General features: G+C 44.7%; 1 long non-coding RNA gene across 1 annotated transcript; it reads right to left on the bottom strand.

The window, feature by feature from the left end:
• Positions 1 to 23,073: 23,073 nt before the first annotated feature.
• Positions 23,074 to 42,722, bottom strand: LOC310702963. The gene is made up of 3 exons (XR_014523841.1): positions 42,497 to 42,722; positions 41,538 to 41,729; positions 23,074 to 23,166 (listed from the first exon to the last, which is right to left on the bottom strand). It is a non-coding gene; the product is annotated as an uncharacterized lncRNA (long non-coding RNA).
• Between the last annotated feature and the right edge of the window lie 29,367 nt (positions 42,723 to 72,089).

Genomic DNA, 72,089 nt, shown 5'->3' with positions numbered 1-72,089 from the left:
ATTTACAGTAACTTTCTAAGAGTGAGAGTCAGCCAAATTAATTTTCCTCAAGAATAGTTATGATAGGGTTGTATAGCAGGCAGGAAGAGAGGAAAATGAGGGGGACTCTCTTACTGTGTTTATTGTTACCTGTCACTATTGATCATTAACTGCTCTCAGCTGAAGTATGACTTCCATTTCCCTTTCCCACCCTGGATTAAGTCACACACATTCTTCTCTGTCAAAACATTTTTAAAAGTTACATAGGCAGCACGTTCAGAGTTTGAAGGCTGCCTCTTTCAGTGTAGGAAGTCATTATGTTTCAAAAAGAACCATACTGTATGTCACTGAATGGGATGTGTGAATTGCTGCATGAGAAATTGGGCTCATCTTATTCAAGGTCTTTTAGAATCATAGAATCATAAAACTGGAGAGTTGGAAGGGACCACAAGGGACATCTAGTCCAACCCCATGCAATGCAGAAATCTTTGTTGGGATCCACAGAATGCTGTGAGAGATAGTAAGTCTGCAGACTTGAGTTTGCTAGCTGATGCAACTGGTTGATGCAATCAGCCTGCAATACTTTCTTTGGAGGTACTGGGTCAGAATTGTCAGGAAAAAGCAGCAATGCGAAAGCCAGCTGCAAGTTGCTGGAATGCAAAACAGGATGTTGATGTGTGGGACTGTACTATTGGAACAGGGGAGCAGTCTACTCACTGTTCTGAGCACCGGATGTTAGCTCAGAGTGTCATCTGACCTGTACTGGAAGTACAGGGGTGGAGTTTTCTCTCTCTACTGCTGGAGACTGGAGAGTGCAGACATGTTTCTCTGTACTGCTGGAATGACAGAAATAAAGCAATGTAAATAGATTTCTGTCTGTCTCTTTTCCCCTCCCTGAGGGGGAGACAGGGAGGAGGGAGGAGTTTGTGTGTCCCTCTCAAGCTGAGTGGGATCGCAGATAGTGACCTTGCCTGTATCCTCCCGGGAGATGCAGACGGGGAGGTCAGCCAGGATCTCACCGAATGCCTGGAGAAAAGGCCAGTTACCTCTGACCAAGGCTGAGAATCTGACAAGAATGACTCAGCAGTAATGTGCTGACAGTTGATTGGCGGCCATCGGTTTAAAAGGGAAACCTGTCCAGCAGTAAAGATGGTGGTGTAGAGGCATGTGGTGAGAGAGAGAGAGAGAGAGAGAGAGAGAGAGAGAGAGAGAGAGTCTTCCTATTTGCCTTAAGGTGCAGCCAGGGACCCTGTTTGACTGTATGAACTGCTCGTGTATTAAAGTGTGTGTGTGTGTGTGTGTGTGTGTGTGTGTGTCTCACAATAAATATACTGCACTGAAGAACCTGGAACTCTGAGCATTTCTGCTAAAGCGCTGCGAAGAATTCGTGGCAATCTTTTCCCCAATGTGGTGCTTGAACCCCCCCAAAAAAGCCTGAGATTTCCCTCACCCCAAGCTGGAACCTTCACATTTGCCCAGAAATTTTGTGAATGGGGAGGGGGAAATGCTATTGTTCAAGAGGTGACCCTGGAGGTCAAAGTTAGACAAATCTTTCCTTTTGGATCCATCTTATGACTGGCCAGCTTCTGAAGCTCAGGTCAAGTGGGATCTCCTAGGAAGGGGAGCCTCCTATAGCCCCTAGTACAGAGATGGGGCACCTGTGGCCCTCTAAATGTTTACTGGAGCCCAACTCCCATAATCTCTGACCACCAGCCATTCTGTTGGGACTGATGAGAGTCCAACAACATCTGAAGGGTCACAGATTAATAACCACCACCTTTGTACATGCTGGGAGCCCAATGTGCTGCCTTCCCCTAGTGGAGACTCAGGAACAGCCAGCTTATTCTGTGATCCCCCTAAAGTCCAGCCTTTCTCAACCTGTGGGTCCCCAGATGTTATTGAACTACAACTCCCATCACCCCTAGCTAGCAAGGCCAGAGCTCAGGGATGATGGGAGTTGTAGTCCAACAACATCTGGGGACCCACAGGTTGAGAACCGCTATGCCTATGGACTATATGGAATTGGCAGAAATGACTGGCAGAATTCGTGACCAGGGAGAAGGGTCGCTGGAGGAAGACTGGAAAAAAAATTAAGGACTACTTGCAGAAGTACTGTAAAATTAAGGAAGGTTAAAATGATGTCTGATGGAAAATAAGTGGTATTGGTAAAAAGATTTTTAAGAAAATGTAAATAGGGATTGATGATTGGAAAATTGATATTTATAATAGGTTAACATCTTGAGTGAAGATAAATGCCAGAGGGTAAGGATTTGCTGAATTTAATATCTGAACTGGAATACAAAATGGGAGGTGTGAGGAGGTCAAGAAACTAGTGAAGGAAGTATAAGATTTGAAATTACTAATCTATTTTCTGTTTTGCTCTTTTGGCTTTTCTTTTTTTCTTTCTTCTTCTTTCTTCTTTTGTCAACTGTTTCTTATTGTGTATTTTTTATGTGTTTTGTTTTTTGTATTTTTATACTTTTGTAGTTTTTCCTATGTTTAAATGTTGGAACTTTTTATTATTTGTGAAACTTTAATAAATATTATTATAAAAAAAAGAGAACCGCTATGCCTAAACCCAGACATATGGGTGTATATGTTTTACAGAATGCTTGACCTTCCTCTGAGTCTTAGGATTGTTCACAATCATCCCCTTGGCCCTAAGAACAAAAACAGCAGAGAATTGGACAGGTTATCAGGCAAAGTACTCACCTGGGACAACAGAAGGCCTCATTTCACCAAGCTCTGCTACTGAGGATTCACTCTTCTTGGACTAATATGGAGATAGGAACTCAGTTGTCCTCCAGAATTTGGCAATACAGTTCTTGGCTCAAAAGAGTGTGGCAAATTAAAGACATTGTCTGGGTTGAAATGTGTACACAAATGCTTCTTTTAGGGCAAGGGCAACAGGTGAGTCATGGAGCAACTGCTTTGCATGTAGAAGATTCCAGGTTCAATTCCTGGCATTGGGGCTGGGAGTGTCCCCAGTATGACATCCTTGGTAGATGCTGTTAGGGAAAGTAGACAATGCTGATCTTGAGCTAGATCAGGGGTCTGCAACCTTTAAGACAAAAAGAGCCACTTGGACCCGTTTCTGAAGAAAAAAAAACTGGGAGCCGCAAAACCGGGAAGGTGACGTCGGGATGGTGCGTGACTAACGCACGCACCGCCCCCATGCGACGTCACAGCCAGTACAGCGCCTGCCACAGTGGGGAGTGTCAGGGCGCACAATGCGCCTCCTCCCCTCGCTAGTATCCGCCCCGGAGCCGCGGCAAAGGTGTAAAAGAGCCACATGCGGCTCTGGAGCCACGGGTTGCAGACCCCTGAGCTAGATGGACCAATGTTCTGACTTAATGTAAGGCAGCTTCCTGTATCTCTATGTTTGTGGGGAAAATATGTACAAAAATAAAGCAGTGTGTGTGTGTGTGTGTTTAAATGCAGATTGATGCAGAAACAGGAGGGAATAGACTTATGAACAAACACCATGCAAAAGTGGCATAGACCAGAAAGAGACAAATCCACCCGTTCCTAACTGTCACTTGACCTCTTTTTGATACAGGAGAAGTTAGGAAGAAATAAAAATGTGCTTTGATGCTGGATTCCACTCTGCACAGTTGGGACGATGCCAACTGAGCCATTAATTCAGTGTTGCAAGGTTAGTGTTATTAGCTAAAGGAATATGAAACACCTTTCTGACTGAATTAGTATATGCAGAGCTAAGCTCTTCGCAAGTGGAATTTGCTTAGATATGCACACGTGTCTGAACACCAAGGAGCTAATGTGGCAACAGCCTTTTGAAAATAGTCAAAATAAATAAGTAAGTGGAGTAAAACGATGCCGTGGAAATCCTCCAAGACTCTGTATGGGAATCAAAAGGAGGAAGAATGGGAACTCTAGCAGTGTAGTGAAATATATTCATTTATACATACATGCAGAAAGGCGAAAAGATCAATCACGGACACATTAAAGTAAATAGTGTTGTAAGGTTTCTGACTTGACGGGAGGAGTAAGTGGGGAACTTGCAAACTATAAGAACGGTTAATGGCAGGCTGTTGAAATTTACGGTTAAATAGATATTATGGGAACGGCATTCATTGAGAAAGAGAACCGTAAATTTAAGATAAGCACGTATAGGTTCCAAGGAGACCATGAAGAAATGGGAGATTTAGGATCAAAGAGCAGTTAAGAGGATGCAATAAAAGAATGGGAGTGCAGAAAACAGATTCATGTAGGAATTTAAGAAGGTGGTAAAGAGGCTTCACTCACAAGCTCACATGAAAAAGCCTACAGCTTGATCCAGAATCATATGATCTCAGGGAACGTTGTGTGAGATACCTGCAACCAGAAGCATCTTGACAGGTGGGGCAGATCTGCTATGCTAGGTTCCTGGCACTGTTGCTTGCCAGGAGTGATGGGGAACTGGTGATAAGGCAGAAAGGTTGGTACAGAGCAAACTCACCAGCAAGACCACTGGATTGGCTCCATGGTACATTTGCACCTAGCTGACCTCCCTGCTGCCCCTCCTTCTTTCTCTCCCAGTAAGAAATAGCTATCCACTATTTGCCAGGAGGACGCAGGTGGCACTGTGGGTTAAACCACAGAGCCTAGGACTTGCCAATCAGAAGGTTGGTGGTTTGAATCCCCACGATGGGGTGAGCTCCTGTTGCTCGGTCCCTGCTCCTGCCAACCCAGCAGTTCGAAAGCACGTCAAAGTGCAAGTAGATAAATAGGTGGGAAGGTAAACGGCGTTTCTGTGTGCTGCTCTGGTTCGCCAGAAGTGGCTTAGTCATGCTGGCCACATGATCCAGAAGCTGTATGCCGGCTCCCTCAGCCAATAAAGTGAGATGAGCGCTGCAACCCCAGAGTCGGCCACGACTGGACCTAAGGGTCAGGGGTCCCTTTACCTTTATTTGCCAGGAAGCAAGAGTAGGAGCTCCACCCCACCCAATAAACTGCTTCTGGCTGTAACAACGCCTGACGACTCCCTACTTTGTTTCTCTGTTTTAATTTCTTCCAACAGGAAATGCATTCTGGATGTTGAATATAGAGGGGGGAAGCGAAGGAGAGGGTTGCTGGTTTTCCTTTGATGGACTGCCTAGTGCAAGATGGAGGAGGACCATAGCTCTATGGGAGACTTATACATAGCTGCCAAAAAAGCCGCTGTACTTTTGCAGGGGACAAATGGCCTTGCAAAAATGTGTGTGCATGTAGATTGTTTGACCCTTTGCTACCAAGGCTGAGTTAGTTGGAGAAAGAGTTTGACAACGTTGCTTCCTACATTTCATGATTTTACTGGTGTGGCATTGGCTTGGTTCCAGCCGTGCATGCTGATCAGTTGACTGCAATCTCCAACGCTGAAGTGATTGTGTAAACCTGCCATCACAGATATACAATGCAACAGATGGAACTTCCGCTTTCCAACTGAGTCAGATCGCACAGTTAGCGTCTAACAGCCAAGTGTTCAGTAAGCAGCAGCAACAACAACAAAAAGTAAAGGTAAAGGACCCCTGGCAGTTAAGTCCAGTCGCAGACGACTCTGGGGTTGTGGTGCTCATCTCGCTTTACAGGCTGAGGGAGCCGGCGTTTGTCCGCAGTTTTTCTGGGTCATGTGGCCAGCATGACTAAGCCGCTTCTGGGGCAATGGAACACCGAAACCAGAGCAGCACATGAAAACACTATTTACCTTCCTGCCAGAGTGGTACCTATTTATCTACTTGCACTTTTTGACGTGCTTTCGAACTGTTGGGTTGGCAGGAGCTGGGACTGAGCAATGGGAGCTTACCCTGTCATGGGGATTTGAACCACTGACCTTCTGATCAGCAAACCCAAGAGGCTCAGTGGTTTAGACCACAGCACCACCTGTCTCACAAGCAACAGAAGGAAAGAGGAATTAGGAGGTGTGCATGTTTGTGAACTGGCTCTTATCACTGCCACTTGGTTGCATTGCTACCACTACACCACCTCTCCACCTCACAGGTTGCCAGGGACAGTTTGCACAATGAGTTGAGGTAGCATTTTGGGGTGTGGGTTTCCTGCACGGATGCAAGCAGAAATGACTTGGTGGGCAGGGTGCAGCCACTATATGCTAGCTTCCAAGCAGGTAGGTTGCTGTTGCTTACTTGGGGGGTTGGGGAGGCAGCAGGGTGCAAACGACTGTTTGGTGTTCCTGCAGGTGCATTTGCACCGCACCCACCTCCCTGCTCCCTCACTCTATCCCAGTAAACAACACTGCAACAGTGATCCACCTGCCAATAAATTATCATAGCAGCTCCACACCAAACCACTTCAGGATGCAAGACAGTGATTCATGCAACGACTATTCCACTTCATCCAACTCTTGCTTTGCATTGTAGCCCATATGAGGAGGCTGTTAAAACAGCTGTTCTTACACTCTGTTTTCTCAGTTGAACACTGAGAAAACTGAGATCAGGCACCCTCAAACTCAGCCGTCCAGCTGTTTTGGGACTACAACTTCCATGATCCCTAGCTAACAGGACCAGTGGTCAGGGATGATGGGAATTGTAGTTCCAAAACAGCTGGAGGGCCGAGTTTGGGGATGCCTGTCTTAGAGTTTATGGCTACAGTCCTATATGTACTTACCTGGAAGTAAACTCCATTTAATTCAGTGGGCCTTACTTCCTTGCAGGCACACATAGGGTTGTACTGCCAGTCGATTTCTAGTCCTGTGAGGAGACCCTGTATTTTAGTCCCACAGTGGTCAGAGGATCCATAAAACAACAACAGCCACCATACTCCACACCATAATAAATAGCAGTCGGGAGGGATATGTTACTGAGATGATGTTCTGCTGTAAAACATTTAATGTTCACTGGCATCAATATCTATTACAAAGTCAACTGCATTGATATTGCAGTAAAGAAGAGTGAATTTTTTTGTAAAGCTTGAGATAATTAGTGAGCCCAAGCCAGGGCATGGCAGAAATATATCGACAATAGATAGCTCAACCAAAGAACATGACAGGTCCCAAAGAGCTAACCCCAAAACCATCATTCAAAATAGGCAGGTTGTTCAATAGGCAAGTTATTCAGTTCAGTTTCCGACATTTTTGCATCTCTTTGCAGCTTTTTTTTTTAAAAAATGCCATTTGTATTTTTGTATGCATTTCTCCTAATAATAATAATAATAATAATAATAATAATAATAATTTTTATTTATACCCCGCCCTCCCCAGCCAAGGCCGGGCTCAGGGCGGCTAACAAGCAATAATAAAAACAAGTTGAATGATTACAACTTAAAGACAAAATTAAAATACAACATTAAAATATAGAAACATTAAAATATTAAAATGTAGCCTCATCGCAGGAGGAGAAAGGAAAAGAAAAATGCTTTTTGCATGCATGCAATTTTACAGACTTTTTTCAAGCGTCTTTCCCTCCTAATATAATTCATTTTGCATGCTGTTTTCACCAATTTGTGCATTTTTATCATGCACTTTCCCTCCGATATACACGTTTGCACCCTTGTGTTTGTTGGAGAACTGCACCCTCAAATTTGGAGAACACCCATCCATAATATAAGCCAAAACCCATGATGTAAGAGAGAGAAGGTATCAGAGGCCATCAACATCACCTGCTATAGCGGCCATCCAAGACAATGGTGGGCATCACTTGGAAACACAGCTCAATAATGGCATTTCTTCAGGAAACCAGCAAGAGTTTGGTCAGATAACTAGCTCTGAAATGCTCTGTTCTTGGGAGCAGATACCAAGGGGGAAATTGGGTATTTCAAAGTAGTTGGAGTTAGATAGAATCCAGAAGAGACCATCTCTTAGTTGGCACTTATTCAAGGTCAATGCAGAGCTTACTGAGGTTGGTGGGGCAAAAGTCTGACTCAGTGTAAGGCAACTTTTATGTTCCTGTGTCTTGAAATGTCTGTGGACTCTTTAATGAGGGACTGACTTTCCCAGAATAAAGACAGAACTGCCTGTTCTTGGTTTGTCCTGGGGTGTATTTCAGAAAAAGCTGGAAGAAACTTACCAAGAATACAGCTTTTGCTACTAACTTAAACCAAACCAGGGTTTTGCTGCATTATTTGTTCCATGTTAACTGGCCCAGGCTCTTCACCATTATTTCAAAGAGATACCCTTTGATCTATTGCACCAGATGGGTATGTGTGTGTGTGAAGCATCCCAGCTTTTAATGCACTATTGATAAATCCATATAGTTCAATTGCAACCTCCTGATAAATCTTTTTTTATAGCTTTTAATGTTGCTGCCTCTCCCCCAGCATTTTATATGGTTTAGGTTTTGTTTGGTATTTTAGCGTCGACTGCTTCTGCATTTGATACCTGCAAACCAATGGTCTGGTTGCTAATTTCAAATCACCACGTGAAATTCGCTCTCCTATGACACCTTTGCTCTCTCGGCTCCTTGATCTACAGTCAGAAAGCAGAATTATGTCAGGAAATTGGGGTTTCCTAATTCCTTGTTGCCTCCAGGGTCAAAAGAATGTTTTTGTTTTTTAAAAAGGTGATAATTGCATTTGCAAGCAGATGTTGATAAAGGTAGAAATTCAGTATCATCTTCTAAAAACACATGCTTTAATAGCACAGAGCATCATCAACAGCCAAAAGTTATAGTTGTACTACTGTATAATAGCCAACATGGTACCCTCCAAGTGTACCATGGGACTTCAACTCCCATCAGCCCCATGCAGCATAGCCAATAGCCAGGGACAATGGGAATTGTAGTCCAACAGCTGCTCGAGGGCACCATATTGGTTGTTCCAGATTTAAATGCATTGTTTCCACCATCCATACTGGGTAATACAGTTAATGTACATAGCATTAAGGGACGCGGGTGGCGCTGTGGGTTAAACCACAGAGCCTAGGGCTTGCCGATTGGAAGGTTGGCGGTTTGAATCCCCGCGACGAGGTGCGCAGGAGTGCCCATCACCCACCCTTGACACACACTCACTCTTTCTCTCTCTCTCTCTCTCATTTCCTGCTTAAAAGAGAACAGTAAGTTCCCAAAAGGTGGCGCTGTGGGTTAAACCACAGAGCCTAGGACTTGCTGATCAGAAGGTGGGCGGTTCGAATCCCCACAACGGGGTGAGCTCCCATTGCTCGGTCCCTGCTCCTACCCACCTAGCAGTTCAAAAGCACATCAAAGTGCAAGTAGATAAATAGGTGCTGCTCTAGTGGGAAGGTAAACGGCATTTCCGTGCGCTGCTCTGGTTTGCCAGAAGCAGCTTAGTCATGCTGGCCGCATGACCTGGAAGCTGTACGCTGGCTCCCTCGGCCAATAAAGCGAGATGAGCGCCGCAACCCCAGAGTCGGCCACGACTGGACCTAATGGTCAGGGGTCCCTTTACCTTACATAGCATTAAGGCACAATGCAATGCATATTCATAACGTGGGGCCAAATATGATGCTGTAAGGGATATGTGATTAGTGCTGACCCATAACTGTTCCTCTTGTCTTCCTGGCAATGCCTTAGCTAACCTGGTGCCCTCCAGTTGTTTTGGACAAATCACTCCTGACCATTGGCCACTGTAGCTGGGGTTTATGGAGTCCAACAATATCCAAAGGGCATCTGGTTGAGGGAGGATGGTCTAGTGCAAAAGGCACATGAGCTGGCTGTATTTACATGCCCTTACCTTACCTTACCTCCTGGCAAATAGAAGGGGAAGAAATGGAGGCAGTGAGAGATTTTACTTTCTTGGGCTCCATGATCACTGCAGATGGTGACAGCAGTCACGAAATTAAAAGACACCTGCTTCTTGAGAGAAAAGCAATGACAAACCTAGACAGCATCTTAAAAAGCAGAGACATCACCTTGCCAACAAAGGTCCATATAGTTAAAACTATGATTTCCCCCAATAGTGATGTATGGAAGTGAGAGCTGGGCCGTAAAGAAGGCTGATCGCCGAAGAATTGATGCTTTTGAATTCTGGTGCTGGAGGAGACTCTTGAGAGTCCCATGGACTGCAAGAAGATCAAACCTATCCATTCTTAAGGAAATCAGCCCTGAGTGCTCACTGGAAGGACAGGTCCTGAAGCTGAGGCTCCAATACTTTGGCCACCTCATGAGAAGAGAAGACTACCCGGAAAAGACCCTGATGTTGGGAAAGATGGAGGGCACAAGGAGAAGGGGACGACAGAGGACGAGATGCTTGGACAGTGTTCTCGAAGCTACAAACATGAGTCTGATCAAACTGCGGGAGGCAGTGGAAGACAGGAGTGCCTGGCGTGCTCTGGTCCATGGGGTCACGAAGAGTCAGACATGACTAAACGACTAAACAACAACCCCACACTGGGGGCTGCTTGTGGGAATCCTTATGGAAGAGAAGGCTCCCAGTGGTTACATGCTCTGCCTCCACGGTTGCAGGCAGTAATGCTTCTGAAACCAGTTGTTGGGGATCACAGGTGGGGAGAAAGTTGCTGCATGCTTGCAGGCTTCCCACTGGGACATCTGGTTGGCTACTGCGAGACCAGGATGCTGGAATAGATGGACCATTGGCCTGATCCAGCAAGCTCTTCCTATGTTCTTGTGGATCAGGAAACTGGGGTAGGCATAGCTGGTTAGCAATGGCTGGTGCTGTTGTTGGGGATGGGGCAGCAAACAGGCTTACAGTCAGTGTTAGACACATTTTCTCATATTTCTCTGGTTGAAGGCACCATCTTGAAAGGCACCTCCTGCCTGCCTCCCAAAGTGTAAGGTGAAACGGCTTATTTGTGTGTATCGAGCCCAAGCTCCTGATAGCCAAGCTATTGTTGCATCATTAGCACTTTTGCTTCTACTGTAATCCAAGAAGACCAGGCTCTGTGCTTTGAGGACACTTCCTAGGCCAGGGGTAGGCAACCTAAGGCCCGTGGGCTGGATGTGGCCCAATCGCCTTTTCAATCCAGCGGTCCGGGAATCAGCGTGTTTTTACACAAGTAGAATATGTCTTTTTATTTAAAATGCATCTCTGGGTTATTTGTGGGGCTTAGGAATTTGTTCATTATTTTTTTCAAAATATAGTCCAGCCCACCACATGGTCTGAGGGACGGTGGGCCAGCCCATGGCTGAAAAAGGTTGTCGACCCCTGTCCTAGGCTGCAGTACCAAGCTAGCCTGAGCATTCAGCCAGCTAGTCCCTGCCTGCTTTGAGATGCACAACTGCTTCTGATCAAATTAGATGGACAGATGTCCCTTATCCCTGCTTCTAGGACTGCTTGGAGCCTCCAATTACTCGAGAGCTTTGAGACCTGGGCATTCTGATTACAGAGGCAAAAATTAAGACAAATTGCTCGCAGAACTTTAAATTCAAATTATGATAACTCCAGAGCCCCTTTAGCACTCAGCAGGTGATGACACAGTGAGATTGGCACTGTATCCCAGGGTGCTGTGACATCAGAGCAAATCAGCCAATGGCAGGGCACTATGGGGGCTTCAGGGTCCCTTGTAAGTCTGAGGCAAGCAGAGGATGAGATGACTCGCTTGCGAGGAGAGAGGTTTTATGGGACCCACAGTCCATTGTATGGATGAACCTTTTGCTAATACTGCATATGAACTTTGATATTTGCAGTAGTGCTACGCATAAAGGCAAGAAAAATAATTCTGCTGAAGAATCATAATGAATCTTTAACAGCTGAGCATTGCTCTGAGACTATCAAATAAAAGGTTATTCTCTCAGTCACAATACGGGAACATTCACCATGGCTTCTTTAATTTACATTAGTACTTAAAGTCACAAAAATGTCACATAAAAGAATAAATTCTGCTTATGCTAAGGCAGGATTACAGATTCATCTTGCCTGATCCAGCAGGGGGGAATACAATGTTTCCCCCTTGATTTTCTTCCAGCAGACTTCCCCAACCAAAAAAACAAACAACAACCCCTTTTATTATGGGTTAAGAAATGAAGCTATAACAGTGTACTATAACAACCTCTGATATATGATATCTGTGCAGCCCGTCCCCATGCGTATCCTGGCTAAATTATTCATTTCAGATATTTATAACCCACCCTTGCCTGGGTCACAGGGTGGGAGGACAGCAACAAACATTTTAAAATCTAATGCAACAAAATATAATACCGAGCCAAACTAAGTATAAATCACCGGCAATGGCTGAATCAAAAGGCAGCAGAAATGAATCACAATGCACCCCTCGACTTTTGAAGGGTCTGGACAAAGAGTGATGTCCTCACCTACCTTTGTAAAGGCAGTAATCCTGAAGCATGATACACCTCAGAGGGAAGGCCACTCCCAAAACATGGAGTGACCATAATAAATAGTAATAAATAGTACAGGTTATTGTTAAGTTATAAAAATTCAAGCAGAGGGAATGGGAAGACACAGTAAGAAGAAGAATGGACAAGGATTCTCCCAAACGCTTGTTGCAAAGGCACCAAGAAGTCCTTATATTTTTATTATAAAATATCAGTTCTCCCATAGCCAGATATCCCAGGCCCTCAAACCATGCACTTTATGTAGAACAAGTTTCCAGTGACACTTAATCAACCTTCTATGAATAAAGGTTCGAGAACCCAGGTCCTATGAGCATGATGGAGTACCATAGTTGTATTACCATCTTGTAATTTGGAGCCATTGGTTTGAGTCCTGCCCTCCAGAGCAGGAGAAAAAACAAGCTTGCTCGTCTTCCATGTAACAGCCCTTTAGATATCTGAAGATGGCTGCCATATCTCCTCTCAGTCTCCTCTTTTCCAGGCTAAACATACCCAGCTCCTTCAACCGTTCCTCATAAGACTTTGTTGTTTTTTTGGGGGAGAAATACTCATTGAATTTTTATTTTTATTTATAGAGAGGTGACACATTTATATTCTATAATTTTTTATTAGTTTTTTAACATATCATTTTCAACAGTAATTGAACATACTTTTACATCTTACACAATTTTTTTGACTTCCATCAATCACCTCTGAAAATTTTCCAATCTAATCACTTAATATACATTTCTTACTTTCACTATTACATTTGAATCTCATAACTAATATCTCTATTCTTTTTCTACTTTGCAATGTTTCATATATTTCTCCTTACAAAACTTCTTGTGGTCCTACTAGCGTAATTTGTTGATTACAGTTGCTCTTCAAATAGTTTGTATATTTCTTCCAATCTTCTGTGAATCTCTGGTCCCACAGTTTTCCAATCCTTCCTGTCATTTTATCAAATTCTGCGTAGTCCATTCATTTTGTCTGCCATTCTTCTTTCGTCGGAGAGGTGACACATATAAATACATCTGAGAATATGACCTGCAGGACATATTTTGAGAAGATTTTTTTTAAAAATTCTCAGATTGATGTGGAAACAGAATGCAATAATGAGTAAAACCACCTGTAAGTGCCACAGATTAGAAATAGACAGATTTCAAAACATACAAATAGCTTGCAGGATGAAACGAGTATCCCTTCAAGTTCTCACAGTTCTCCCTTCTCCCACAGTTCTCCCTTCAAGTTCTCACTGTTCTCACAGTGGCCACCCAAATGCCTATTAGAAGCCAGTTCGTCTAATGTTTTAGAGCTATCTAGTTTGGTGGCTCTCGCTACATCTTGCGAGGGGAAAACCCCATAGTTCACCTCTGTGCTGTCCCAAACCTTTTTTTGTCTGTCAAACCTTTCAACATTCAGTTTCCTTGTATGTTCATGAGTTCTAGTGTTATGAGAGAAAATATATTTTCTCTGTCCACTTTCTCTACGTCATGCATATTTTTACACACCTCTATCACGTTGCTTCTTACTCGTCTTTTCTTCATAAGCTTGTTGTTGTTTAGTCGTTTAGTCGTGTCCGACTCTTCGTGACCCCATGGACCAGAGCATGCCAGGCACTTCTGTCTTCCACTGCCTCCCGCAGTTTGGTCAAACTCATGTTAGTAGCTTCGAGAACACTGTCCGACCATCTCGTCCTCTGTCGTCCCCTTCTCCTTGTGCCCTCCATCTTTCCCAACACCAGGGTCTTTTTCAGGAAGTCTTCTCTTCTCATGAGGTGGCCAAAGTATTGGAGCCTCAGCTTCAGGATCTGTCCTTCCAGTAAGCACTCAGGGCTGATTTCCTTCAGAATGGATAGGTTTGATCTTCTTGCAGTCCATGGGACTCTCAAGAGTCTCCTCCAGCACCATAATTCAAAAGCATCAATTCTTCAGCGATCAGCCTTCTTTATGGTCCAGCTCTAACTTCCATACATCACTACTGGGAAAACCATAGCTTTAACTATACGGACCTTTGTTGGCAAGGTGATGTCTCCATAAGCTACAAAGCCCCAAATGCTTTGTCCATGCCTGCTGGTGTCTCCAAATGTATCTTGAGCATCTTCAAATTCACTACGTGGCAAGTCATTCTGGTCACTGGTATGGATAGTCCTGAGTTTTGCTGCGCTCACATCAGAACATTGGCTCATGTATTTGCTTACTGTGTGAACGGAATGCAAATTCCTCATCTAGCCCTATTTTTGCACATATCACCTCATCGCCCACCGGCTTAATGAAGTGCAGCTTTCTCTCGCAGGCAATATAGATGCTGTTGCCTGCGAATCTAATTCGACATCCCACACCATGCAAGGTTGATGGCTCTGCCTTTGTTATTCGGCTAGCTGACTCGGCTGTCACATCATGAAAACCCTTCAGTAGCTGCTCACAGAGATTGGAGTCACCCTGAGCCATTGAATAAGAAATCACCCACATAATGCTGCAGAGATACTAATGGCATCAAAGTCTGGGCAGGGAAATTAAACAGCCTATCGGCCTAAGCTATGGAAGTGGGATGGGTGGGGAGGTAGGATGGGTAGGAAAGGAGGAATCAGCTTGTCTTGGGAAAGAAAGAAAGAAAGAAAGAAAGAAAGAAAGAAAGAAAGAAAGAGAAAAAGAAAGAAACATACTATTTCCAAAATCTGGTGTGTTTACTAGCCGAGGGAAATGACATGCAAAATTGATGTCACCCTCCTTCAACTCCCCCAAGTCTTTGCCTGGTGCTGCTAAACCGAACTTTGCATTTTCAGCACCAACATGCAGGGAAGATTAATGGAGCAAACTGTGGTTTTCTCTGTCATGATGAGAGCCCATTTCAGGGAGCCTCAGGCTTGCAGTGTCATTTGAATTGTAACTGGCGAAGAATCCAGGCTATCAAAACAGTGCAATCCCTGTGGCTGGATGCTCTGATTTGTTAGCTACAGCTTGGGCAAACCACAGTTTCCTGCAGTGGTTCTACATGGGAAACGGTTGTTTGTGATAAATGTGATGCGAAGCTTTAAATCTCTACCCCCTTGCATGCAAGGATTGAATGAAGGGGAAGCGTATGAGCCTGAGGCTTGCTGCTCCACCCTCTCATAATGCTAAATCATTGTTGAGTGTTATGTCTGCATATCCTCATTTCACACAAATACGCTTTCCATGTTTTATTTAATGGTATCCAAGGCTGTTAGGTTGCTGTTGACTTAAGTGGACTATTGAAAATTGTTATCTTACAATGCAACAAAACACAGTTACGTTCCAGCAGGCTAAAACTATGAGCATAAATCAAGATGTCTCTGCAACCTTGGTGCTGAATTGAAATGCAGTTGAGTGGAGCCATTCCCGGGCTGTGAAACAGGGGAGGAGGCATTTCAGATATTTTGTGGGGCAGGGTTTTTAATTTGAGGACGATGTGTATGCAGCTGTCTGGTGCTTTCCCCAGCTCCTATCTGCATGTTAGTTTCCTTGGAATGCCCTGGAATTAGAGGTGGGGGAGAAATTCAGCCCAGTTTGCATTTTAATGTGGATCTACTTTATTTGCACTTCTCAAAACCATGTGCGTACCGAAACACAGCTTTCAAAATTTGCCCAGAGTTTAGGTGGGGGCTTCCTATCTTGTTGAGTGGTGTGAGAAGTCCTTTTTCGCTGACGAGGTCAAAGGCTATCATCAGGTGTAAGAAAGCAGTGTACTAGGGAAACCCAGCCAGATGGGCAGGGTATAAATAAATATAATAATAATAATAATAATAATAATAATTATTATTATTATTATTATTATTATTATTATTATTATTATTATTATGGCCATCTCTGCTCCCGGCATTTCTCCTGCAGCTGACACAGTGAAAGCATGCTGAGTGTTGATCTCTGAACTCCAAATCTCTGCTTTGTGACTCTGGGTAGACCTTTTCAGTGAGTGACTGTAAATCTGTTGAATAGTACACAGGTGCTCAGCAGGGAGATTGCATGGTACAGTGGTACCTCAGGTTAAGAACTTAATTTGTTCTGGAGGTCCATTCTTAACCTGAAACTGTTCTTAACCTGAAGCACCACTTTAGCTAATGGGGCCTCCTGCTGCTGCCACGCCGCCAGAGCACGATTTCTGTTCTCATCCTGAAGCAAAGTTCTTAACCCTCATCCTGAAGCCTCATCCTGAAGCAAAGTTCTTAACTATTTCTGGGTTAGCGGAGTCTGTAACCTGAAGCGTCTGTAACCTGAAGCATATGTAACCCAAGGAACCACTGAGGAGATTTCACCCCTCCCATACCCAAGAATCTCCTGACCATCTCCTGATGATCTCTGCTGACTCCACAGAGAAGAAGGGGCGTGTCCTGCCTATTAACTTATTCTGCCCAGCAACATATCTGTGTGTGAGAGAGAGTCAGTCAGTCAGTCAGTGTATCGGAGAGAGTGAGAGTGTTAGAGATCCTAGAGATTAGATTGCTGCTAAGAGCAGCTGCAGACTCTCAGTGTAGCATTGCTTTATGCTCAGAATATTTAGCTCTGTATATAGTTTTGTACCATAGTTGTAGTTATAGAATAAAAGGAAGATATTTTACAGAGCTGCTCTCTGAGTGGTTTATACTCTGCAAGACTCTGCAAAACTCTGCTGCGCAACGACTGAAGTATTGAGACAGTGAATCCGGTGCTCTCAGCTCTAAGCTGTGAGTCCACAGCACTGTGACCGTTTCTTGCGGGAAGGAGGTCTCTGGCGGTGCTACCCAGCTCGCCCAGCCCAGTCGGGGTTGAGGTACGTGAGTCCAGTTGGCGCACTGGCTCTAGGGCGATGCTGACAGTTGTTACAGTTGGTGGTCACCTTTGTTCCAGCAGAGGGTCACATTGCTGGAGTTGTGCATGTCTTGTAGCATGGCTCCTGTTCCCCAACACTGCTAGAGAAAGCCATGGAGGTGCGTCATGAGAGGGGACTTGAGGTCAACTTCCCACACTTCTGTTGCGATTCTGTCCTACCTGGGGCTTTCTCACATGCTTGAGAGTCGATGGCGTTCTTCTGCTCATCAAGTGAGAGACATCTAGCTCTTCCAAGACAGGCAGAGTCTGGATGCTGTGATTTGCTGTGTCAAAGACCATGTTTTCCCATGAGTACAATTCTCAATAGTGATCTTCCCATTGTTTCATCTGATTGCTGCAGTCTGTGATGGTCTCTCCATCGCAGGTTTTCAATGGTGCAGTGTTTTTGACTGTTGGTACCAAATAGACAGCAGCTCTCAACCTATGGGTCCCCAGATGTTGTTGGACTACAACTCCCATCATTCCTGAGCTCTGGCCTTGCTAGCTAGGGGTGATGGGAGTTGTAATTCAACAACATTTGGGGACCCACAGGTTGAGAAAGGCTGGCATAAGTGCTCTCTGCTTCTGAGCATCACTTTTACAGATTTGTGCCCTCCCTTTTTGGGTTTCTCCAATGGCCCAACCATCTAAAAGTACAGCAACCTCTGTACCGGAATGGCATGGCCTCTCATATTCAACTGCATGCACAGGACGGAGTAGTAAAACCTCCAGAAACATCAACGGCATATTCACTCTTCATTCTTAATGTATGCTATTTGAGTAAGTAATATGCTGGTCATTTAATCTGGACAAATCCGCCTAGAACTATAAATCTGGAATAGTTCAAGAGCAGAAATTATTAAAGGGAATATCTAAATTTGACTTTACTCTTTGAAATGGTGTGTGAGTGTGTGAGTAGGAGCCTTCAAATCAGAAAAATAATTGGAGGACAAAATACAGGATAGGCAATAGATGTTAGGCTAATTTTATTTTCTGAAATGGTATATATATGTGTATTTATAACCTTTTTAATGAAATTGTGGTATACAAGTATTTTGATAAAGAAATATCTCTGTGTTATATCCAATTAAATGATTCTGCGTGCGAAATAATTGTATGAGAGCAATGGAACATCCCCTCCATCTCCTCTCTATGTATCATCTCCAAATTTGCTCCAGATGGTAGGGGTTCCCTACATGACCTGGAAAGAACTGCTAACATCCTGACCCTAATAGCTGCAGAAAAGATCAGAGCACTATTCCTTGTATTTGCTTACAGGGGTTAAGATGTATACCTAATAATTCTATCTATCTATCATCTATCTATCTATCTATCATCTATCTATCTATCTATCTATCTATCTATCTATCTATCTATCTATCTATCTATCTATCTATCTATTATCTATCTATATCTATCTATCTATCTATCTATCTATCTATCTATCTATCTATCTATCTATCATCTATCTATCTATCTATCTATCTATCTATCTATCTATCTATCATTCTATCTATCATCTTATCACCCAACCAAGAGAATGATACTAAAACAACCCATTTTTAGGTGCAAGGCAAAAACATTCCTTTTCTCCCTGGTTTTTGGCTGTTTAAGTGATCTATGGCCTTTTAAACTATGTGTGCGGAGGGGTAGTTTTGTTCATTATTATATTATGCATTTTTGTTTTTTAATGCTGTAAACTGCCTTGTGATTCTCAGATGAAAGGGTGGGATATAAATTTAATGAATAAAAAAACAAAAAAACAAGCAGTGCTTGTTTCGCTTGATTTATTAAACTGCAACATCTTTTTTTAGATGTAACCTGCTCTGACACCTTATGGTGAAGGATGGGTATTAAATATAATATGTGATGATGATGCTACCCATACACAATATTTAATTAAATGTCTTACAACTGAGAAAAAAAAACCGGGCGACACTTGCAGGAAATTCAATTAAATGTTGTGTTTTTAAAGAAGCTGTAGCCAGATCATCGCTGAGCCACAAATCCACACAACCACTTTCTCTCCCTTCTTCAACTTTTGGAGAAAAAGAATGTAGGAATTTCTGAACAATACTGCCCAGACTTTCCTTGGCACAACATTGATTCAGTGAAGAGGGCCTCCAATTTCTGCCCATCTCTCAAAATTTGAAAACACTAAAGGAGAGGAAATATTTTGAAGCTTGTCACATATTTTTTTCCCCTTTCCAGTGGCAGCTGTTGGCAAAGTAATTGGAGTTAGTTGGTCTTCTGGGAGATGAAGCACTCAAGTGGGGGCTGGAGGGGGCAGTGAAGTAGACTGAGAATCTGACATTGTTGCTTTGTTTTCAGCAACCAGAGTCTTCTGTTTTTTATATGTGCAATTTTCGGGAAGCGATCTGGTGCTGTCTTTTCTTAGGGTGCTCTAAGGAAAATCAACTTCCTCCAGACGGTTATCTTCTTTACCGTTTGGATCCCCCGAGGGATGAATGTGAGCAAACTGCAGCTTCGTCGCTTCCCCTAAAAAATATGTATGCTGATGTAAGTAGATATAGATATGGCCGAAGGTTTATACCGTGTCTCTTTCCAAGCGTCGTGGGATGGAAATGGCAAGATCTAATTAGGATTGCTGTACTTGGTTTCGGTGGCACAAGTAGGAAAATGTACACTGCAGTCCTATACATGTCTATCTGCTCAGGCAATTGTGTAAAGGATTACGGCCTTAGATTCTGAATTCAATGGCATTGTGGGAACCCCATGGGTTAAGATCATAAGGGATGCGGATGGCTCTATGGTCTAAATCACTGAGCTTAGGGTTTGCCAATTGGAAGGTCGGTGGTTTGAATCCACACAACGGGGTGAGCTCCTGTTGCTCGGTCACAGCTCCTGCCAACCTAGCAGTTCGAAAGCAATCTGGCCAATGGGACGCAGTCCAAATGGTTTGAGGGACCTATTTATGCCCATGCACGTGACCCAGAGCTTCCTCTTTCAGTGAGTGCATTCGGAACACCCGCCCACCTCTCCCTACTTTTAGGGCTTGTTGCATTTGACCTTGCTATGCCATCGTGTGTCATCTGTCGTTGGGACAGGGGCACGGCAGGAATTTTCCCCACTGGGCGGATTGGCTGTTGCCATTTGGGTTTTGCCTGCTGCGTAGCAAATCGTCACAACTTGTAAGGTTGCAGATAGGCTCTGGTTCAGGTGATAGGGATGGGAGAATGCTCTCGCCATCCCTATGTGAAGGGTATTCCATTAAAGGAATCCAGGGACTCGATGGTTTGGTCAACCCCTGGGAGGGGGTTGTGCCCGTGCCTGAGTCCAGGGGGACATTTGGGTGGTGGAGTTAGCCCGTACCAGGCTTTCCGCTTATCCAGGTGTTCACCCTTGGCTGACCTATGCTGGTGCCCTGGGTCAGCGCTATCTGCATGGCAGGGAGCTAGTCAAACCAGAGCCTATGCAACCAGTCACTTTCTGTAATCAACAAAGTTGTGGCCTAAATTCTGCCAAAAACCAAAACTAAAATTTGAGTCAAGTGTGAATTTATTTAGGGGGGAGGTTTCTGGGTCTGAACACACAAATGGCTTTAGTGATTAACTGCGGGTGGCACTGTGGGTTAAACCAGAGAGCCTAGGACTTGCCAATCAGAAGGTTAGCGGTTCGAATCCCCGCAACGGGGGGAGCTCCCATTGCTCGGTCCCAGCTCCTGCCAACCTAGCAGTTCGAAAGCACATCAAAGTGCAAATAGATAAATAGGTACCACTCCAGCGGGAAGGTAAACTGCATTTCCGTGTGCTGCTCTGGTTCACCAGAAGCAGCTTAGTCATGCTGGCCACATGACCTGGAAAACTGTCTTCAGAGAAACGTCGGTTCTCTTGGTCAGTAAAGCGAGATGAGTGCCGCAACCCCAGAGTCGTTTGCAACTGGACTAAACTGTCAGGAGTCCTTTACCTTTTTTTTTAAGATCATAAGACGAATCAATGACCCACTTAGTCCAGCATCCTGTTGGGTTGTCCCAATCCTGCACTGCATTGGCCCTATCTTCCCATGTGTCAGGAAGCCGTCAAGGAGAGCAGGTTGCCTGTAGATCAGAGAAAGAGAGTGAAACACCTGGCTAGCTTACAGCTAGTTATTACTATTATAATGATTATTAAGGAACAAAGAACACACAGAGGCTTCTGAAGGTTGCTCCTGTCTTGGTGAAGCAGTTGTTGCCTTTAGCTCCCCCTTCTTCACTCCCTAACCGTCTATCTCAGGCCTCCCTCTGGCTACGGCAATCCCCAAGGGACCCTCTCTGTGTCTGCTTGGCTCTCTGCCTGGCAACGTGCAACAAATGCCTTCTTCTGGAAGGGCGGGCTGCAAGCTGTCAGCAGAGAAGCTATCAGAGTGGTTCTGCCAAGTCTGATTCCTGTCCCTGCCCTGTTTCCTTGCCTGTTTCCTCCTCTTCACTATTTCTCAAGCTCCCTGCCTTCAGTACTTCCCAGCTCATCCCCTCCTCTGGGGTGTGGCTGGTTTCCCACCACCAGGAGTCAGGGTCCAAATCCTCTCCCTCTGTGCTTTCCCTGGGAAGCTCAGTGTTAGAATTCCTGCTCCATGACTGCAGTCATGGGTTTTTTGTCTATCACATGACGGTGTATGTTTTGACTCCACAGAGTGAGAAGTGACGGAGACAGGATGTTTGCGTTACTGTGTTCCATGAAGTGGGACTATTGTCCTTTGTTCTTTTCTCTTTGTTGCCTGATGCTAGAGAGAGAGGGAGCCATGTTGCAGTGCTCCGTGTGTGTTTATATGTAAATAAAGTAGATTAGCCAAAATGCTGAGTTGCTGAGGTCTGTTACGCAAGCTGCGAAGACTCTGCGGATCCCTAAGTGTGCCGATGTCCGTTGGCATCGGTTGCTGTGATGTTCAGGCTGAAGAAAGCTTTTGAAGCTCCCGAACGATCGACCAGGAGGGAGAGAACATGCCAGTTGGGCATGTGTCTCTGCCAGGGTCCTACTCGAGTGTAGGACGAGCTCCTGACACTCAGGTGGCTTCCACCACTCCTCCTCATCTAGTCAGTCCCTGACACCATGCCTTACTCCTTCCTGCTCTATCTGGGTAAAGGCTGGTGTTTTGTGAAGCTGGGAGAGCAATGGTGCCCCACCTGCGTGGCCTCAGTGGCCACTATTGAATTAACCTACTGGACCAAGGTAAAATCTACATTTGCTGCTCCACCCACTTTTGCAACACCACTGGCATGTAGTCCTTGGAAGCAGTGGAGGCTGTTCCATTAGGTTGAATGGGGCAGTGTCCCACCAACCTCAATCTGCCTTAACCACTCCACAGCCGACTGCCTTCTTGTTCACAACCAGTCAGAGGGGCGATTTTCCTGTCATTGGCTCAGGCCCTACCTACTGTTGCTCTCTTTGCCTTCCTTCCTATGAGTCACAATGGGCACCTGCCACCACTGCTGTCACTGAGTCTGGCTCCACCTGACTTAGAATATTCTACATGTTTAAGCAAGCCTTGAAAACATGTCTATTTTGGGCCTCTTAGCCCCAGTGGTTGTTTTTTCAAAATTGGCTATTTTAACATCAGTGACTCTGTTGGCCGGGTGGTAATTTATATGGATATTTTTTTAAGTGGCTTCGGTTTTTTATATGGATATTTGTTTTAAGTGGCTTCGGTTTTTAAAGGATGTCAAATCCCCTTGCTATAGTTCTGTTGTTTTTGCTATTGGATTTTATAGATGTACTATTTTGTGATGTTGTGAGCTGCTCTGGAGGGGCTGTGCTCAGAAAGGTGGCATCCAAATGATTCATAAATAAACATTAAAATAGTGCACACCTCTCCTGGTTGACTTACCAATATGTTAACCCTCAAGTTACAAACTGAATGATCCCTGCTGTTGCAATTTCAATAGTTGCCCCATGTGATGAACTACCAGTCCTGCAACTTGAAACATCCTTTTGATTGCGATATAGACCCTGGACTGGCACCACACATTGGGTCCTCCTGGATAGGAAGGGATACACAGAAGCTCCTCTTTGGTTTGGGACCTTGTCTGACCACCTAGGTCTTCCTTTATCTGGTGTATCCCTGTGTGTCCCCTGAACTTTGATTCCTAGTTTCTGGTTCCTGCATTCCTGGCTCACCTTTTACAGATGTCCTTATACTAGTGGCCAGCTCCATGTGTCTAGCATAGAATGAAGGCATTGGTTCTGGAGCACAGGTAGGCCCTTTATCAACGTGTCCTTAATAACAAAACACAAAACAAGGGCCTGATATTTGGGCTGGCAGATTGCATGATAACAATTCCTCCCACCTGAACGCAATGTTATCCTAATTCTGATTCCAAGGCATCAAGACTAAGTCTCATATTGAACAAAGGCAATCTTTGGGTTGTATCCATGGCAACCGCCTCTCAGAGAACTAAGGATTGAGAGTGAGTGTCCACCGCCAGTGACAGATCCTCGTTCTGCAGCAGACCAAGCAGGCAGGTGTGCTGTCACAAAGCAGCTCAGCCCGTTTCCCCCTGCCAATCACTTTGACGTTCACATAATTACAAGGAAATAGTTCTGCTGCCTCACGATGCAAATCGGAAGCGACTGTATTTGCAGCAAATGCCGGGAGCACAAAACTCAATCTTTCTTTCAAATACATTTTAATAATCCCGTCCCTCCAGACTCCCAACTTTTGCAGCAGGAAGGGGTTCTCTCGTCTTGCTATCTTGTCAATCTATGTGGTAGGGACTCTCCTCTATTTTGGGGTGCCTTTGGCCTAGCAGAGGGAACCAGACTTAGCAAGGAGTTTCCCACAATGCACTGGGCCTATAATCCAATCAGTGTTCTGCCAGATGTGGAATGCTTGCAGTTCTGAAAGTTAAAAGCTTCATTTAAGCTTTCTTTTTTTACAAACAAACAAACAAACAAACAAACAAACAAACAAACAAACGGTGATGCTCTGCTTTATGGAAAACAACAGAGCTTTTCAGAACTCCACAGACAGTGTTTTGGAAAGCCCAATGTTATAAAGTCCATTGAAGAAGTGTAAGACCTTTTCAAGCCTATAATGTCTACTGGAGGACAGAAGCACTGGAAAGGAAGGGCTGTTGTGAAGCCGCAATGTTTTTTTTAATGTACAAGTAGGACTACACACTGCTTGCTCATCTCCTAAGCATAAGAAAGAGACAGACTTCTTCTCTTCCACCACCCCCTTCATGAACTATGGAGGAAAGTGAATTCCTTTTGCTTCCACCACAATTGCCCTTGGACCTATTTGTTTGCAACTTTACACGCTTAATCCAACTTGGAGGGGCTACTGTGCCTGTAAATTCCATCCGCTTTGGTCAAAAGAAGGACACGTTATAGCCATTTCTAGATTCCCCAGTATGGTGAAGTAGCGGAGGCTGCCTGGCACTGCCTGGGAATTTGTAGAAACCAAAAATTATTGTGTTTTTCAAATGGGTAGTGCAATTTGCGAATTTGCCCCATCATGCCAAAAATTGGGCAAATTCACACCAAAGCCACATTTTGTCCTGCCATCTTGATTCAAAATTGCATTCAAACATTGATGTAAATTGCCACTCCCACTTCATTATTTCAAGAGACATCGTCACCTATGCAAAAAAGAAAAGGAAAAATAAAAGGAAAAATAAAAATAAAAATAAAAATAAAAGTTGAAATCATGCCAATGTCATATTTTGGTGCCTGGCATCTGAACATCAATGAAGACTGTGGGAACCTTCATGCCAAGTTTGGTGACAGTACATTGAGAGCTAGCCACACCTATAGCAAACAGATGGAAAAATAGAACACTTTCTAAAATGTATAGTATATAGGAGAACAGATCTTTCTGCAGGAGTGCTTTCTGCTTCTTGCTGCATCAGGATTTTGGTCCCATGAAAGGTGATTTGCTCATTGCACTCAGTCAGCAGCTTGGCCTAGTGCAAGGGTAGCCAACATGGAATCCTTCAGAACATGTGTGGACTACAACTCGCATCCATCCCATCCAGCATGCCCAATGACCAGGAATGATGGGAGTTGTAGTCTACATCACTTAGAGGACTTCGCATAGGCTACTCTTGAGATAATCAAATAGTGCATTTTGTCAGTGCACAGTATTTTGTACTGTAATGGGGTATTTTTTTATCAGCTGGTTTATTTATTGGCTCATTGCTTTAAGTGTTCCCCACTTGCTCCAGGCATTTTGTGATTGGGTGGATTAGAAATTGAAATGAGCGAATGGATCAATAGCATCCATAGGTCAGCTCAACGGGATGACAGCCATGTCAAACCTTTTTTCAGATAGTAAAATGTATTGCTTATAACCTACCAGCTATTGGGGTGGGGGTGGAGGGAGGGAGGGAAGGAGAGAGAGAGAGAGACTGTTAAAGTGCAGGAAGAAATACTGACATTTATAAGCAGGACATGAACTTTTAGTCTGTCCACCACGAGGAGAAAATATTTCATTATTTAAATGGGATCACACTGTCCTCTTCCTGTCTCCACTTCTGCGTTACGTTATTGGTCCTTCTTGGTTATAATAAAATCATGACACATAGGATTCTTGCAAACAACATTCCTGAAAATGTCACTTCAGCCAAGTGGCAAAGAAGAAGAAGAAGAATTCAGTTTTTCTAACATTTTCCACTTGGACTTTGGTGGCTAAAATGACATTCTTTTAGCTCATTAAATTTATTAGGGTATGTACTCGGGTCTGTGGTTGGAGACAGCTTTTCTTCTTATTTGCTTAAAAATGTAAGGAGGATTTGCAGTGCTGCATCACAGCTCTCAATTTTCGTGAAGTCGTGGCTGGGTTGGGCAGCAGAAGAGAAGGCAGATTGCACAACAGTGGTCATGGCATAAGAGTGAGAAGGATGGAACACTGAGAGGGGGCAAGTAGTGGTTTAAAATAACAGCTGAACTTTGAGCAAAGCAGGGATGGAGGAACCTGAGAGGGAAATGGCAATTTTAAACAATGGCAGAAGTTTCAGTAAAATACCTCACTACAATGCAACATCTGAGGGCTCTGCATCAATTATTATTATTATTATTAATTATTATTATTATTTTATTTGTACCTTCTCACAATGTATTTCACTCTGTATGCAGTTTACAACATGAAGTTCCAGGTTCAGTGTAGTAGTTTAGCAAAGATATTTTATTAACAAGCAAACACTCATATACATACCAACATCCAACAAAGGGAACATCACTTTCTCAAACTGAAAACGATAACTGACAGGATTGGTCTTAAAGATTCTAAAAGAGTGGTCAGCAAACTTTTTCAGCAGGAGGCCGGTCCACTGTCTCTCAGACCTTGGGGGGGGGGTGGACTATATATTTTTTTGGGGGGGAATGAACAAATTCCTATGCCCCACAAACAACCCAGAAATGCATTTTAAATAAAAGGACACATTCTAGTCATGTAAAAACATGCTGATTCCTGGACCGTCCAGGAAGGAGGAGGCAGGGGAAAAGGGTGAAGATGATAAGTGTGTGTGTGTGTGTGTGTGTGTGTGTGCGCGCGCACAAAGTGTGCAAAAAGGGAGGCTGCACAATAGGTGTAAGCTGTGCTTTTTTTCTTTAAAAAATGTTTAGGGGTACTCTCATTTTCCTACGCATATTGAAATACTGTCCCTCAATGAGGCCAAACTTAGATTTACAAAATATTTAGGGGTATGCGTCCCGCTGCGTCCGCCCAAAAAAAGCACTGGGTGTGCACTCTTCCCACCTTGGATCAAATCTATGCTTCCAGGTGTCATAAGAAAGCTGCAGAGATAGCGCAGGATAGTGCACAACCCAAAAATGACCTCTTTCAGCTTCTGCCCTCTGGAAGAAGGTACAGGGTTATAAAGACTAGGACTAGCCACCTGAGAAACAGTTTCTATCCAAATGCGATTTTGGTTTTAAACGCAGGGGAAGGAGTCTCTGTGGAAGTATATTGTATTTAAATATGGGGTATCAGAGTTTTTAGGGGGCTAATCGGGTTGGGATAGCAGGGATAGCAGGCTTGTTGGTTTTTGAATGTCTTATGTAGATTTTTCAGTTTCTTTGTTCTGTATGGGACAATGACAATAAAGATTATCATATTGTATTATCGTATCGTAAGGCATGGAAATGGAGGTGATCTGTGTGCCCGTGAAAGCTGAAAAAGCAAGGAGAGAGGAAGAAAAATGGCAACGATGGTGAAAATTGGGGTGTGTGTGTGCAAAGGTGGTTGCCTAAGCGAGGGAGCAGGAAGCATAGGAATGGGGCTGAAGATGAACGCAGGTTCATGAGAGGGTCTGCAGAATAGGAGGGGATGGTGACCTCAGAATTGGTCAGAAGGTGAAAAGGGTGCTTTGCGTGTCGAGGTCCCCAAGCCACCCCCCAAATAACTCACAACGCACACTTAATTTTTGTTTAAGGTTTTTGGCATAATTTTGGCCACAACTTTATCTAAATACAAAACCGTGAGTGGTTGTTTAGGCATTGGTTAAGACTATCTGTCCCCCCGCCTGGGGACAGAACTGACTTCCGGGCACCACCAAAAGACAGTGCGGGGGAAAGCAAGTCGGGGAGAAATGGAGCTGAGTCACAGACCCTCACCTCTCACCCGCCTGCTCCCCGAAGGCTTGCCGGCCCTAGTCCCATTCCAGGGATTGGAGGAAAATATGGCAAGCCCCAGGATTCCTTTAACAGAATTCCCTTTCCGCAGCAACCATGGAGGGGCAGTCCCAGCCTATCCTAACCCCTCCTCCACCAATTTATAACCAATGCCTAACCGCAACCTTACAAGTTGTGATGATTTGCTACGCAGTAGGCAAAAACCAAATGGCCCAGCCAATCAGCCAGATGGACAAAATTCCTACCAGGCCCCTGCCCCAACGGCAGACATAGCAAGGTCAATGCAACAACCCCTTACTCAAGGGCGGGTGAGAAAGAGAAAGCTCCAGGCTGCATGCAGAGTATTTAAACATTTTACCCCTCCCACCAAAATTGCAACATAACTTTTACCCCAGCAACCCAGTGAACCAATCACTGCCCCAGGCCATCTTTAGAGACCCTGCCTGGTAACAGAGGGGTGGCTCAGCAGACCCCACCGCAACACGTGCTCTCCATGAAGGAGAACACGCTTTGTAGTTGCTGTGGTGGAGGGAAGAGGAAGATGCAGGAGGCTACTTTGGGGCTGGTTTGTGTGCATGGGGGGTTTGCACAAATGGAGGGGGAGAAGGGATGGACATGGGGTGAAGGTGAAAACAAGGATGTAAAGCAAGACTGCAGAATAGAAGAGAGAAGTGGCTTCAGAAATGGGGTTGAGAAGGTGAAAAGCAAGATCAGTAGTTGCATGGGGTGGAAAGGTGAAATTCTAGGAGGTTAATGTGGGAAAATAGCAGGGTGGTTGGTAAGCAGAGCAAACAGGGACAGTCCCTTGTTAAAAATAAAACAAAACTGAATCATTATTATTATTATTTTAGCTGCAGGATCTGTACAAGTAATTAGCATAGGCAAATCATATAAAGTATGCAGCACAATGAGTCAATAATAGATTTCCCCCCAAATTATTATAATCTGATGACTTCATTATCTGGCATGTCAATTAACATGTCAGTGAGAAGAAGGGAAAAGATAGGAAATATCCTTCTTTTGCATTTTTTGAAATCTGTCATCCTGTGAGCAGTACATTTGTGAGAATATCTCGTAGCCATCACTGTTCCAATTTGAATAATAAAATACTTTACGGCTGCAAGGATTGGGCACAGATTGCATGTTCGACATGCACGTGTCAGTAAACCTTGACCCAGTTGAACAGACGTTTTGAAGATGGCTGGGAAGTTATAAGCAAGCAGTTTGGAGAGAGGTTTGGCAGGACCACTAAGAATAACAGAATCATGGAATCCTAGAGTTGGGATGGACCGCAAGGGTCATCTAGCCCAACTGCTTGCAGTGCAAGAATCTCAGCTAAAGCATCCATGACAGATGGCCACTCAACCTCTGCTAATAACCTCCAAGAAAGGAGAATCCACAACCTCATGAGGCAGACTGTTCCGCTGTTGTACGGCTTTTACCCTTAGAAAGTTTAGTTGGAATCCCCTTTCTTGTAACTTGAATCCATTGGTTCGGGTCCTTCCATCCAGAGCAGGAGAAAACAAGTTTGTTCCATCTTCCATAAGACAGCCCTTGAGATATTTGAAGTTGGCTATCATATCTCCTCTGAGTCTCCTCTTTTCCAGGCTAAACATACCCAACTCCTTCAACCGTTCCTCATAAGGCTTCCCCCTCAAACCCTTGATCATTTTTGTTGCCCATGCTCCAGCTTGTCAACAACCTTCTTAAACTGTGGCATCCAGAATTGGACACAGTCCTCCAGGTGTGGTCTGACCAAGGCAGAATAGAGTGGTACTATTACTTCCCTTGATCTGGACACTGTACTTCTGTTGATGCAGCCTCGAATAGCATTAGCTTTTGTTGTTGACTTGTGATGGATGCGAGGACTGAACCTGCGACACCCCATCTCCAGGTTCACGGGCGGCATGCCTATGAATACCACTTGCTAGGGAGCACCAGTGGGAAAGGGCTAACACCTGTATGGCCTGCTTGTGGGCTTTCTGAAGCCATCTGATTGGCTGGTCTCAGAAACAGGATGCTGGATTTAAGGGTTCTTTGGTCTGGTCCAGCAGGGCTCTCCTTATGCTCTTATGCATGCAGAGCAAGTTCTCCTCCAATGAGCTACGGCTCCTTCCTGCTACCTATTTCCCACTAATGTCTTGACATATGGAGCAGGCATCACGGTGAGCAAATAAGGCGTCCTTTGACATAGTGTGCAGCTCTTCCGCATAATCTGTATCGGTTCCCTCCACTTCCTCAGTGCTCCCTTCTGATTCCCCAAACTATGAATAAATTAAAGACAATTTCCCATAATGTTTTACCTTGTGTTATATAATATGTCTCGAAGGAACCATTACATTGTTCGGGTGCTTAGAACTGCTTAATAATATGGCAGGATTTGTGTCTAGCAATATCGTAGTTGCTAAAGGAGTTGTTATGCATCCAAAGGGCTCATCGTTGCCATCGAAGAGCAATTTTCTTTCCCCTTTTTATTAAGAGATGTGCGATAGTTCACGCAGAGAAAGAGAGGCTCCTTTGTATGCAAAGTGGTCCAGCATCCCAGCTGTGCTCTGCTCCGAGGGAGCTGGTTCGTAAAATTGGTTTCAAGGATGGCCTTCTGAAATATGCCCTCCTAACTTTGCCTCTGCCTTCCGGCCAGCTTCATTTTGCTTCAGGTTTTCAAAATAATGCCACTGGCATGTGGTAGAGCTGAAAAGAAAGGCGGGGATGGGCAAGTGGAAATAAGGGCTAGGGACACAGGTGGCGCTGTGGTCTGAACCACAGAGCCTAAGGCTTGCCGATCAGAAGGTTGGCGGTTCGAATCCCTGCGACGGGGTGAGCTCCCATTGCTCGGTCTCTGCTCCTGCCAACCTAGCAGTTTGAAAGCACGTCAAAGTGAAAGTAGACAAATAGGTACTGATCCAGTGGGAAGGTAAACGGTGTTTCTGTGCGCTGCTCTGGTTCGCCAGAAGTGGCTTAGTCATGCTGGCCACATGACCGGGAAGCTGTACACTGGCTCTCTCGGCCAATAAAGCGAGATGAGCGCCACAACTGCAGAGTCGTCCGCGACTGGACCTAAGGGTCAGGGGTCCCTTTACCTTTAGCCAACAGCTACTGGTCACAATGGCTATGTTCTACCTCTGCTGTGAGAGACACAATACCTCTGAATACCAGTTGCTAGAAACCACAGGAAGGGAGAGTGCTGCTGCCCTCTGCATGTCTTGCTTGCAGGCATTCCACACGCATCTGGCTAGCCACATGAGAGGAGGACACTGTATTAAATGGACCACTAGTCTACTTTAGCAGACTCTTCTTAATGTTCTTAGGAGGGGAGGGAATTCTCAAGCAAATTCTTCTGATCTGCTTCCTTGCGAAAAGTGCCATTTTTTGCAGACTGGTATTTATAACAAAATGATTTATGGTCTCTTAATTTCTCATCCCCTGTTATCTCCAGTGATGGATGCTATTCGACTGAAGGGTGTTGGAAAGGAAAGAGGGTAAAAGTGTCAGATTTGGCATTGAAGGCAATCAATGTCTATTCTGAAGCGAACCCCAGGCCTAATCCCAAGGAAACACATACAGAAAACACACTTATGTTGGGAAGGGCTGCAGCTCAGCAGTAATGCATCTGCTAACATATAGAAGGTCCCTCATTCAATCCTGAGCATCTTCAGGTAGGGTTGGGAATATTCCCTGCCCCAAACCCTGGAGAGCTGCTGCCACTCTTTATGCACAATATTGAGCTAGATGGGCCAATGGGCTAACACAGTATTAGACAGAGTTCCTTCTTCTTATCTACTTGCTAGCCCCACTGGATGTAATTTCTTCCAAGTTGGCATACATAGGATAGGGTAGGCTGTAAAGTATGATCCTAAGCACTCACTGGCCTGGGAGTAAGTCCCATTGGCCTCAAGAAGAATCACTTTTGATTAGTCAGCCTGGATAGCTCAGTTGGTTAGAGCATGGTGCTGATAATGCTAAGGTTGCAAGTTCAATCCCTGTAAGGGACAGCTGCATATTCCTGAATTGCACAGGGTTGGACTAGGTGATCCTCGGGGTCCCTTCCAATTCTATGATTCTAAAGCATTTTTAGAATTGCACAGGGAATATTTGTGCATTATTGGAGCATATTCTCCCCATGCAAAAAGTTCTGATTCAATTCTGGGCATCTTCAAGTGGTGCTGGAAACGACTGCTATCTGAAACTTTGGAGAGTTTCTGCCAGTCAGTATAGACCATGGATGGGGACCATCTCTGGTCCTCCAGATTTTGCTGCCTTAATAACTACTATCCATCCCTAATCATTGGCCATGCTGGCTGGGGCCAATGGGAGTTGGAGTCTAGCAATCTGGAGCTTCACACAGATTCTCCATCCCTAGGGTAGATCATAGTGGGATACATTGGAGCTCACTGTGAAACTTAAGAACTCCCCTTTTCTTATGTCGCCTGCAGTAGGGGATCCATACATCCTTGTGGTGGAATCCCATACTCCTGGTATGTGACTGCAAATATTCCAACCACATGAGTGGGGCAGATTTCCTGAATCTCCCACCTGATTAGCATCTACTCTTTCAGCAGGGTTCTGATTGGGAGAGAAAGGAACATGTGACTGGTCTTTCCTATATGTTTGGAAGAATGAGAATATGGGGTAGAAACATCAAAGTTAGAAGGAGACGCCTCCCCCCTTTAAAATGTTACATTTATTTGTTGCTTGCTACATAAAATGTCTCCAAATTCTCAAAGTGCCATGTTTCTGAATTAATTCTTACAGATTTAACCAGGTGCGCTGTATTGCTGACACTGTTTCAATCTGCATTTGGCTTTTGAATACCATATTTTGATATGAGTTTTTGTTGCATTGATTTTTAGTCTGATATTTTGTATTAATTGAATTTCTGTTTATGTTGCTGGCTGCCCAGGAAGGAAGAGCAGGATGTAAGCAACACATGAAATGGTGAAAGAAAATGACTATCAATTTAATACTTGAGTAATAATCACTTTTTTTTTTAAAAAAAGCCTGTTCTGAAGGAGTTCCTTCCTTTTAGTCTCCTCCTTCATGAAGCTGTGGAATCCTCAGGTGGCAACCCAAGCGTTGCCATGGCAGCTGAAGGTGATGTCACAAACCTAACATTCTAATCTGACCGAGTCCAAGTAACCAGGCAGAATTAGGGGCAAAAGTGTGAGAGACACTGGTTTTCATAATTAGAAATGAGAGGGCTTCAGGAAAAGGCTACAGGCATAAAAATTTGCTTGTTTATTATATTGTTCTCTTGCCCTCCCATCCCAAGTTTCCCTCTGTGTGAAAGCCATTTAAAAAGAAAAGAAAGGAAAGCAATGTGAATTACCTTGGCTAATGCAGAAATACATCTTGTACAATTAAATGCTCACAGAAAGACGAAAACAATAACATTAAGACCAAAGCAGCTTCAACTCAGGAGTGAAAAAGGACCCCCACTGATTATAATGGGCCTTGGGGTGCTGCTAAAGAAGGAGGGTGAACACCTAAATTTTATCAGAAAATTATTATAGCATCACCTATTGAAGTCAAATAGAAGCTAAATTTGATATTCATTGCATTTTTCCTGAGGCTTAGAGTAGGGTTGCAAAAACGCCAGGAAAAGCGTGATTTTTCGATTGACTTGCCTAAAATCCAGGACAAAGCACCACATTTCTGAAATTTTCCCCAGACGTCAATTACACCTTTGAAATCCTAGTAATGTCCAGGGAACTCCAGATGTATGGTAGCCCTAGTTTAGAGGCAAGGCTTCTATTGTGTTTGCAATCATGTTAAGGAACATAACATGTGACCTGCAATATAGAATTTCCTGGAAGGATGCTGTGAGTTTTCTTCTGATGGTAGCAGGCAAACTAAGAAGATGATTAGTAGACAACAACAATACATGGACAGGCTAAGATGGGAGTTGGCGGGGCTCCAATATAATCCCAAGGACTCATTCACTGGAAGGGGCAAGGTGGCAGGGAGGTTGGTGTGGTGTAAACACATCACCAGGAGCATCCTGCAAAGGCTCTACTGGTGTGTTAGCACTGCATGGGCCTCCCTGTTGCCATGCCCCTACCCAATAGCAACTCAACTGTTGGGAGGTCAGGTGTGTATTGCCATCCCAGCATGCTGTCCAGTACTGTTACTTTCAAAGTTCAAATGCAGCCCTTCTGGAGCTATTCAGGATATTTAAATCATGCTCATTAACGCTACAAAGGACTTATCTCTCTCTTCTCTCTCTCGATGACCGTTTGAGATATACCTCACTCTCAGAATGTAGAAGGAAACATCAGGGGCTGTTGATGAATATTTTTTTACTTATATGACCACTTTGAGTTTTAATGTCTGGGTTGCAGTGACATACTGGCCTTGACCCAGTGTACCTGAAGGAGCGTCTCCATCCCCATTGTTCAGCCCTGAGGTCAAGCGCCAAGGGCCTTCTGGTGGTTCCCTCACTGCGAGAAGTGAAGTGAGGTTACAGGGAAGCAGGCAGAGGGCCTTCTCAGTGGTGGCGCCCGCCCTATGGAACACCCTTCAGATGTCAAGGAAATAAACAACTACCTGACATTTAGAAGACATCTGTAGGCAGCCCTGTTTAGGGAAGTTTTTAATGTTTTATTGTGTTTTTAATATTCTGTTGGGTGCCTCCCAGAGTGACTGGGGAGGCCTGGCCAGATGGGCAGGATATAAGTAATATATTATTATCATTATTATTATTATTATTATTATTATTATTATTGCAAGATCTCTTTCCTCAGATATTTCCTCATGTGTAATCATGGATGTTGCAACAAATGCCAAGACCAGGTAAGCTGCCTGGTGACACTAATGTCCCACTAGGCTGGAGGCAGCCATTGTGGTTGTTATGTACTGAAGTTCTCACCCTAGGCCAGCAGGGAGGGATACTGTAGATAGTTTTCACTCAGGTCCACATATGCAAATAAGGGATTGAAAGTGACGTTCAGTGATTGGATAGTTACAGAAAATGGTTACTGTTGCGTTCTAGTGGAGCTCTATATAAGCAGGCTGGCTGAACCCTTCAGTTCTGTTCTGTTCTGGCCTGTGAATAAACAAGAGCTGTTTGAAGAATCACTGTGTCATCTGATATGTTCACCCACAACTTAACAGTAGTCCCTCTAGAGATTGCAGACTCCAACTCCTATAATATCTGACCAATGGCAATGATGGTTGGGGTTGATGGGAGTTGGAATCCACCAGTCCTGCAGGTCACCCTTGCGCTAGGCCAAGCTGCAGATGAGCGCATGATGACCAATGAACCTCTCTTGGTGCTTTTCAAGCATTTGACAGCTGGCAGCATGTAACATCCATAATTGTTATAATGGAATAGGCATTTGCTCAGTTAAGCAAAATAATACCTTCTGCAAGTCACAAATTAGGCACAATACATAATTAGTGGTTCTATGCTTTGACTGGACTTTTCTGAAAAGTGTCACCACTCAATTTCTTGATAGAGTGTGGCTGAAGTTCTTGTGGGAACTCCAAGCATGAAGAAAAAACTATTGCTTTGCTACACTTAGGCTTGCAAGGATTTGTAGTGCTTACTAGCCTTTCAGGCATAGCCAAATAACATGGTACACTGTTTATTCACTGGAGGAACACAAAAGCCTTGATTTTGAAGCGAATTGTCACAGGCAGCGCTTGGGCGCCATTGCTGTTCCAAACGATCCTTGGGCTGTCAATCCCACAGCTGCCATTTTAGGGACTTAAAGGTAAAGGTAAAGGGACCCCAGACCGTTAGGTCCAGTCGTGGCCGACTCTGGGGTTGCAGCGCTCATCTCGCTTTATTGGCCGAGGGAGCCGGCGTACAGCTTCCAGGTCATGTGGCCAGCATGACTAAGCTGCTTCTGGCGAACCAGAGCAGCGCACGGAAATGCCGTTTACCTTCCCACTAGAGCGACACCTATTTATCTACCTGTACTTTGACGTGCTTTTGAACTGCTAGGTGGGCAGGAGCAGGGACCGAGCAACGGGAGCTCACCCCGTCGCAGGGATTCGAACTGCCGACCTTCTGATCGGCAAGTCCTAGGCTCTGTGGTTTAACCCACAGTGCCACCTGCGTCCCTTTAGGAACTTACTGTTCTCTTTTAAGCAGGAAATGAGAGAGAGAGACAGAGAGAGTGAGTGTGTGTCAAGGGTGGGCGACGGGCACTCCTGGGCCCAGAGCCATAGGAAGGGGGTTGTGGAGGTTGTGGACTGCCCCGGGTGTCATCGGTGAGGGGGGTGACATTTGGTGCGCCACCTGCCTGTGACTCCCAAGCCTGCCCCAAGCTGTCAATGTGTGTTGGGTGTGTGTGACAAAAAAATTCTGCACCGGCTACCACCTAACCTTGCTACGCCTCTGCCTGGGTCCACTTTTTCAAGAAGCGCTTTGATGGCTATTCTGGATTATTTATTTATTTAGCCCGTCACCTTTCCTCCAGCAAGCTTAAGGTGGTCCACGTTGAGGTGGTGGCTCTCCCCCCAACCTCAGTTTCTCGTTACAACAGTCCACTATACTACATTGGCTCTCTCTTCTCTCCTTCCCCTTTAATTTTTTACATGTCTATTCTTCTTTGCAGCCCAAAGATGGGGAGGGAAGGAGTTTCAAAAGATATTAAGTCGAGATCATGATCTTTGTAGCTCAGTAATAAAATGAATGTTTAGGATATTACCAGCGGCCAACCCTGAGTCCTCTGATTCAGTGAGGGGGGTGGAGACATTATTGGGGGACGTTATTGATAGGCTCCACTCTTCTTCTTTTTAAATGAACATATAATACATAGCTGGCCTTCAGTAAATATTCCCAGGGTGGCTTCCTTCCTTCCTTCCTTCCTTATTTATTTACCGTATTTAACAAGCTGTGTACGTACACACACACACACACACACACACACACACACACACAGCAGTTTAGAATAATGCAAAATATTCATAAGAACATTTACAAGCAAAACAACATGAGAATATAATACATAACAATTAAGATCACCAAAAAATAAAAGGAGAACATTTCATTGGTTTTTCAGCTTGTAAACTGCCTTGTGTGTAGTAATATAGGAAGCTGGTATACAAATTAAAAGTGAAATTGCATAAAACAGGCTAGATTTAAAAGAAAAAAAATGGGTGAACAATAATATGATGCCAATATGACCACAAAGAAGGCACTGGGTGAGTCTCTTTGGGGAGGCTGTTTCATAACTGGGGTGCCACTGCCCATCTTGGTAGCCACTCACTTCTCTTCTCTTGGTGGTGGTACGTAGAACAGGGCCTCCAAAGAAGATATAGGTTTGGATAGGCCCTTCCCCAACCTTGCTTTCCTTCTCAAGCGCCCTCCCTTCACGGAAGGCATTCCTTTATTTCTGGACCTGGACTAGAACTTGCTAAAAAGCAGCAGGTTCTGGATTCACTCTGGAAACACTACCACCATGGTTCCAGTCTGGATTTTAGAGCAGATGAAACTGTCCCCAGCCTTTCCCATGTTTAGTAAAAGTTACATGCTGACAACAAGTGTCAATGGCTCCAGTATGATGAGTTTCTGATTCAATTTGTTATCCTTCCTTTGTTCCAAAAATAAACGCTTTCCCTGATGGAGCCATGATTGATCTATTCTGCATAGCAGAAGGGCCTCTATCAGATTCATGACAGGCTAGCTTTTTGGCAATGAAAAAAACGAGTGTAGAGACAGCAGGTTCAGCACTTTCTTTTAAATATACCGACGAGTCCTTTGCAAAGCAGGGAATGAAAGCAACAATGACCGCTCCCCACATTAAATGGGGGCACCCTTTGCGTGGTTGCACGCAGCCCCTGGACCCTATGCGGCTCCATTAGCACAGGCTTGGCTTCGCCTCTCCCCAGGTGGGATACCTGGAGGTCTCCACCTACCTCAGTCAGTTGCCCAATCCCGCCTGGGGAGGCATTGCCAAGGTGATCAGGCCAGGTGGGGGAGGGACTACCTGCCCACACAATAGGGGGAGGATCTTACCTGGTAAATGTCAGTTGGCTCCAGAGCTTCTCCCACCCTACCCACCCTCAGTTAAGACTTCTTTTGCAGGTTAACCTTTCCTTCACCGGTATGCGGGCGCTGCTACGTCAGGGTCGCTGTTGAAGGGCCGGAAAGGAATTCCCCTGCATTGGCAGGTTTGCTTTTCCCATAGCAAAACGTCACAACTTTGGCGGTATCAGGCCTTGGGCGGAATCCTTTAGTCTATCTTCCCTGAATGGGGGGGGGCGTGCAGCAGTGACCCACGACCCCTCTTTGCTGTGACGATACCAGGGTTCCCCATTAAAGGGGTTGTTTGAGGGGAGGCTTTGGCCATACACCTAGAGGTCTTCATTGCTCTCCCCTGTGACGGCAGCGTAACGGGGGCAGTCTCTCTCTGCTTGAACATATGTTCTCCAGAGCCAGCCCATTCCCCCAACACACTGGATAACCCTGATGTTCCCCAGATCCCCGGCGGGGGACTGGGAGGGATAAACGCCCAATGCTTGAGCCAAGGTCTACTCACATCTGAAACATAATAAAGTTGTGGCCAATTTTAATCCCATAGCACGTTGTCTTGAGTCGTTATTCCACCCAGGGTTTGGGGGACTCCGCCTGTCCACGCAAAGGTCTTTGTGATCACTGAGAAGCAAGCTTGCTTGGTTGGAAATGGTGTTGATAAAGTGGGAAATAGATCCTGGGAACATCTTATTTTTCCAATTCTCATTGCTTCTGGATGTTGCATAGAACCCAACCATTAGTGGCTGCTAGCTACATCACACAAATCCCTTCCTAGGCAAAGGGTCAACACATTTTGGAACTTCTGATATTGTCGATATTGGGGTCCAGAAAACATCTGGATCCCAGAGTTTAAGATGGCGTAATACCCCTCAGGGTAACTCTAGACATTTTCATTCTGTGAGGCTAAGTGAGATAGAACAGCTTTTTTGGCTATGGTTTTTGATCCAGTAGTTATCTCTAAATTAAAACTGACCTCAAGATTCTCCCAAAGTGGGGCGAACGTAATCACATTCTAGGAAACAGCAAAAAGTGTCCCAAGGAGGTCTGACATACCTATTGTCTCCAAGAAACCACCTTCAACCTGCAGCCCAATTCAAGTGGGCTGTGCGTAAGTGGTGATGATTAAGCATCATCACCTCCAGATAGGTGTCAATGCCTTTGCTGACCTCCTCTGCCTTTGGTAATTAACATCAGACCTGGCAGAGTCCAGGTTCAAAGAAATAATCCCACAGTGGCTAGTCAAAGTTTGCAAGTGTTGCTGAACTCTTGCCCTCATGCCTGTTTGGGGCAAGCATCTCAGAGGAGAACATCACCACTGAGGACTGTCGTTTTGAAACTAAAGGCTGTTGCTTCCAAGTTGCTTCCAAGGATAGTCAAAACTTTTTATTTACTTGGGTGGTTGACAAATACAGCACCAATGATCTCCAGCAGGGGTGGAAACCTTCGGGCTGTGAGCATAATCTGACCCACCACATCCCTCAATCCAACCTTCCGGGTCCATTCCTGCAAACCCTAACCACCTGCTAGTCATTGACAATCTGGAGCGAGTGCAGAGGAGGGCAACCAAGATGATCAAGGGTCTGGAAACCAAGCTTTAGGAGGAATGGTTGACAGAGATGGGTATGTTTAGCCTGGAAAAGAGGAGACTCAGAGGAGATATGATAGCCACCTTCAAATATCTCAAGGGCTGTCTTATGGAAGATGGAGCAAGCTCGTTTTCTCTTGCTCCAGAGTGTAGGACCTTATCCAATGGCTTCAAGTTACAAGAAAAGAGATTCCGACTCAACATCAGGAAGACCTTTCTGGCAGTAAGAGATGTCTGACAGTGGAACGGACTCCCCAGGGAGGTTTGCCTGGTGCCTTCATTATATATTATTCTATATTCATTATATATTTTTAGGTGCCAGGCGAAAACGTTCCTCTTCAACCTGGCCTTTGTCTGATTAATATCCAACAGCCTTTTAAATGTATCTGTGGGTAGGGGAGAGGATATTGTTTTGTTGTTTTGGTTTAATTATTTGCTGGTTGTTTTTTATATTTTATTAAAGTTTTTAAAATATAACAGGAAAAGTGAAAAATAGAAGAAGAAAAAACATACAAAGTAAAAACAGTTAAAAACACATTAATTTTCATAACATACCTTCCTTACGCTTATTTCCCCAGACCTCCTCGTACCTCCCTTTTTTGTATTCCAGTTCAATTTGTTAGTTCAGCAAATCCTTACCATCAAGCTTTTACCCATTTGTAAACCTTTTTTTTCATATCTCTTAAAGCGTTACAGCAGGAAACCACTTATTTTCTATCTAACATCCTTCTAACATTCATTAATTTTACAATATTTCTGTAAATAGTCTTTGAATTTCTTCCAGTCGTCTTTCACCGACTCTTCTCCCTGGTCTCGGATTCTGCCAGTCATTTCCGCCAATTCCATGTAATCAATCACCTTCATCTGCCATTCTTCCAGCGTGGGTAAATCTTGTGTCTTCCAATATTTTGCAATGAGTATTCTTGCTGCTGTTGTAGCATACATAAAAAAAAATTCTATCTTTCTTTGGCACCAATTGGCCGACTATGCCCAGGAGAAAGGCCTCTGGTTTCTTCAGAAAGGTATATTTAAATACCTTTTTCAATTTCAATGGTATATTTAAATACCTTTTTCAATGTTTTTTTTTATCTTGTATTTTATTCTGTGAGCTGCCCTGGGATCTCTTATTGAAGACCAGTATACACATTTGATTGAAAAATTAAATAAATGAGTAAGGTGCAAACACAACAGCAGGAGCTCCAGATTGACGTCGCTGGTTTGTTTGCACCGCACCGGCCTCACCACTGCACCCCTCCTCTTCTCTGTCCTGCTGTGACTTAGCTATATGGAGGTCAGGTGAGTGGCAAAGCCCCACCACGCTGGTGACAGGTCTGCCATTGCTTACAGACAGCCTCCCGATCAGAAACCAGCAGCAGCTCACAAAACAGATCCACAAACACAGGGACCAGAACCTCCAGCAAACCCAGATCCCTGCTCTATCCCCGTAAATCTACGCAGGCAACATTATTGCAGGACCTAATCCTGCTGGTCACAACACTGAGAGATGGTTCACCCACTCATCTTCCAAAATGATTCACTGGCATTGCTCTTCTGCCTTATTTCCATTAACCTGCAGGAGCTCTCTGCATAAGTGCAGAGCTGTGCATACAAGTGTGCATTATTGGTAAAAGTCAAGCGCCACCCATTGCATGGCTCTCTCATTTTTTATTGCCCTTTGTGGTCACATGTTGCATGACGTAGCTTCATAAACAAGAGAGATGAAGAATAGTATTTATGCTTGTGTGGCAATTGTGTTTATGAAAATACAAGTAATACCTTGCAAATGGGGATAAGCTTCATTGTCAACTGAACAGCCATTTATCAGGAAATTCAATTCTATCACCTGTGGTTTGAACTGGGATTATGGGTTTTTATCCCACTACAAGTGTTATTTAGCTATCAATGCCATGGTGTTTGTGCTATCATCAGCAGGGCCTTGGTAATGGTGTTCTGGCAAAGAATTACAGAACTGTAGAATTGGAAGGGATCCCAAGAATCATCTGGTCCAATCTCCTGCAATGGAGGAATCATAACTAAAGAATCTCTGGCCCATGGTCAAAGAGAAGGTTCAGAGGCATTACATTCTCAAAGTAACACTAGTTCTGATCCCATTCCATTATTTAAGACCCAGGCACAATATTGCCAGTCCATCTGCAATGAGGACATAACGCCAAATATAAAATGTGCTGTATTTAAAGAAATCCTGTATTAAAACACACACACACCCTGATTAATTTCTCAGAGGGAAAAAGCGGCGCTAGCTGAAAAGAACAGCGATGTTGATCTCATTCCATTACTTTCAACTCTGCGATGCCTACTGAAGCATAATGATGTTTTAGAAGGAAAAGGAAATAAAGTGTTTCGCAGACTGCAAAGGAGTTGTGACATTTCACAGATTCATAATAGGCTTTCTGAAGTTCTGGCATTAACTCTTTTGTGCTACTGTACCTTGGTACTAAATGCAGCCTTTGTTCCGCACACAAATGATCTTGTTTGGAGTTCTTCAGTAGCTCTCAATTCACAGCAAGGAAACTTGCGGATTTTTTTTCTCTCTTAGCCTGGTTTGGTTGTGAGGTAGCTAATCTGGGACAGGACTTGCCAGTTCACCTCATCTGACCTGAGTTTTCAAGGTTTTAGGACCTACATGGGAAAAATAACAGAAACCTGGGGGTGAAAATGCTTAGGATGAGTGATTCTGTTTTCATAAAATCATAGCATAGGAAGGAGACTGGGAGGTCATAAAGTGAGTCTGTGCACATCCACACCTAGATCTGGTTCAGGGCCCAATGTGGTACCTTGGATCTGGCCTTATCTGACTCAGGATGAGCCAGACCTGATCTGACTTGGGGTCCAAACCAAAGTGGGGGCTTTGCACAGCTCTATGTTTTATTAGAGGTTAATCTCCCCAATCCCTGAGTCTGTCCTCCAAGTCTTGCCCATCACTTGACCCCACTCCTATATTCCTCACTGTTGTTTTTTGCTGGTTGGGTGAACAATATGCAAGGGGGTGGGTCATGGAAGGGGAAGCATCTGAGAAGAAGAGTGTATGTCTATCATATCCAGGGAATTTAATTTTGCACCATGGGCTTTGTAGTGTCACACACTGAGTAAACTCTCTGCCATTCCCATGCAGGCATGCTTAAAGAGTGAGGCTAAGGATAGTTCGGTGCTTGCTCCACCTCCCCAAACTATGCTTTCCTCATTCTGTGTCCTGCATGATATATTTTTCTAGCACCACGACACAGCAAAGGGGGATTTAGGACAGTGTGACCAGTTTCCCTGAGTTGAGAGCATGCCTTCCCACCTCCTTCTCAAAAATGAGCAATCACTTGTTTTGCGTTTCCCCAGCTTTGGGGACCCTGACGGATCCCTCCTACCTCCTTCCCAACCCCCAGTGCCTCGCTTACCTGGTTTTGGGAAAGCAGAGTAAGCGTTGGGTGATGGTGGTGGGGATTGTGTCAAATTTTGGCCTCTCACAGGGCACCACACAGTCGTACCTTGATTGTCAAACAGAATCCATTCCGGAAGTCCGTGTTAGTTTCTGTTTGCCGCTGAGCAGTGCTTTGGAGTCACAAGACTCTGTTTACATTCCACAAATTCCATACTGTTGGAAGTCTCACAGAGACTGATGTGACGTACAGTGGTGCCCCACAAGACGAATGCCTCGCAAGACGGAAAACCCGCTAGACGAAAGGGTTTTCTGTTTTTGAGCTGCTTCGCAAGACGATTTTCCCTATGGGCTTGCTTTGCAAGACGAAAATGTCTTGCAAGTGTTCCGATTTTTTTTCCGCCCCCCCTTTTTCTAAGCCGCTAAGCCGCTAATAGCCTTTTAGCCGCTAATCCGCTAAGCCTTTAATAGCCGCTAAGCCTTTAATAGCCGCTAAACCGCTAATAGTGCTAATCCGCTAAGCCGCTAATAGGGTTGCTTCGCAAGACGAAAAAACCGCTAGACGAAGAGACTCGCAGAACGGATTAATTTCGTCTTGCGAGGCACCACTGTACTGGTTTCCTGTTCCTTTGTTCCTTTGTTGTTCAGTTGCTCTCTTCTTTCATAGAGAGAGGACGTATTTTTCTTTGCTGTCTGCGTAGCGAGAAATAAAACTCTTTAGCCATGTAGCCATAAATCTCATCACTTCCGTGTGCTGCTTTGATTCTCTGCTGGATGGGAATGTGCCTGAGGCCTCATCAAAGGCTCAGGTTGTTAATCACGTCAGGAGGCGATTCTGAAGGACTCGGCCGGAGGAAAATGAGCTTTATCAGCTTGGCCAAGCAGAGATCCCAACAGTCTGTTCGACTTCCAAAAACATTTGACAACCAAGGCACGGCTTATGATTGGCTGCAGGAGCTTCCTGCACTAGGTCAGAAGCTGCAGAAGCTGTGTTGGATGTTCAGCATCCAAAGAACGTTTGCAGACTGGAACACTCACTTCTGGGTTTGGGGCGTTCAGGAGCCAAAATGTTCAAGTCACAAGGCATTCAGGATCCAAGGTATTACCAATGCCCACTCCTGATTACAGGTTACAAGGAATGGAAGGTTATTATAGATCCCCACGCCATGATGTGATACACGTAGAAAGTCAAATAACCTGCTATCAGTAAGAAAAAAATTATTTCCCCCCTCATTCGTGATCGGAAGCAGTAATGCATTTGCACATGTATGCATTAATAAGAAGCTTGTGACATATCAATATGCAATGCTTGCAGTCTGACGGCTACAGTTATTTTATTGATTTTAACTGGAGCTGAAAGGTGATAAAGTTACCTAACCTGCCATGACCGGATGTCTGGCAGGAAGAAAATAACCCTACAATTAATGGCATTTCTGTTTCCATTATCAGCTGTTCCTGGTACCTAATTACAGCGACACAAACTGAGATGGGGATGGGGCACGTGAGAAAAGAGCTAACTGTCACCTGACAGTTCAGAAGAAGATTAATGGGTAGTATTTATGAGGTACCAGCAATAAATAAGATAATAAGGTTTCCGGAACATGGCACAAACATTCATTCCAAGTTGTAAAGCGGCGTGAGTACAGTAATAAATCTTTAGTTTGTTAATCATTTTGTAAGTGATAAGGTGAGCCATAATTTGGCCATGGAAAGCTGAGGAGCTGGAAAGACATTCAATTAGTTCCTCGGCAAGGAGGCCGTGCCACACACTACATTATCCTGTCGGAGAGATGTCAGGGAATCCATTCCCATCAGCAACCTAATCCTAAATGCAGAAGATCTAGGAGGGGAGGGCCCTAGATTAGCAGCAGAGCAGGTGCCTTACATGAAGGTCTGAACACCTCAGTCCCTGGAAGTTCTGGTCGAGAGGAAGTCAAGTACAAAGGCTGGGAACAGGGATGGCCCAATCTATTCATTCCAATTTCAATCACTTTCACATTTTTCCAATATTGAGTTCAGCTTGCTCAGTCAGTTTGCAGTTTCCACCCCCTTAAAATAAAAATAAAAATGGCACAAAATTCCATACACATTGTCAGAGAGCCAGTGTGGTGTAGTGGTTAAGAGTGGTAGTCTCGTAATCTGGGGAACCGGGTTCGCATCTCCGCTCCTCCACCTGCAGCTGCTGGGTGACCTTGGGCCAGTCACATTTCTTTGAAGTCTCTCAGCCCCACTCACCTCACAGAGTGTTTGTTGTGGGGGAGGAAGGGAAAGGAGAATGTTAGCCGCTTTGAGACTCCTTAAAGGGAGTGAAAGGCAGGATATCAAATCCAAACTCTTCTTCTTCTTCATATATACTCAGTCCAGCATACCTGAAGGAATGTCTCCGCCCCCATCGTTCTGCCCAGACACTGAGGTCCAGCACCGAGGGCCTTCTGGTGGTTCCCTCATTGCAAGAAGCGAAGCTACAGGGAACCAGGCAGAGGGCCTTCTCGGTAGTGGCACCCGCCCTGTGGAACGCCCTCCCATCAGATGTCAAAGAGAAGAACACTGTACAGTGGTGCCTCGCAAGACGAAATTAATCCGTTCCGCGAGTCTCTTCGTCTAGTGGTTTTTTCGTCTTGTGAAGCAACCCTATTAGCGGATTAGCAGATTAGCACTATTAGCGGTTTAGCGGCTATTAAAGGCTTAGCGGCTAAAAGGCTATTAGCGGCTTAGCGGCTTAGAAAAAGGGGGGGAGCGAAAAAAATCGCAAGACTCGCAAGACTTTTTCGTTTTGCGAAGCAAGCCCATAGGGAAATTCGTCTTGCGAAGCGCATCGAAAAACGGAAAACCCTTTCGTCTAGCGAGTTTTTCGTCTTGCGAGGCATTCATCTTGCGGGACACCACTGTATTTTAATACTTTGTTGGAAGCCGCCCAGAGTGGCTGGGGAAACCCAGCCAGATGGGCGGGGTATAAATAATAACAATAACAATAACAATTATCATAACCTTCATCTTGGTGATCTGAATTGGGATGCTCATTTTTGTTGTTCCCAAGCTCTTGCGGGAGCCGCCTGACTTGCGAGACCCAAAAAATGAGCATCTTTTGGTCCAGTGCTCTGGTGCGAGCCAGCTGATTTGCGCCAGAGCTTGAGACCAAAAGACAACATCAACACAAAAAACCACGGGGCGTTCTGGGATCCAATGAGAAGCTGGGAAGACTTCTGTAATTCCAGGATGTCCCACATAAATCGGGAGGGTTGAGCGGTATGCATTTTCATGCGTGTTTCTCCTGATATAATGCACATGGCAAGCAATTTCCCCCAACGTAATGCAAATTTTTGTTTTGCTGTTTTAACGATTACAGCACATTTTTGCTTCCCAGCAAAATTTGCTGGGAATTTGCTTCCCAGCACAATGCAAACACTTTTATTCATAGTTAGGGGAAGGGCTGAGGCTCAGTGGCAGAGCCTCTTCCTTGCATGCAGAAGGTCATGGGTTCAATCTCTAGCAACTTTAGCAGGGAGGTCTGGGTGGGACTCATGGTCTGAAAATCTAGAGAACCAGTGCTAGTCAATATAGGCAACATGGAGCTAGAGAGACCAGTAGCCTGCCTCAGTGTAATACAGCTTCCTTTGCTCACATTTAAAGTTTTAGACAGAAGATGGGGAAGTTGGGTCTCTCCAGATGTTGTTGAGCTGCAATTCCCATTGCTCCTGATCCAGTAGTGACCTGTGGGGTTGGGCGGAGCGGGCCTCCTGATAGTGGCACTGGTGCAGTTTACCTGGGACTCAGCTACATTTGTAAAGATAAAGTGCTTTATATGCGTTATAACTTCTTCTTCTTCCTCTTCTTCTTCGGCGATCACTCGTAGCCAAGTAAGATTGTCTTCCATAATCATGGTTTTAACAATGAGTCCATAAATGACTATGGATCCACACATCCTCCCACAATGGAGACATTGGTTTCCGGGTGGGAGTTGATCAAGGTGTGGATTTGCCAAGTGTGCCTTCCTCTTAGCACGTTTCTCCCTTGCGTCCTGAGTGTCTTCAAAGCCTATGACACCTTTGGTAAAGGCTGTTCTCCAACTGGAGCGCTTGCATGCCAGTGTTTCCCAGTTGTCAGTGTTTATGCTACATTTTTAAAGATTTGCCTTGAGACAGTCTTTAAACCTCTTTTGTTGACCATCAGCATTACGCTTTCCATTTTGAAGTTCGGAATAGTTTGCTTTGGAAGACAAGAATCAGGCATCCACACAACATGACCAGTCCAATGAAGTTGATGTTGAAGAATCATTGCTTCAACACTGGTGATCTTTGCTTCTTTCAGTACACTGGTATTAGTTCCTGAACTAATATGCGTTATAACACTATGACACCAGATGGCTCTTTGGAGTCCCATTTTTTGCCAAACGTTGGGTGGAATTGCTTCTTTGATGTGTTTTGATCCAGCCCTGGAGAGGGCTGGAGCAGGGCACCAGTGATGTCAGGGTTGTGTGTGATGGTTAGAAGGACCACCTCTTGGCTGCAGTGGTACACCTGCAAACCCATGCATTTCCTGTTCTCAGTCCCATCCAGGTAAGGTGGGAGGCTGTCTCAGTGGCTCTGACCTATCACCACCCAGGCCACCACTGCCCTGATCATTGGCCACCTCTGTAGGGCTGCAGGTTCTCCCGTTACCTTAAAGATCACCTCCCACTTTTTATTCTGGAAAATGAGCCTCAATTTTCTGTTCTTGTTTTCAATTTGCTGATCATATTATTAGGTCTTTATAGTTTATTGTAAGCCACTCTGGATATTTCTGAAAATTGAATTGCTTAAATACATAAATAAATTGTTTGCTGTAAGGAGTCTAACTTTCATAGGATGAGAATCTTTAGGACAGGGATGGGGAACATGACAACGTTGGACTCCCAGCTCCCATAAGCTCCTGTGAGCATAGTCAATTGCTGGGGGTGATGGGAACTGCAATCCAACAACATCTGAAGGAACACAGGTTTTCTGCAGGATGCCTTACTCAGCCATTTTGTTTCTTACAATAATTTATACTAAATGCCAGAATAAGTGTATAATGATGTTCTGGCAATACTGACTTGCAGATGATGGGGAGTAGAATGAATCATAAACTGTTGTAAACCGGGGTTGGTTGGTTTTTAGAAGAAACATTCATTATTGTAAAGTTGTCTTGTTAGGACCTAATATTTTTCAAAGTAATTGAAATCAGGCGTTTTCTCCCTCCCCAAGTCTGCACACACCTCTGTCGTTCAAAGAGCAAGTGGCTAATCTACCTGAGATCAATTCTCTTCAGACAAATCTCTTCTCCCTAATTCCCCTGTTGCCATAGCAACAGCCAACTCCATCTGGCCTGACTCAGCTCCCAACAAAATGGAACCTGCCCTGTTTGCCATGATCCGTTAATTTATTTAAAAATGCAAAGATATGAAAGCAAGTACATGACCCTAGGTGAGCTTATCCTTGCAACAGCTACCTATTAGCTTTGAGGTTTATCTTGACTACCAAAATGGCATCCGCAGACCTTCCGGAATAATCTTGCCTTTGGTTCAACACGCAACTAGAAAGGCCACAGTTCTTGCAGCCATCTGCCAAACTTCATCCAAGCGGTGGACTTTGGGTAGGTCTGCAGATGCTGATCACACAGGACAAGAGGAAATAGGAGGGGAAAGTGGTTCTTAGTGTATCTGCTAGATCAGAGGTTCAAGTACCAAGTGCAGGCCTCCAGGCCTCAGAAGACTTCCCAAGGCAACCCCACATGGTGTTGCCTGGCAAGAACTGAAAACATCAGTGGCGAAGCTACCTGCTCCAGCACCAGGTGTGGTGTACAACCCAGGGGGCATGGCTGGCGCACGTCCCAAGAGGCGTGGCACATGTCCCAGGGGGTGTGGTGCGCCACCCGTTGGGGGGTGGCACACATCAGGAGTGTGTGCGGCAAACGGCAAGCATCTCAGGGGTGTGCGCTGAGCATCAAGCGCCCTACAGAGAAGGATGTGTGAGTGTGTTTAGAAATTACCCTACTGTAAAGGTAAAGGGACCCCTGACCGTTAGGTCCAGTCATGGCTGACTCTGGGGTTGCGGTGCTCATCTTGCTTTATTGGCCCAGGGAGCCAGCGTACAGCTTCTGGGTCATGTGGCCAGCATGATTAAGCCGCTTCTGGCGAACCAGAGCAGCGCACGGAAACGCCGTTTACCTTCCCGCCAGAGTGGTACCTATTTATCTACTTGCACTTTGACGTGCTTTTGAATTGCTAGGTTGGCAGGAGCAGGGACCGAGCAACGGGAGCTCACCCCGTTGTGGGGATTCGAACCACCGACCTTCTGATTGGCAAGTCCTAGGCTCTGTGGTTTAACCCACAGTGCCACCTGCGTCCCACTCTACTGTACAAAGGGGGGGGGGAATACATGCATTTGTCTCTGGCCCCACTCACTACTGGCATGTGGACCCCACTGGGTCTCTCAGAAAGGAATGTGGCTCTTGGGCTGGGAAAGGACCCCCCTCCCTGTGCTAGATTTTTCAAACTTAGGGGAAAACCTGGGCATCAGAGGGAGTCTTTTTGTAACCCGTGGCTGAGGACCTCAGACTGACTTACTGCCCCACTCCCTGCAGCTAAAAGCAGATCTCTCTCCAATAGCTACTGACTTCAGCAGATTTAACTGTGTAGAGTCAGCTGAACTATATGAGGGGAAAATAGAACCAAAGACTTTTGAGTGTTAGATTAAGTATTGTTAACAAAGTCCTACAGATCCTCCAAGTGTCCCTATTTCCCAGGGACTGTCCCGGATTTACAGAAGCCGTCCCAGGTTCTAATTTGATCCTGGAATGTCCTTCTTTTCCTTGTTGTTGTTTAGTCATTTAGTCGTGTCCGACTCTTCGTGACCCCATGGACCAGAGCACGCCAGGCACTCCTGTGTTCCACTGCCTCCTGCAGTTTGGTCAGACTCATGTTTGTAGCTTCGAGAACACTGTCCAACCATCTCATCCTCTGTCGTCCCCTTCTCCTTGTGCCCTCCATCTTTCCCAACATCAGGGTCTTTTCCAGGGAGTCTTCTCTTCTCATGAGGTGGCCAGAGTATTGGATCCTCAGCTTCAGGTTCTGCCCTTCCAGTGAGCTTTTCCTTAGGATATTCCTATTTTCATAGGAGAAGTGTTGAAGGCTATGGAGTTATGTGACCCCTGAGCCAAGGAGATAAGTAACTATGCCACCTTTAGAAGACAATTGAAGGCAGCCCTGTATAGCGAAGGGTTTTTAGAAATGTTTTATTATGTTTTCATATATGTTGGAAGCTGCCCAGAATGTCTGAGGTAACCCAGTCAGATGGGCGGGGTGTAAATAATAAAATTACTATTATTATGCAATAGTAAGTCCCTATTTTCATTGGAGAAATGTTGGAGGGTATGCTCTTACAGGCACAGCAAGTCATGATGTATGTACTCGGGTTTTTTCTGGCTCGCTAACAATAACAGTGTTATCATTGCATAAAATATTTATACATCAACAATATAAAAATATGCTAATAGTGACAGGCCTCTGCCTCCTGAGACATTTTCAGCATGCACTGAATATGTGTGTCTGCGTCAAGAAATTTGTCCTGCCACGATCCTGTGAAATGAGAGGAGGGATTTCTTTCATTATTTTAAGACTCTTAGGCTGGCGTTCGAAGCAAAATATAAAATATTCCTGGGACAGTTTACAAGGGAAAATAAAAAAGTATACAACACAGTACAGTGGTACCTCGGGTTACATACGCTTCAGGGTACATACGCTTCAGGTTACAGACTCTGCTAACCCAGAAATAGTACCTTGGGTTAAGAACTTTGCTTCAGGATGAGAAGAGAAATCGTGCTCCGGCGGCACGGCAGCAGCAGCAGGAGGCCCCATTAGCTAAAGTGGTGCTTCAGGTTAAGAACAGTTTCAGGTTAAGAATGCACCTCGGGAACGAATTAAGTACTTAACCCGAGGTACCACTGTACAGTGAAAAAAATAAAATAAATAAAATGAAAGAGTAAATGCACCATAACATAGTCAAAAGATAAAGGGACTAGGGAGAACATCTGCTTGGTAAGGAGGGTTGAAGGTCAGTGGTAGAGCATTTGCTTTGCATGTAGAAGGTCGTAGGTTCAATTCCCAACATCTCCAGGTTGGGCTGAGAGACACTCTTGTCTGAAAAACTGGAGATGTTCTACTAATCAATATAGCCCAGGGATGAACAACTTGTGGCCCTCCAGATGTTGTTGAGATTCCTGTTTCCATCATCCCATACCACTCACCAGGCTGCTGAGTTTTGTAACATCTGGAAACCAAAGGCTCCACATTCCTAGCTTAGACAATACTGGGCAAGATAGGCCCAAAGGTCTTATATGTTCAAAAGAAGCTTCCTTTGTACTAATGCAGAAGATACATCAAGCCTCCCTGGGGAGAAGCTTCCACACCGAGAGCGCCCTGTCCTCCATCACCACTTGCCTCACATCACATAGAAGGATGATGGCTTCAAAGAAGTCTTCAGTTGAGGGCAAGCTCATGGTGAGCATATACAGACCCCCAAGCCATGTAGGGCATGGAAGGTGAGCACTAAACTTTGAGCTGTGTCCAGAAATGGAACAGATGGCAATGTGGCACTGGTAAGATATCCAACTTAACTGGTTCCAGTTGACAGCCTAGCAGCTGTATTCTTGCCTAGTCTTTTCCATGTTTTTAGCTTGTTCTGTTTTATCTGTGTAAGCCACCTTGAGTCCCGGACTGGGGAAAAGCCAGGATATAAATCAATATCACAATAATGCTAACAATATTCTGAGATAACTGCCATTTGTGAACAGTTTTCAAAGGTTGCCTCTGCGTATATTAATTTACAGGAGTCTAATCTGAAAGTTAACAAAGCATGGATAACAGTCTGGGCAGGCTATTCCTGTCTAGTTGAGGTATAATACTTGGTTCAGACATTTTGCCAGGGGCAGTTGGGGGCTCTGGGTAGTTCCAACTGAACTCAGGATTCCTGAGTTCATGGGATAAGTCTCAGCTTCAGCCATGAACTAATTTCTTACATATTCTGTGGGAATGTTCAGGGATGCAGGAGAGGATATATTGTTTTATTATAGCCTTTCCAACTTGTGTTAACAAGTTCACAATTTAGCAGAGTAACATTCCCACAGCAGATGTGTTTGCTCAGGTTTGCTAAAGCCTCTATAATAACTGTTCTGGTATTTTCCCCTTATTTCCTCATAAAAGATAAGACACGACACAGTCTTCTATAAAAGTATAAAAAGAGTTTACTCATGCTCTGTTCACAATTGGATCCCAGAAGGCAGACTTAGCTTAGTAAAGTTGCATACACCTGGAAACTATCTCATCAGGAGACAATCCCTTTGTCCTCTCTTGGCTGGAAGACAAGAGAGCACCTTTGGCTAAGCAGATGTTCCTTTTCGGTGCATGTAGTCAAAGAGAGAGAGAGATGGCTTTTGTCGTTACCTGCACAGGTGAGGCCACGCCCATCTCTAGTCACATGAAGAGGAAACCTGTCCCAGCCCAGAAGGAAACAGGAAGTTTACCTGCTGGCTGGACAAACATTCCTCCCCATGTGTAAACATGTTCACTCTAGGAATGTTGTACTTGACTGCTCTTGTGTTTCACATCCCACACATTCTCCCTATTGCTGCTGCATCAAAGTCCATGGCAGAATGTGGCAGCCGTGTCAGGGTTGGCGTCAGATGCAGATCAACAAGCAAGAAGCAGAGTTTTTCAGTGCATGAAAAACAGCATGCAATACTGCCCAGTAAGTCTTGCACCTATAGAGCAGTTGCTGGGACTGACAGTCCTCCCCCCCTTGAAGACTCCTCCTCTGCCAGATGTTTCCCAAGCAGTCTCAAACTGCTTTTGGGCATCTCTAATCTCTGTTCCACTCTGTACATTACTCTGTGTGTCCTTGGAGACAAGGTTGGTGGGGAGTATGCCATAGTAGGCGAGACAGGCTCCCTGTTTTCTTCTGAAGCCTCTTGGCCCTCCTCCTTTGTTTCAGCCTCTGAGTCTAAACTGCTCCCTGTCACAGGCTCTCTGTGTTCACCAAATCATGTGGCCCCTTAAGTATCTAACATATGGTTACCAGATGTCCCTTTTTCCCAGGGACAGTCCCCAGATTTACAAATCTTTCCCAGGACAAAATCTGTCCCTGGCTTTCTATTTTAAGTGTTGTAGATTTATTAGTAGGGAAAGAATGTTGCGTCATTGGTTCAATGGCACAAGACACATCATATGGGGACTTCAGGCGAGGCAAAATGGTGGGTGCCACGGCAACAAGCAGCTCCTGAAGCCAGCCATCGCCAACTGCGCTACCAGGCTGGCTCCAGGCTGCTGAGACTGCCGCTGCTGGTGCCACCACTGCTGAAGGGGAACTGGGGACGCCCGGTGCTAGGGGAACCGCTGACATCCTCCCCCCATGACCCAAATTGAGCCAGAAGTGAGAGCGCCAACCGCCCAGCGGCGCTCCGGGGCCAGGAAAACCCCGGAGCCGACACAGGGAGAAGGAGGAGAGGAGAAGCAGAAGGAAGCGAGAAAAAGAGGAAGGAGAAAAAATAGGAGAGCCCTGATCTTGCCGCGCCACCGCCGCTGAGGGGGAGAGGTAGAAGAGCACCGGGAGGGCAAGGACATGTGGCCAATCCCAGGCCCAACCCGAGCCTACTCCATGGTGGCTAGCACTCCAAGAAAACAGGTTGGGGCCGAGAGGTAGGCCACGCAACAGAGGAGACCACAGAAGAGAAGATATTGCTTCTTAATTTTTTAAAAAACAACAACTCTTTTTAATAACTTTTTTTTCTCTTAAAAAAAAAAGTGTCCCCGGATTCTTTGAAAAAATCTGGTAACCATAATCTAACAACTCCTACATTTTTTCACCCTCTGACCTCTGCTCTGTACCACCACCAATCCCCTGGCTCTGAGCCTTCCTCTTCTGGGGTTTCCCTTAGGGGTTCCCCAGTTGGTGCTTTGCACTATTCCTCTGAATCCAGCCAGTCGCTGACAACTAAGTAGCGGAAAAACAGGTAAGGCCAGGCTGTCCTTTCAAACATCTCTGTTTAAATGCTACATTAGCAAGTCTGGAATAACCACCATGTGTCAACCACTATAGCAAGACCATTGCACAAAGGTCCAAAAGCCACTAACATTAACCACAGCAACCCCTGGTCGATGAATTGTGGAATCAAGCCTGCAATAACTATTGTACCCGCAAATCCTATATACTGAATTCTGCATATAAGGCTGTCCGTCAGGTTGTTATGATGAGCTCTTTAATAGCCAGTTAAAATTTCATAAAGTGAATAGGTATAATTCCACCTAGACAGCTTTGAAACCCCCCCCCCCATTTCATTAATGTTACGGAATTTAAATGTATGTCCTAATTGGGCATCGTTCCTGGTGGGAATATTTCCTAAAATTAAAGCCAGGGCAAATATATGCATTATGCTAATGCCAATTGACTAGAGAGCTAGATTGTATCAGTACCTACAAGGTGTAAGACAAGAATAAAAAGGCTTTGCTGGAAGTGGGAGTCTTGCCTCTGTATTGGCGTTCTTCCCCCCCCCCCCACAACCAAATACAAGTGGGCAGCTCACCTGTCCTTCCTTCCTTCCTTCCTTCCTTCCTTCCTTCCTTCCTTCCTTCCTTCCTTCCTTCCTTCCTCTGAAATTCTCTTGTTTGAATTATCAGAATCCAATGATGCCACTCTTACTCAAGCTTTTCTAATTATGTGAGGGAATCAGATGCCCAAATAGGACCGTTGGCCCACACAGATGAGAAGTGGTGGGTGGAATCAGTATTAGAGTAGTTGGAGCTGATATTACAGTGCAGTGCTAGCTGGTACCCATTGCGACTGGTAGGGTAGAAAGCAAGGAGACCAACAGTAGGTTGAGGGAAAACCAATGATGGGCAGAGCCACTCTCTGTTTAGTTGCATGTAAGAAGGCAGGCAGGTGGGCAGTGGCTGAGGGCAGGCTGAGCTGTAGGACCCTGGCAGAGACACATGCATGACTGGCATGTTCTCTCCCTCCTGGTCTTTCATTCGGGAGCTTCAAAAGCTTTCTTCTGCCCGAACATCACAGCCAACCGACACCAGCACACTTAGGGATCCACAGAGTTTGTGCAGTTGCGTAACAGAACCCCAGCAACTCAGCATTTTGGCTAATCTACTTTATTTACATATAAACACACACGGAGCACTGCAACATGGCTCCCTCTCTCTCCAGCATCAGACAGCAAAGAGAAAAAGAACAAAGGACAATAGTCCCACTTCATGGAACACAGTAACACAAACATCCTGTCTCCATCACTTCCCACTCTGTGGAGTCAAAACATAAACCATCATGTGAAAGACAACAATCCTATGACTGCAATCACGGAACCAGGAATTCTAATAGTGGCTGAGGGCAGGCTGAGTTGTTGGGGCAGCACCCCATGTGCCCTAATCAGAGGTAGATTTAGTACTATGAAACTGAAGAAACTTAAGCTTCAGGGCTCCTAATTCTGGAGGGGCCAAAGAAGCATCTTAAGTCCACATTGCTTAAAATTTTGGGTCTAGTAGACCCACTTTGAGTGGCACAACTCAATTTGATTTTTATTGTTGTTGTATATATTTCAACAATCCCAAAGTTTGACGGTCAATAGCACAGAAGCTGTGAAGGTGTAGTGATCAGTCATGGAAGAACCCCACTGAAGAAGACAACAGTGATTACCTAAACTTCATTGCTGGTTGTGAAGGGGCTCATGGGAATTGTATTCCAAACAGCTGGCGTGCATCAGGTGGTGAAGGCTATTGCATAGGATTACTGCTTCAGACTACAGTCCTACCTTCCCTGAAGTTGATAGCTTGATGGGGTGGGGTTGGTGCTTCTGTATCAGCCACTGCTAGTAGATAGAAGTGTTGCCAGAGAGGGAGAAGGTCTGCCATGCTGGGGGCCCCAACTGCACCCAGATAACAACAACAACAACTACAACAACTTCACTTCTCACAGTGAGGGAACTGTCAGAAGACCCTCAGAGCTGGACCTCAGTGTCTGGGCTGAACGATGGGGGTGGAGATGCTCCTTCAGGTATACAGGGCTGAGGCCACTTAGGGCTTTAAAGGTCAGCACCAACACTTTGAATTGTGCTTGGAAACGTACTGGGAGTTGAACTGAAAGCTACCAATAATGGTTCTAATGCAGTTGGTAGCAAACATAATCCCCCCCACAATATTTTTTTGGGGGGGCAGGGTCACCTGATCATGCAGAATTAAAAAAAGAAGGGAGAAGCTTCTCCACCTTCCACCCTAGCTGGTATGAGCTGGCAGGTCTTGAGATATAGTGATGAATTTACCACTCTGCTCCTTCACAACCTCACTTGGGCTTGAATTATTGACTACTGAAGAAGGCTCTAAACTTACAAGAATGGTGCTCATTGTTGTGCTCCACCATCCACCTTTACAAATTCATTTAGGGTTGATCTGTTAGCTGCTGAACATGACTGTATATAGAAGTTGCTAGCCTGGCATGGAGGAGCTCCTCCACTAGCTACTAAGCCAGGTGGGTCATTGTTGCTTACCAGAAGGTAGAAGCAGGAAGGGTGAGGTGGTGGGAGGTTGACGCAGTGCAAATCCATGGTCAGGCATGCTGGATTGGCTCCACTGGTGTGTTTGCATCACATCAACCTCCCCATTTGCTTGCCCATCCCTCTGTCCTCCTGACAAGCAATAGGGACCCATCTGTCGGGAAGCTAGTATAGTTGCTCTGCCCCACCCAGTGAGCCACTTCTGGCTATATGCTCATAAGAACTGTGGTAGTTATTGTGCATTTAGATCTGGCCATTGAGAGTGTTTATCTATTGTTTCCTCATTCAGCGGCCAATATCGGCTGCTTCCCAAGAAGCCACATGGGTATTAAGAGCTGGTATTATTCCTTCCCCATTGTTTATTCTGGCAAGTGTCTCATGGCATGAAGCTGAATCATAGGACAAATAACAGACAATTTATTGAAGATCTCTCTCTCTCTCTCAATTATTACTTGCCAAATCCATTACTGAACAGGGTTATTTTCTTGGTCCTTTCAACAGCCCGCATTAATGAGATTCATGGGGTTAATCTTCCTTTCTGTGAAGAGAAAAAACCCACCACATTTTGTAATGAAAAAATGTGGCTAATTTTATTAAGTGGGATCTAGCATTGGTATTAAATCATCTCTATTTGGAGTGTGCATCTATAATTCATCCTTACAAAGGGTTAATACTTTCCCCACTGGGCATCTCCATAGTGAATTATTCATCCCAGTCTGTCCTGCCAAGAAAGAAGACTAAATCTCTTGCATATTTTTGCAGCTTTTATAGGGGTGAACTTGGACTGAATTTTGAATTTTGGTATCCTGGAAATCTTCAATAATCACTCATCCTCATAAACTCTGTGCTGGGATGCTACTGAGCTACTAGATTCTGCAAACATTTTCTCTGTGACACACAAACACCAGTGATCAAAATTCTGTCTCATTATAGTGTGATCAACAGACAGAACAGGGCTATCCAAATAGGAAGAGGCTTGATTTCAAATGATATGGGTGGAAACATAGGAAGCTACATTACATCAGCTCAGACTTTATTGTCTACTCTGTACTGTCTATTTCATACTGCCTATTTGGACTAGTAGCAGCTCTTCAGAGTCACAGTTAGAGATGTAAGAAGGCAGCAAATTTCTGGTCCAACCTGCATTTATTACAATAAGTGCTGTTTCTATTCTGTCACAAGTTTGGCTTCTGCCAAAAATACTGCCTGCCTGTGCTTGAATTTAATGATGCCATTAATGACATCAATGATTCTATCATTCCACACCATTTTTGTTGTTGTTGTTGCTGTTTAGTCGTGTCCGACTCTTCGTGACCCCATGGACCAGAGCACGCCAGGCACTTCTGTCTTCCACTGCCTCCCGCAGTTTCGTCAAACTCATGCTGGTAGCTTCGAGAACACTATCCAACCATCTCGTCCTTTGCCGTCCCTTTGTCCTTGTGCCCTCCATCTTTCCCAACATCAGGGTCTTTTCCAGGGAGTCTTCTCTTCTCATGAGGTGGCCAAAGTATTGGAGCCTCAGCTTCAGGATCTGTCCTTCCAGTGAGCACTCAGGGCTGATTTCCTTCAGAATGGATAGGTTTGATCTTCTTGCAGTCCATGGGACTCTCAAGAGTCTCCTCTAGCACCATAATTCAAAAGCATCAATTTTTCAGCGATCAGCCTTCTTTATGGTCCAGCTCTCATTTCCATACACCACGACTGGGAAAACCATAGCTTTAACTATACGGACCTTTGTTGGCAAGGTGATGTCTCTGCTTTTTAAGATGCTGTCTAGGTTTGTCATTGCTTTTCTCCCAAGAAGCAGACATCTTTTAATTTCGTGGCTGCTGTTACCATCTGCAGTGATCATGGAGCCCAAGAAAGTAAAATCTCTCACTGCCTCCATTTCTTCCTCTTCTATTTGCCACCATTTACTTCAGCGCAAAGGTCATTTATTTAGATGCAAAGGAAATATCGGGGGGGGGGGGATGGGTGGCTTTTTTTGGGAATTAGTTTTGTTTGTGGAGTGAAAATCAACAGCAACAGTGAACACCAATCATATTTGCTGACCTGATTTCTGTTCCTGCCCATGCGAACTGTGGCAATTTTGGTGCGGCCTAGGGTTGAATTCTCTGCCATCCCTAGTCTCATGCAGAGGTCTTTCTCATCCTACACGATCCTTTTAACTCTAGATGCTGGTGAATGAACCCATGTACAAAGGATGCAATCTACCAGCGTTCTATGGTCCGTCTCCCTAAAGGTGCAAGAAGGTGGGCAAACACTCCTGTTTGAAAAACTATATCACGACACTGAACACTGTTGCATTGAGACAAAATTCTGGATGCCTTGATCTCCCCTGACAAGAATTCAGATAGACTGGCAAAAATGAACAGATCAAATAGTAATAAATGTTGGAGATGTAATAGAATGAAAGGCACCCTATACCATATGTGGTGGACATATCCAGAGATTTAAAAAATTTGGGATATGATTCATGAGGAGATTAAAAAATTGATAAAAGTATCATATATTAAAAGGGCAGGAATTTTGAATAAGGATATTCCAAAAGACAAAATCAATATATTTCTGTAGGCAACAATGGCAGCGAGAATGTTGGTAGCCAGTCATTGGAAAGGAAATTATATTCCAACAAATGGGGAATGGTTAAGTAAACTTTGTGAGTACCTGGAGTTAGCAAAATTGACGGATTTAATAAGGAATAAGTAAAAAATAATAATTCAGAAACATTGGAAGTGTTTAAATGATTATTTATACAAGCAGGGCTCAAATACGGAAGTTTGGTTGTGTCTAAACTAACCTTGTGAAGAATACAGAGAACATAAAGATTTGATTGATTATGAAAGAATCTAAGGCAGGGAAATGATTGAAGAACAGATGTAAATGCCAGTAAGACAACTAAGAGACGTGTGGTGAATGCGGTGGGAGTCTTTTATAATATTTTAGCTAAGATTTATATATTGCAGTATTTGAAGCAAGAATTTGGTAATAGTCCAGGTTATGAAAAGTATTTTTTCTTTTCTTTTGTCTTTTTTTCTTTCCTTTTTCCTTTTTTCCTTTTCCTTTTTATTAGTTTTCATTTTGGAAAATATGTATATAAAAGTGTGCTTACAGTGTTATGTATTGTTCTTTGTTTTTCTTTGTTTAATTTCTATTTTTTGAAAAACTTAATAATTTTTTTAAAAAAGAATTCAGTTGTGGTGGTGGTGGCTGGGCTACAAGGGTCTATGTGCACAGATTTCACAGACGTGCACTATGAACACACACACACACACACACACACACACACACACACACAGAGACAGAGAGAGAGAGAGAGATCATTGCAATACATGAGGCCTCTCTCACAGGTACCCTGTCCATCATCATGCTGGGCACTACACTAATGTATGCATATACGTCAAACTGCTCCTTAATTGTCTAATAATGGCTACCAGGCATAATGGCTGTGTGCTGCCTCCAATGTCAAAAGCTGTATGCTTCTAAATACCAATTGCTGGGAATGACAAGTGGGAAGAAAGCTGTTGCGCTCAGGTCCTACTTATGCGCGTCCCACAGGCATCTGGTTAGCCGCTGTGAGAACAGGATGCTACCTTGGATGAGCCTTTGGCTGGATCCAGCAGGGCTCGTCTTGCATTCAATATTCTCCCAGAGAGTGACTGAACTCCCAAAATATCACGAAATATTCAAACTGCAGAGGAACAAGGGTCAGTCGCTGAAGGAAGGACAAAAATGTAGGACAGCTTAATTCAGCTTGGCTGGGGGGCGGGGAATGTCTCGCTGCACCAGAAGGCATGGGTGTTGTCAAGAAGGCGGTGGGATGTGGTCAGGCTGGGGGTCTGGCCAGCTGGGTGAAAAGGAGACCATTGAGATGAGAAGCAATGGAACAGGGAGAGCCAGAAGAGGATGGCTTAATAAGGAGGGGATGCACAACCACAGAGAGATGGGCATGAGGAACTCTACTGGGCTGCATTTCATCGTTTCATTTGAACTTTGCCTGCAGATCCCAAATGTACCTTGTACACGGTGCCAACTTCCCCATTTTCCCCCTTTTGTTTTGCTGCGAAAAGCCTGCCTATCAATCTTCACTTTATATTTCCCAACTGATTTAAAAAGAAACAATTTCTATGTGCCCTTAAAAAAAAAAAGAGGTATCATTTTGGGAGATTTGGAAAGAAAAGGTGGAGAGGGGTGAGAGGCAGACTTCATTAGAGATTGCGTCTTGGGCACAGCTCAGTTCTTTGATTGTAGGTTTGCTAAGGACATTATAATTGCCTTGATGTTTTCTTTTTATTCAGCAAATAATGCCCCGAGGACCAATCATCAGGCAGCAAAGCATGAAAGGGTATATAGTATAACTGAGACAGGGAAATCCTCCCAGGATGTTAAGACAGCCATTTCCAGTTCATTAATTTTAACTCTACATGACATAAGAACTTACTCAATGGCAAAAAATATGCCTTTCTCAAGTGAAGGGTTGGGGCAATTTAAGTGACAATCCTGTATACCAGTGTAGGGAACCATCCAGAAGTTGCTGTACCACACTTGGAATAGTGTCACAGTTCTGGTGAGCTCACATTAAAAAAAAAAAAGATATTGCAGAGCTGGAAAAGGTTGAGAAATATGAAGCAAAAATGATCAAGGGGATGGAGCAGCTCTCAAAGAAGGAAAGGTATAGAAATCAGGACTTTCAGTTTGGAGAAAATGAAAGATAGAGGGGATGTGATAGGGCTGTATAAAATAAAGCATGGTGTGTAGAAAGTGGGTGGAGAAAAGATTTCTGCTTTGTCTCAGACTGCAAGAACTTGTTGACATCCAATCCACAAAGAGCTGGGTGTCAGGAAATCTTGCCTCAATCAGGAGAAACTGGCCACTCTCCAGGCACCCGGCTTGATCTCCTGTTGACCTCCCTGTCTGCATTCCCAAGCAGGATCCAGGCTAGGTCACGATCAGCGATCCTCCTCAAACGTGAGAAGAACACACCACTCTTCCCTGCCCCCCCCCAGGCAGGGGAAAGAGATAGACAGAAATGTATTTACATGCCTTTATTTCTGTCTTTGCAGCGTTACAGAGAAACACATCTGCTCTCTTCAAACTCCAACAGCAGAGAGACAAACTCCACCTCCTGCACTTCCTGTACAGTTCAAATGACACTCTGAGCTAAATCCGGTGCTCAGCACTGTGAATAGACTGTCCCTCTGTTCCCACGGAACAGTCCCAACATTCCCATCATGTTTTGCTTTCCAGCTCGCTGCAGCTCGCTGCCGCATTGCATCCATATCGTAACACTGGGTATGTTTAGCCCGGAGAAGAGGAGACTGAGAGGAGATACTATAGCCACCTTCAAATATCCCAAGGGCTTTCCCATGGAAGAGGAAGCAAGCTTGTTTTCTCCTGCTCTGGAGGGTAGGACTTGAACCAATGGCTTCAAGTTACAAGAGACATCAGGAAAAACTTTCTGACGGTAAGAGCTGTTTGACAGTGGAAGGGACTCCCTCAGGAGGTGTTGGACTCTCCTTCCTTGCCAACAAAGGTCTGTATAGTTAAAGCTATGGTTTTCCCAGGTGTGATGTATGGAAGTGAGAGCTGGGCCATAAAGAAGGCTGATTGCCTAAGAATTGATGCTTTTGAATTATGGTGCTGGAGGAGACTCTTGAGAGTCCCATGGACTGCAAGAAGATCAAACCTCTCCATTCTTAAGGAAATCAGCCCTGAGTGCTCACTGGAAGGACAGATCGTGAAGCTGAGGCTCCAATACTTCATGAGAAGAGAAGACTCCCTGGAAAAGACCCTGGTGTTGGGAAAGATGGAGGGCACAAGGATAAGGGGACGACAGAGGACAAGATGGTTGGATAGTGTTCTCGAAGCTACCAGCATGAGTTTGATGAAACTGCGGGAGGCAGTGGAAGAAAGGAGTGCCTGGCATGCTCTGGTCCATGGGGTCACGAAGAGTCGGACATGACTAAACAGCAACAAAGCAGAGATTGGGTGTGTTGTCAACATGCAGAGGGTCGGGAGGCCAGCTGGCTAGCCCCAGCTGGGCTGTCTCCTTCCAGCCACCCCACTGGGAAGACCATTGGCCTCTGTGCCGACGTAAATCAGCGACCCGGGCTTCAAAGCCAGGGCACACTATCAGCAGATCGAACTCTGCACACAAAATAGGTGTGAGGCTTGTGAAAGCATACCACAACTACAGATTTATTAATCATAAATCAGGAGAAAGAAACATGTCATCTCTCTCTCTCTTCGTCTTATCAGAGAGAACGGAAAAGCAAAAGCAATACACACAATGGAAGTTCCCAGGAAGCTGTGCTGGAATGTAAACTTTGTAAACAGACACGTGACACGCAACAGTTCCACACGTCTGCTCCTTAAGGTGGAATAGAAATCTCAACAGGGTGGCCATCTGTCATGGATGCTTTAGTTGAGATTCCTGCATTGCAGGGGGTTGGACTAGATGACCCTTGAGATTCCTTACAATGCTACAATTCTATGATTCTATGTGAATGTTGGAAGGTTCAGGAGTCAGGAGAGCAAAAAAAGAAGAAGTATGACTTCGCACAATGCATAGTAAAAGTTGGATTTCCTCACCTAAAAGGTGCTGGTGGCCACCAAGGTGGACATCTTTAAAAGGTAGAATTGTGGAATATAAGTCACTCAATAGCTACTAGCCATGATGGATATATTACTGCCTCTCAGTACCACTTGGTGCAAACCACAAGCTGCTGTGTTCAGGTTCTGCTTATGGATTTTCCCTAACAAACCCCTGCATTGCAAAGAGAACGTCAGCAATGTCTAGGCAACACGATGACCATGTACATACGCAATAGACAATCTTTTATAGAATTCCTTCAAACCATAACAAGTCCAAAATGAAATCTTTAGTCTCAAAGTCTCTGAAAATCTTTAAATTCTACGAAACAGTAGTTAATATCCGGAATCACTGTTCAGTGTTGGACAGTGTTGGATATTAGCTGAATACACAAAGCTTCACAGCTTGTCTTTCATTGTACAAAGTCTGGTACCTCGCTTTATTTAAAGATTTTCAGACTTTTGAGACTAACGATTCCATTTTGGACTTGTTATGGTTTGAAGGAATTCTATAAAAGATTGTCTGTTGAGTATGTACATGGTCATCGTGTCGCCTAGACATTGCTGATGGATTTACCCTAGGCAGCTAGTTGATGAATCTGACAATAGCGAGACAGGGGCAACTTAAACTCACCAGGAACGACACCGCAACAATTTCCACATGCACTGCGCCAAGAAGATTTTGGGACAGAGTCTTAAACAAAGATGAGATCTCCCAAGCCTACATTCCTAGCAAGTTTGCACTCCTGTCCCAGCAATGTCTATGCTGACTTGGTCATGCCCACAAAATGGAAAATGGCAGGATCCCCAAGGACATGCTCCAAGGGGAGGTGACTTCAGGCACCAGGCTCATTGGCAGACCAACTCTGTGCTACAAAGACAGTCTGCAAACATGCCGTGAAGGCTTGCAACATTGACCCCATTGTGTGGAAATTCCTTGCAGACGACCACAATGCCTGGAGACAGGCAGTCAGGTTGTGGTCCATAGCAGTGACCAGAGGAGGAGTGAGCACTGGGAGAAGTGCAGAAGAAGGAAATGGCATGGTACACGTGCATCAACACAACCGGACACCTTCATCTGCCCCAGCTGCAACAAAACATGTCTCTCCCATATTGGTCTCTACAGCCACAGCAGGCACTGTAACCCTCCTATGGTTTGACTTCACCCCGGAAGACTCACTCTTCCATTGTCTCTCAAGACAGATGGGTGCCGACTAGAATGGTGTTATGTTCTTGTGGGTCCAACTTAAATAATCCCTGACCATCAACCATGCTGATTAGGGCTAGTAGGAATTGGAGAAGACCATCATCTGGAGGTCATCAGGATCTGCCACCCCTGTTATAGACATCTACCTGAAAGTAAGCCCCACTGACCTAGCTCTTTTCAAACTAATCATACTCGCAGCAGTCCCATTGAAATCAACGTGCCTAAGTTAGACATGTCTATTGATTTCGGTGGGTTTACTCTGAGTATGATTTATCTGGAGACAACCCTTCTGAGATGAAACGAACATAAATCTCTATATCCAATCTCTTTTAAGTCATTTATTAATAGAATGCCATATATTACATTCCTGGTGGATGTAATTGCATCAGAGTTTAAAAATATGTGCAACTTGAGAGGCTCTGGCTACACAATTATGCTTGGGTATGATATTTCTAGCTATGGAAGAGCTTTTAGCAATGTGCATACCAGTGCAAATCTTTATGGGTTTTCTGAGATGTAAGTACTATGTTGGAGTTATTTTTTATCAACGTATTTCTTAACCACCCTTCCTCTGAAGACTCCAGGGTGGTGTACAGTAGGCTTACTTCCTAGTAAGTGTGCATGGGACTGTAGCCTAACTCTCCCATTTAGATTGGGGTCTGAAAGACTCCAATAAGTCCCCAGGTAGCTATAGAGGGGACCACACCCAGAGAGGGCAGTTTCTATTACAAATCAGGCATGTCTCTTAAAGGGGTCAGCTACACACACTAGAGGGGAGGGAGGAACAATATAATAATAATGAATTAAGAAACGCATTTGTTGTTCTAATGAATTAAGAAACGCATTTGTAACATAGTACAGCTCCCTGCAGTGCAATCTGTTTAAAGCAGGGGTAAAAGGTTAAAGGTAAAGGGACCCCTGGATGGTTAAGTCCAGTCAAAGGCGAGTATGGGGTTGCGGCGCTCATAATAATAATAATTTATTATTTATACCCCGCCCATCTGGCTGGGTTTCTCCAGCCACTCTGGGCAGTTTCCAACAAAATATTAAAATACAATAGTCTATTAAACATTAAAAGCTTCCCTAAACAGGGCTGCCTTCAGATGTCTTCTAGAAGTCTGATAGCTGTTTTTCTCTTTGACATCCGGTGAGAGGGTGTTCCACAGGGAGGGCGCCACTACCGAGAAGGCCCTCTGCCTGGTTCCCTGTAACTTGGCTTCTCGCAGTGAGGGAACTGCCAGAAGGCCCTTGGCGCTGGACCTCAGTGTCTGGTCAGAACAATGGAGGTGGAGATGCTCCTTCAGATATACTGGACCGAGGCCGTTTAGGGCTTATATGTCAGCACCAACACAATTCAAAGTGTTGGAAACGTACTGGGAGCACATATATGAGCACATATATACTGGGAGCACTATATGAAAAGGATGGGGACTCTCAAGCCCAGGTTCTGAATGTGGCCTTCCATATCTGTGTGGCCCCTGAAGTCTCTTCAGGCCATATTCCTTCGCAGCCACATTCCTTCTTTCCAGGTTGCACCCTTCACTAGCCCTACAAGTATTTTCTCCCTCGCCCCCCGATCTGGAATGTGTCCTTGGATTTTGATAATTCTTCTTTGCTTGCTTGGGTGAAGCTTAGAGAAGTGTGTGTGTTTAAAAGCAAGCCTGGCGCGGAAAGGCAAAATAAACATCCATTGCTCTGCTGACTTTTGCTTCTTTGCTGCCAGCCCGTGTGGGGAATACTGGGCTAGGTGGGGCCAACAGTTCAATTTGGTATATGGCAGCTTCATGCATTTGTATTGATTGGTTTGCCTTGTTTAACACGGTCCCCATCTCTAGAGGAGCATGTAGCATAGAACAGCAACAAAGGATGTGTCCTCATACCTGTGTCCTCTCTCTGCCTGGGTGACTTTGTCAGTTTTAATGCATATTGCAAAGATATCTATTCCAGATCTCCTTCTGCAGGTAATGCCTGCGACACTGATCTAAATTACTTTCCATTATGTGTTTTATGGAAAATAAATTCCCACAAATAAAAATTCAAGCAATTTGCTGCAACAGCAAACTGCCTCTGGTATTTTGGGTTTAATAAACAAAGCCATCTTTGTATGGCGGGGGGGGGGGGAGTCTGGCAAAATATAATCAAGGATGACAGGCTGGCTGTGGGAAATGCAAGTCCTTGATGTATATATCTACTTAAAAGCTTGTCAGATGCTCTGACGCATTAATTTAAGTCTATTGTGCAATGAAAAGTACCTGCTTTCGTGGGGCAGAGAGAACATATGGCGTGTCACTTAGCACATGACATATTTTTAGATCACATTGTCGTACGTTTGTGTGGATATTTGCTGAATGCAAATGTCTCTGTCTCTGTGTGTGGTTATTTTGCAAAGGAAGACTATAATCCTGACTCATTGCTAACCATGGTTAATGTTAAGTTGTGGGTGAACATATCAGACGACACAGCGATTCTTCATACAGCTCTTCTTTATTCTGAGGCCAGAACTGAACTGAGCTGAAGGGCTCAGTTAGCCTGCTTATATAGAGCTCCAGTACCTTGTTACTGTAACAACTTTCTAAAACTATCCAATCACTGAACGTCACTTTCGATCCTTCATTTGCATAACTATCTACAGTATCCCCCTGCTGGTCCAGGGTGAGAACTTCACTACATAACAGTTAATATATCAGAAACCATCGCCAGACTCTCAGCAAAGATCCTTCCTTTCCTGGAGCAGATTTCTGTCCCTCTCTCCTGCCCATAAGCTCTTAATTGGTGGCACCAATTTTAACTAGAGTTAAAGTGTGCCCCTTTAAACCCAGCATGTGAAATTCACTCCAGAATAGCACTTTCAGATTGCAGTTAAACAGCAACCTTGTTCACGATTGTATTTATTTATTTTCAGTATTTATATTCTGCTCCAAATAACAAAAGTACTCTGGGCAGTTTAAACCTTCAGTGAAGCTCAATAGTGTTTGTTTAGGCCAGTAAGAGCTCCTATGTTTGCAAAGGGACTGTTTTAATGTGAAATCAAAGGCAATTACATAGTAAATAAGATGAAATTTCCTGCCAATTTTTGTGGACGGCCTCTCGGCTAATTAATTTTTTTAATGAATCTTGAAAACTAAGGCCAGAGCGACAAAAAACAAACCAAGATCCACATACCAGGGATAAAGTGATTCCTGTTTATTCCCTGTCAGCTTTGCATGCACTTGTTCGCAAGGCCATTTTTGCCTCATCCTAAGATATAAATGCACCCACAGATTTAGCAGTTTTGGAAGTATTCCAAACACCCTCCCCCCCCCACAAGTACACATTTTTGGTACACGTGTAAAGTCTAAATACTCCTTTTCAGTGTCTTTTTTGAGTACATTCTTTGAACCAAGAACTATACTGCAAAATTTGGAGCAGTATGAAAATCAAAGGATGCATATTATGAGGTTCTAAGCCACATGTTGGTCTGGGAAGTGCAAATTTGGCTTAAAGATGTGGACAAAGCAAAACCCTCAAAAATCCCTCAAGCACATACACGCACACAATACTGAAAACAGGAGTCCCCGAGTCATGTTTCCCATCTCATTCAACACCTTGAGGTAAAGTTTCATTTTGTATTCCTTTTTAAATGTGTTGCCCTGAATCTGTTATGCTACTGGACTATTTCAGGAGGAAGGGCAGGACACAAATTTAATAAATATGTTGAAGCGGTATCTTCTTCTACCTACCTGATGTCATCACATCAGAGGTGAGGAACCCTCAACCTGTGGCCCTCACCAGGCCTTTCCCCAGACCATACCTTCCACTGGCCCTGCCCTGAGTGTTTTTGCCTATCTGGATGTGTCCTTGAACTGTGGTAAAGCCTCATGCTTGCCTCGAGGGAGGATCGAGAAATGTGTATGCACACATGCCGGTGGGGTAGAAAGTTCTGGCTTTCATGTGAGAGGAATGTGGCCTTCTGTAAGAAGTACATCATTTGTTGTTCTGCTTCCTTTTGCTTCCAGTCTCCCTCAGTTTTGGTTCAGGAGCCACCTACCAAAGGCTTATGGCCCCCAAAAGGTTGTCCATGACAGAATGTGGCCCTTGAGCTGAGAAACACGTCACAACCCTATATTAGCACTACATTGGGCTGACCCTGATCCATTTCACTGTTACTGCTGCCAGGGGTGGCCACCTATGTGCCATTCAAATCACTTATAGGACACTTCAATAGTCATGGCTCTCCCCAAAGAATCATGGGAACTGAAGTTTGTTATGGTTGCAGAGAGGTGATAGGAGGTCCCCCTATTCTCATCACAGAGCTGTAATTCCTAGAGTGGTTTAATAATTCTTCTTCCTGGAAAACTCTGGGGATTTTAGCTCTGTGAGAAGAACAGAGGGTCTCCTAGTATTTCCCAGCACACTTAACAAACTATAGCTCCGGAAGGAACTTTTTATCACATGTGGCGGGAATGTAAAAAAGTGAAAAGCTTCTGGGAAATGATATATAATGAGATGAAAAAGATGTTGAAATATACGTTCATTAAGAAACCAGAAGCTTTTTTACTTGGCATTGTAGGAGAAGATATTAACAGACAGGATTGTAAGCTGTTTATATATGCAATGACAGCAGCAAGAATATTATTGGCACAAAAATGGAAGCAAGAAGAATTACCCACAAAAGAAGAATGGACTATGAAGAATTAGATCAATTAACAGGAAGGATTCGAAACCTGTGGGATCAGAGATTCTTAGAGGACGGGAGTAAATATTTGAACTATTTGAAAAGTAATTGTGATGAACAGATTACACTAGTAGGACTGCAAGAAGTTTTGTAAAGTGGATTATCTGAAATATTACAAGAAAGACTATGAAAAGAATTATTAGTTAAGGAGAATTAAATGCAATATAGAAATTAAGAAATGCAGATTAAGTGATAATGAACAGAAAATCATCAGAGGTGTTGACGGAAGTCTAAAACATTGTATAAGATGAGAAGATATGTTGCATGACTGTTGGAACTGATATGTTAAACAATCAATAAAAATGCAAAAACAAAACAAAAAACAAACTACAGCTCCAACCCTTCAGGACGGATTAAAAAAAGTACTTCGTGCAGAGCATAGTTAAATTGTGGAACTCACTCCCAGAGGTGGTGGTGATGGCCACCAACTCTGATGGCTTTAAAAGAGGACCGGACAAATTCATGGAGGAGAAGTCTATCAGTGGCTATGAGCCATGATGGTTTCACTCTGTCTCCATGGTTGGAGGCACTAGGCTTCCGAATGCCAGTTGCCGAAAACCAGACGTGCTCAGATCCTGCGGGCAGGTTTCCCACAGGCATCTAGTTGCCCACTGTAGGAACAGGATGCTGGGCTAAATGGGCCATTGGCCTGATCCAGCAGGTCATTCTTGTGGTCTTATTGTGCTGGGCCTGGGGGTAACCCAAGAACTGGTCCAATCCGGTCCAGAATCCAAAGGTTCCACTTTGAGCCAGTCCAACAGGGTCAAGGCAGGACCAGGACACGTGGCAGGAAACCAGGCAAGGACAGGTACAGGATCTCAGGCAGGATCTAGCATACATCAATGTTGCTCCCGCAACCTGGGCCAGGGCCCAACAGCCTTTTATCTTTGTCGGGGTAACAGCCGGTCCTGATCCCCCAGTGACTCATCTCCCTATCTCTCCCGAAGGCAAGCACTCCTCCTGTGAGTACTCAGGTCTCTCCTCTCAGACCTTAGTCTCTGCAGCTCGAGAGATGTTGGTGGGTTACTAGACCCAGGGGCTGCCTCAGCCTCCCCTGACCAAACCAGTAGTGGAGCAGCTGTAAGTGATGGCTCAGCTGAAGGCAACGAGGTAATCCCCGCATCTGGAGCCAGGGCAGGCTCAGGCCCCTGACTCGGCCCAGCTGGTGCTTGTTGCAGGGGAACCTGTGCAGACTGGGACTCTTCAGGATCACACCCCAGACTTGATTCAGATGATGCCTGATGCAAAGGATCCGGTGCAGACTGAGATTCCTCTGGTTCCGAGTCCAAGTCCCAGGCCATCACACTTATGATCTTGGTGAGAAGCCATGACTGTTAAAGTGGTACACAATAGTGCTTAAAATGTATGGTGGTGAAGCCCACCTATAATGGTGCCATGACATGAGGCAAGTCGCTGAACTACTTGTAAGAAATGGAGGAACCCAGCCCAGAGCTGTCATTTCTGGCAATTTTAACCTTAGTTCTGCCTCACGTCTTCCGTTAAAACAAGGTTGCTTATCATCACCACCAGGACAGCAGATGAATTTACCTCTGAACTGACTCCTAACCCTGCCAACTATCCCCATCATTGGAAGTTCTGCCTTGAAAAGGGAGTGGAATACCCACAGCATATCCGTTAGGTTAAAATGCTCTATCCATGAGGAAAATGTTTGCAAGTTTTGGGCCCAGGGGCCTCCTTTGTTGAAAACGTTTGTGTGTTTGAATTGTCCCAGCGAGAAATGAAATCTGCCTTCCTGCCTGCCGGGCTCTGTCAGGTGCAGAGCGGCACAAATTCATATGCTCATATTTCTTACTAATACCCAGCCTGACAATTCTCATTGCCTCATGGTCTATCCATTTAGATCACGGGATGTGGAACCTGGCTCTCCAAAGATTGCTTAATTCATCAGGGTTAGCTAGGGTTTAGCCAGCTCTATTAAAGGGGGAGCAGAAGTTTAGACAGCCATGGCTTAGGAAACAGCTATTCATCTGACTGTTTGCTACAGCTAACTACCGATAATTAGAGTCTGTGGCTGAGGTCAGGCCTATGGGAGCAATTTACTTTGGGGTTTGTCTGAATAAGGTCCAAAGACCACTCATAAATAACACTAAAAGTAGTAATTATTGAAAATTGGTACTCAGATGTGCATCCACTGGCCAGCCACTCTATAATTGTAGATTAAGACCTTGGCATGAAATTAGATAGGCAGCAGATTTAAAGGGTAGCACGAAGACTTCTGTCAGCACTGGGCGTGCGATGGCTAATTTTGTAAATAGTATTATTGAAAATGGCTTGGTGTTTTGTTTACAGAACGGCATGCTTGACAGGTAACCTTTGAAGCTGACTGAATAGTTTTGCTTGTTTGTTTAATATATATGAAGTCAACTCTACACCCTTGTTTTGGAAAAGACAATCTTTGCCCTCGTCTCCAGCCTCTCCTTATAGCCACAATGAGGAATTGCTCCTACACTGATAATCTTGGTTGCAGAACAAGGGTGGGGGTGGGGGTGGGGAAGCTCAAGCCTGATGGCCAAATGCGGCCCCCAGACCTGCCTATCTGGCCCTTACCAATACATACTCCAGCCCAGGCCATGAGCATTATAACCAAGTCATATCCCACACTGGCACTGCTTTGTCCTGTCCTAGACCTGTGGGTGTCACTTAATGAAGCTTGACTCATAGTAGACCTATTGAAATTAATGGAACTTACTCATGTTCATTGGAAGCTGGTGGCGCTGTGGGTTAAACCACAGAGCCTAGGACTTGCCAATCGGAAGGTCGGCGGTTCGAACCCCTGCGACGGGGTGAGCTCCCGTTGCTCAGTCCCTGCTCCTGCCAACCTAGCAGTTCGAAAGCACATCAAAGTGCAAGTAGATAAATAGGTACCGCTCTGGCGGGAAGGTAAACGGCATTTCCATGTGCTGCTCTGGTTCGCCAGAAGCGGCTTAGTCCTGCTGGCCACATGACCCGGAAGCTGTACGCCGGCTCCCTCGGCCAATAAAGCGAGATGAGCGCTACAACCCCAGAGTCGGTCACGACTGGACCTAATGGTCAGGGGTCCCTTTACCTTTACTCATGCTCATTAATTTTAGTAGTTCTGCTCTGGGCAAGACCCACCTCCCTCTTGCTTGTCTAGATGGAGAGATGTTTGGGTGTAGAAATGGCGTTTCTGCATACCTGGAGGGTAGGTGACTGTACAAAGGTTTAGAATCACCTTTGTTGTTCTAGCTACCTTGTCTCTGGGCCCCAACCAAGCTGGAAGGTTGACCTTGGGTCTCTATCTCTGTTCACAGACAATACTGAACATAACCAACCCTCGCTGCTTCTTTAATTTGATGTTGCTGCTTCTAAAGAAAAACGAAACAAGCCAATGCAACGCTTCTAATTGTAATGGCAGTTTATGTTGCCTTCATTGCTTCATGGAAAAGAGACAAACGAATGCGGTCAATAAATAAATGAAGAAATAAAATGTCTGTGGCTATTAAATGTCAAGTCCTCTTCCTGGAGGTTTTTTTTTGTGTGGTTTTGGCAGCTCACACC

Source organism: Podarcis liolepis, assembly GCF_965112155.1.
Source record: "Podarcis liolepis genome assembly, chromosome: 3".
NCBI classification, from domain to species: domain Eukaryota; kingdom Metazoa; phylum Chordata; class Lepidosauria; order Squamata; family Lacertidae; genus Podarcis; species Podarcis liolepis.
This window is presented reverse-complemented; position numbering and strand designations above follow the sequence as displayed.